This window comes from Azolla caroliniana, unplaced genomic scaffold (genome assembly GCF_043228905.1).
Source record: "Azolla caroliniana isolate FFs.n. ecotype wild unplaced genomic scaffold, voAzoCaro1.0.p SCAF_8, whole genome shotgun sequence".
Taxonomy (NCBI): domain Eukaryota; kingdom Viridiplantae; phylum Streptophyta; class Polypodiopsida; order Salviniales; family Salviniaceae; genus Azolla; species Azolla caroliniana.
Window position 1 is genome coordinate 2,548,930 of NW_028230443.1, and position 72,089 is coordinate 2,621,018.

Consider the following 72,089-nt stretch of genomic DNA (forward strand, 5'->3'; position numbering starts at 1 on the left):
CATATCTATGGTGCTATGCTATGTATGACCAACCATTGCATCTCCACAAGGAAGGAAAGAAAATACCGAAGTGTTGAAAGTGTGCCAAAGATATCAATACACATGCAACAAATTGCAAAATCAATCAAATGCCATTCATTCAAATCCATTGAGCTAGAGAGCAATGCAACAATTGATGAGGAGTAGTTTCGATACACATTTGGTGCAAAAGCAACAATTTGTATGCATTGTAACATGCCTCCCTCCACCCCCAATGATGTGTAAGGAAAACGTTCATTACAAGATCTAGAATCAACCACTTTAGAGAACAATTAATTATCCCAATGCTTCATTCAACATATGCAGGAAGTTTGCTAAACTTATGATTACTCCATGTCTGTTTTTAGCAATCCCGATAATTTGGTCATGAATGTAAGTAGTTGTTTTAGTGAAACTAAACCTTGATGACTCAAAGATGAAGAAGATCTTGTTGGAATAATTACCATTTGTTTAAAGAAATGTTATCAAATTTGAGTTATGGAACATGTAACCATCCTTCATGGGACCATTCATAAATGAATGACTTACTCTTTTGAAGGTGTGATCTCTCTAAGAATATTTCCAAATTGTGCAATCCTTCATCAACTTTGTGGTCTCTAATACACAATAAGAACTCCATACATTTTGTTCCATGGGCAGGACTGAGGAGAAATAATAAGAATCCACTTCCATGCCTTACAAGTGACTAACATGATTTATGGAATGCAACCAAACAAACAAAAATCCATTGCAATAAGCATGATTTACATAAACATACAGCAAAAACAACTACATACATCTGAAATAAAGATGGTATATATATATCACCACAAAGTCTATATGCGATAGTCATAGTTTATAATATATATCATAACATCAGAATGACTACATGTGCAATTAGCATGGTTGCAAAGATACACACAAATTGACCACATATGTAATGAACATGGTTGGCATCATAAGTTATAACAAATTACAACATCAGAAAATTAGTGCCAAGAGCAACCACCAGATTGTGTTTCATTAAATCAAATGAAATCTAGATGAGATAAATCAAGACTGTCAAGGCCATCCATAGCCATCACATACATACTGATACATGTACATACATACATACATACATACATACATACATACATACATACATACATACATGCATTCATATATATATATATATATATATATATATATGGATGTGTAAGCATATATATGTGTCAATTTTATTGATGTGGATGTGCCTCTCTGATCTCATACATACCATATATGTATGTGTGTATGTGAGAGCTTCTCTCTTAGATCAGAACCAGCCATAGCTTTCATCAAAGTCATTAGAGAGAACAGAGAGATCGAGCACTTGCGCGGGGCCGATCCACATGGCATTGATCGTGTGGTCATCGAGGGGGTATCCGGTGTTGGGATGGACAAGGACGGAGAAGGACCGTCGGTGTAATTGGATCCACGGCACGAAGGCGGCGAACTGCGCGGGCGTCTTGAGGTTGATCTCGAAGTTCCCGATGCCATGAGGGCCGATGGGATCGGCCCAAAACTTGACAAGAAGATGAGGGAAGGTTTCTTTGATTTGTGAGTGTAAGGATCGGGCCTCGGCGGCCATGGATTTGTTGCTTTGGAAGAAGTAGACGTGCACATCATAAGACCTCACATGGGGAGCTTCGAACCTACTATGCATCTCCTGGCCTTGGGGTTCCATCAAGGAGCAGCAGCTGCAGAAGAAGAAGAAGAAGAAGAAGAAGAAGAAGAAGATGATGATGATGATTTGACAATTCAGAACTCTGATAGAACTTTATTCCATGAAGAAGAAAGAAGAAGAAGAAGAAGATTATGATGATGATATGCTTGAGAATTCAGAACTCTGATATAACTTTGCGTTCTAAATTCCCTAATGTAGCTAACAAAAATAATCCTCTAGAGAATGATCTTTGTTGTAAAAACCTATACAACTTTACGGTGATGGGTTCGAATCCAAATCCAAACAACTATATTGCATTGTAATTTGTGAGTATAGGCAAATGTGTCGAGTTCCAAAGGAACAATATTCTTAGTGGGCATCAATTTGTATGCCCGGTAGTAAGTCAATGAACACTTGATTTTAGGGTACCTAAACTTGTCCATGTATTAGGACAATTGTTTTCGTTGTGCATAAACTTAAAACTTGAAGAACTTTCGTGGCGAGTGTTGCATTGAAGCCTCAACTCTTGATTTGAAACCACAATTTCGGGTAGGTATTTTTTTTGCTAGCATCCCAAGTTTGGATTGGTAGGTGTATATTTCCCTTCAAATCCCTTGTTTTTATCAATGTCCTAATTTGATGGATGAGACCCTCTAATTTGATGGGTCTCACCCCCCTCATTTCAAGTTAAGATGCATAATGAAGTATGATGCGGTTCAACTCCACCTTGTTGTGGCATCATATAAACATTTTTGTACCTTCTCAATGCATTCCCTAAAGTACCAATATGTTAAAATGTATGAACTTTGTCTATGATCTTCTAAGTTTATCAATATTGTATGTGGATTCAATGATGTGATAGCTTGCCCAAAACATTTTCAACCAAGGATCAAGCAAAGGTAGGGATTTGTTTGGACCTACAAGTAGACAACCATCAAATATACATGGATACGTTCAATTGAGAATTAAGGCTCATATCTTAAGTTTAGGTTAGACTAGTCACTAAATTTCTTCAATAAACTCAAAAGGTGGAAACCAATGAAAAATGAGCTTTTCTCATGGTTTGGGTCCTCATCCTACAAGCCACTATGTAGTGAATTCAACTTCCACTCCAAAGTGGTTATGAGTGGTCACCATTTCATGAATTTACTTTAGTGATTCAGACCATTATACTATATGCATTCATGTTCCTTGTTTCTCGTTTATTAAATCTATTTGGCCCATTATTTAATGTATGGTCACTATATCCAAGCATTCTTAAGAAAGGTTTGTGAACACTTCTTCCTTGTTATGAATCCCACCCCCTACAAGTTATCATCTCCATATATCTATTAAGGGGTAAAAAAGGCTACAAGTAATCCTTGGTAATGAATCATTCTAACACGATTTCTAATCCCCCCAAGAACAATTTCCATTCATTACAAAAGGAAAACAATTGGAATCTTTACATATGATAACTCTCTCCTTCAGACTCGACACTTGGGACGAGGCCTCATGGCATTCAATAGAAAGCTTGGAATTCTTTATCAATTGAATTGACGATTGTTTAGGTGTACTTTCTAGTCCAAACTGGGACGATGGACTCTCAATATTTTGACATGATGTGGTATCCTTATCGAACATCCCTACCTTAATGGCATTAGGAGACATTGTGCATTCTTCTTTATCTTCACCTAAAGATTGCTTACAGTTTCCATCAATCTCAATCCAGTTCATTTCATGGCCTTTCAACTTTCTAAGCTCATCCATTTTCATGGGATTGAAATTCTTGTTAGATTTCCACATATGACCATCAACATACATGTTGGATATCACTATGAGAGAGGGTGCATTCCTTTGATCCAACCTTGCAATATGCTCAAACGCTCGACTACCAAGCTCTATATCACCCCACTGGTGGCAGGAGCTCAACACTGTGCTCCAAGTCACAATATCTGGCTCAAATGAATTGCTCTCCAAAATTTCAAAGAGGTCATTTAGACGTCCCGCCCGGCCAAGGAGATCAACTATGCAGTTATAATGTTCTAAATCTGGACTTATACCATAGTCTTTGCTCATCGCCTTGAAGTATCTCAGCCCCTCATCTACTAACCCAACATGGCTACATAGGGAGAGGACACTCACAAAAGTGATGCTTTCGGGTTTAATACCTTCGTCTTTCATTCTCTCCAGCATTGAGAATGCAATATCTATCTCGCCTTGTCGCCCACATCCAGTAATCAATGTGTTCCATGTGACAACATCCTTCGTTGTCATAGAATCGAAAACCTCCAATGCATCCCCTATCCTACCACATCTCGAATACATCTCTATTAGAACATTGGCTAAGACAACCTTTACATTTTCGACCCCAGTAGCTCCTTCAATTTGAGCATGGATTCGTTTACCCATTTCCAACGATGTAGTAGAGGCACATACTTTCAAAAGGCTCACTAATGTTATGCTATTTGGCAATAACCCTTGATCTTGCATTTGTCGGTATGTAGTGAAAACACTTTCTTTCTCTCCTTGGTCCGCACATCCAGAGATAACAGTATTCCATGAATATAAATCAGGTAATACCCCATCTAATTGCATTTGCGTAAAACACTCAAAAACCTTATCCTCTAGTCTTTGTTCTGCATATCCAATCATCAATGCTGTCCACGATATTACATCTCGAACAAGCAATTGATCAAATGACTCCTTTGCTTCACGGAATAAGCCACATTTAGCATAAAAATCCACCAACGAGCTACCTACTAATGCATCCTTCTCTAACCCAAGTTTCACAATGTCAATATGAATTCCTAGACCTTCTGCCCAATGTTTTAAACTTGCCGATGCCTTCAAGCCAAATGCGAAACCGATTGCATCAGGAAGAATTCCATCCATTTGTATCCTTTTATACAAACTAAGAGCTTCACATGTAAGTCCATGGTCCAAATATCCAGCAATCAATGCAGTCCAAGAGACCACATTTCGGACCTGAAGCCCATCAAATACTTCTTGTGCCTCCTCTAGCATATGTGTTTTTGCATACATATCCACCAATGCACTTCCTACAATACCACCATTCTCCATACTGTCCATGGCTATATCAGCATGCAATTTCCAACCCATTTGGACATTACCCAAATTGGCACATGCTTTTAGACAACAAACATATGTCGCTGCATCAGGACATATATCTTCTTCTGCCATTTGTTGAAGACACTCTAATGCTTCCTCGTTGAATCCATGTTCAACAAAGCCAGAAATTAGTGCCGTCCATGAGACCTTATCTCTTACTGCAAGTTCATCAAACACATAAAATGCCTCAGTGATTGAACCATATTTTGCATACATGTCCACCAAAGCACACCCAACAAAAGCATCCTTTTCATAGCTTTCTCTAACAATTTCATCATGCAATTCACGACCCTTTGCAAGAGTTCCTGTGGTGATACAGCATGCTTTTAGACCACAATTGAATGTGTATGCATTCAGTGGCATATTGGCCTTATGCATCTGCTCTATACAATCCAATGCCTCATTACCAAGACCAGATTCTACATAACCTGAGATTAACGTGCTCCATAAGACAACATCTTTCACTTCAAGGTTATCAAATACTGCTCGGGCTTCGAAAAGCAAGCCACATTTCACATACATATCTACCAACATGCTACCAATGAATGGATAATTATCCAACTCTTCTTCAACAATTTCGGCATGTAGAGCATAACCTTTCTCTAGAAACCCCAAAGAGCAGCAAGCTTTCAGCCCACAAAGATAAGTAACAGCATCAGGTAACACACCCTCGGCTTTCATTTGATCCAGACATTTCAATGCTTCTTCACCACAACCATTATCAACATAACCAACAATGATTGATGTCCAAGAGACTGTGTTTTGTGTGGGCAAATGATCAAATACATCTCGAGCCTCATGAATCCGTCCACATTTGGAATACATATCAACCAAATTGCTACCAACGAATAAATCTTCCTCAAAACCATCGACTATAATGTGGGCATGTACAACATACCCATTATCAATACATTTCGATCTTATACAAGCCTTGATCATAGCAAGAAAAGTGTGTCTACTAGGGCATACCATATCTAATTGCATATTATTGAACACATCGAAAGCATGCTGACATTCACCACATTCAACATATCCGTGAATGAGAGAAGTCCATGAATAATGATTCCTATATGGCAATCGACCAAAAACCTCTTCGGCATCAGATATGCTCTTGCAGTCCACATACATAGGGACCAAATAATTGCCAATATCTTTGTGAGTTTCCATGCCTTTCTCTCTTATGTAGTGATGCACACGTTTGGCATACAAAATGCTACCTTTCCTTCTGCATTTTTGCAAGATAGATATCAAATCTTTGACTGAGAGAGGGTCTTTGGAGTGATCTAGAAGGTCTAGAGATTCTTCTAAAGTGAGTGAATCCAACGAATTGCTGGCTTGATTGATCTGTTTGGGCAGGTGCGGAAACCTTGTGGATGCAAAACTATGGTGTGAGTATCGATCTGTCAGGGTGAAGTCTGCCAAAGGAGGTAGAGAACCCATCTCGAGTTCCAATGGAGAAACAGAGGAAAGCCCTCCTCTGTTTCATCCTTCAGCATATCCTCATTCCTGCGGCTCAAAAAAAGTAAGTGAAAGCATCATCACTTCTCTTAATGTGCAGATAATCTTGATATGATATTATGAATAATGAGAGAGATACATCATCAATCTCTCCTTAATAAAACAGCATTTTTCAAGAGATCCCGGGTTCAAATCTCCATTTTCATCACTTCTTCCTATTGAATTTGCCCACCTCATTTGCTCTAAACAATAATCAATACAGATTCCACGAATTGTTCACTTCCTTTGCTCTAAACAATCAACACAGATTCCACAACCATCTTAACTAACTATGACCCAAACTGCCAATTCACCCTCTCTGCGCGATTTCCCCCCTCTATTGTTTGCATTTGTAGAGAGGAGAATGGCCTTTTGGTCTGGTCACGGTAAAACTTGCGAGCGTTTCTTGTTCTATTTTGAAGTCGGAGCATGAGAAATGCACACGCCCCCCTTCCGTTTTCTACTTGGCATTCATCGAGTCTCAACTCCCCTCGAGGGGCCTAGCAAGAGGTATAGGCCCTTCGCCTTCTCTCCACAAGTTTCCCCTTTGCTGAATATATCATTTGGTTTTATTTGTGGATAGTTGGGATCATATCATTGCCGAAGATAAGAGCTGAAAGGTTTGAGAGTTTGTCTCTTCTAGGTTTGGAAATTTAAAAATCGTTCTATTTATCCCTAATTGTCCTTCGAAATTTCAAGAAATCATATTGCCAATAGAGAGAGATGGAGAGATTGCATTAAGAAGTTTGCAAGGAACAATATTTTGGAAATGCTACGAATTATGTGGAAAATGAATGGGCTTCGATTTCAAAGCATTGTTGGGTTCAAGTTAAGTTATGAGCTTAGCCATAGCAATTGCCCAAAATAACTAATATTATGTAAGGAGCTTTATAGAATTCAAATGGAGGTAATCTAAACCATTCTCAAGGTGGTCCACACTAAGCAACAATATTTATCCCTACCAACACTTGTATAGCTTTTTTCTACAATATGCGCAAGTAGTTGTCATAATACTATTTTCAAGTGTTATAGCTTGAATGAAGGAGTTCACCAAGCACAAAATATCAATCTATGATCATTTTACTCTGGTCAGGCTCAAATACTCCCCACTATGACAATAATGATAGAAATAAAAATCTCAAATCTCCACTTTCATGTCCTCTAGAATGATCAATAAGCTCTAGGTGTAGTATATGATGCATCAAAGCTCATAAACAAATACATATTGCAATGCCACAAATTGAAGTTCGATGTTAACAATTTGTCATGTTCATCAACAAGTGTGTTCATGAGGAGAACTTAAGTAAAATTTTCTAGTTTGGCACCAATCCTATTTAGAACTTGGTTATATGACACTTCAAAGCATTATTTAAACTTACGCAAAAAGCCACAACTGAAGGTTTGGTTATTGCACATCCCATTTATGAAGGGATTGTTGAGAATTTGGATGAATGTGTACACAATGCCATTGAAGTTCATTGTTGAGACAAATTATAAAATAGTTTTCCATCAATCAATGCTTTGGTTCCCCTCAAGTGGATTGATTCAAAATAATGAGTACAATGGTACGGCGGTCATGTGTAACAACATTAAGTCAATAACAAAATTTCAGATATGTCATATCTTTGTAGTTTTATTACATTAATTGTCTTTTATAAATTTATTTGCAATGATTTGTTGCTCTTTTACACTGCCACATCGTAATAACAAAAAGATAAGATTCACACAAGGATGGTTGCAACAACATTAGCTTCTAATTTTTACTACAAGTTCCTATAAATGATCTCCATATCGACAACACATTTGCCTCACATCCTTGGATAGCTTGTTTTTAGCACACTTTTTTAGTGGCACACTGTTGCTCAATCTTCCCATAAGCTTCACTTTTATACGGCTAATAATAGTGATGTGCTAAGATGGTATGAGGCAATGCTACACTTGGGTTCTTTCAACTACTATTCATTTCAACATGGATACAAGAAAGACCTCAATGTCACCATGTAAATCTCCAAAGCTCATGCTCTACTTCTTCCTACCACATTGTAACTATTCCAACTATAGGTACATTTGACCTATATACATCGTAGATGAGTGTATACATCATATCCATAGTCTAATCCTAGAGAGTTGGATTAGAGAGTTATCTCAGCATTCAACTTGGATCACACTTATCCTAGATAGCTTATCTATTATTTCATTATGATAATTTGAAAGCATCTACAATTGGGGAGATCATAATATTATGCCTTGCAAGGTCAGATCTTTTACATTGTATCAGGCTACTCATTGTCGTTTGAAATAACTGTAGAAGCTGACAAGAAAGATTAAATGCTAATTACAAATCCGCAATGAATATATATATATATATATATATATATATTTGCGTCAATAAAAACTACATAGCTTTGTGAGCAAACCTCTATACCCAGAAGGCTTACCTTTATGCCCCATGTACCAGGAAATTCAATTTTAAGAACAGTTTACATTCAAGTAATCATACTATTTACATGCAAGTACATGATTCTGGGCATAATATATTTTACATCCAAAAGAATCTTTTTACCTGAAAAGATGCTTGTGAGCCACATTAGCAGCAAGAAGTGATGCAACACTGGGTTGTTCAACATGGTGAAGGACTACCTTCTTTACGAGTTGGTTTGTTCTTATACAGAAGGTATAATTGTTCACATATTTGAAAGGGTATTATTTGTATGGATAATCCTAATTGATCTGAGATATAAGACAGGGTTGTGGAGCAAGGCCCTAATATTTGAGGGTTTTTATCAAACTCATCAAGGGGTCTCATTGAATACCATTTCCTGCACATTATATGAAGCAAAAAATGACACTTTATAGAATAAGCATGATGTAACATTCGTATTAGTGAGTCGAAGTAAGTAATCAAGATAAGACTAAATTAGATACAAATAAAATTACAGTGCATGATGTCATTAGTATTTACATGAGTGAGCGGCCTTTAAATAGGTCTAGAACTTGTTGTCTATATTAAGGAACCCTATCTAAATTAATCTAGCAGTAGATTTGTGGGCTTTGTTGTAGGAGCATAGGAAGGTTTATGATCATAGTGGAAAATTACATCAGTCTATCCTAACTAGATTATCCTGACATGTACATGCTGTATTTTATATTTAAAAACCTGTCTAAAGTCATTGTTTGAATATTAGAGAGTTTCGAATGTAAAAATAAAGAGAACCCCAAAAAATAAATGAAAAAAACAAAATAAGCAGAAATTCAGAACGTTCTAGATTTCAAACCCTTACCTGATCACAGATGGGACAATAATTGCTCCTTTCCATCCATTCATAGATACAACCAAGATGGAAATGATGACCACACTGGGTACTTATTTTCGGATTCTCCTTTGTATAACCTGTCAGATAATTGTTTTACAACCGCATTATCCTCATAAATTATTTCTCAACAATAAAAGTTCAAACCTTGCACAAATAAGCACAGAAAGCTATGAATCAGCTTCACACAGAAATAGATAAACATAAGATAATTCTCCGGGGAATTGCAAAGTCATCTATCTGTTCTATACAAATTAAAATTGACTGAAATCCTATTCTCTGGGAGGATGAAGAGACAAGTTATCATATATAATGTGTGTTTTATTTTGATCGTATATAGTTAAGTATATGTTGGCATAGTCATATCTATGATCAAGGGAGACAGATATAGAGATAACCATATCTCAGAGAAGAAGACACAAGAGACCACAAGTTTTTGAGTTGTTAGGGATGCATCATGTAGCAAAATGAATTAAAACATTGAAATAAACTAACATACCATCAAGACATGTTGGACAAACATCCTCATCTTCCCCAGACCACATTAGGGGCTCCACTCGTCCCATTGGTGTTGCTGATTGCTGTTTTTTATCGGGTGAGTCAGTCTTGTACCCTTGAGGCTCATCGTCATGATCTGCAACATTTCTTCTTTCTGCAGTTCTAATTAACTCACCAGCATCAATGTTGCTTTGCCATAAAGGTTCTGATTCTTCGCTATCCAACTGGCTTATACCTACTTTCTCACGCCCTGATACTGATCCATCTCTTTGTAACCGTATATATCTCCGATCAACATCATCGGGATATGGCCTTAAGAGAGGTCTGTATGTATCTGGAAAAGTATCACCTGTTGTGGCCACCAACAGACCCGTTGAAGAGGGAGTTGCAATAGTTTGTATCGCAGAGACCAATTCATGACCATTAGAAGGGTGGAATAAAGCACCATACTGTAGTCAGCAGAATATTTATTAAATGAAGTGCCATGTCAGTTATTCATGCATTTATTGACATCTACGTATTTGCAGCTCTCTCATTGACCATAACTAATTGGTGTACTCATTGACATAGAACCTTTTCTGTGAAGATTATGTTGTCATAAACACAAATGAGCACAACCTACCGAAGGTACTCAAATCAATTATTTGGGTTGTTTAAACCAAGTAAGAGTAGATGCAGCTGCGGATTGACAAGCAATCCAACTCAGCGTTTATATAGTTGTGATAGGATCATGAAATAAATGCAATTTATTTTTTAAAATGCACAGACATTAAAGGAATTTTAAGAAATTGGAATATTTGAAATAAATTTTACTTAGTTGTAATTCAAAGGTCTTCATGTAGGCAACTTAGTCAACAAATATTACTCGACGTATAAGCATTCATAAAAACAATCGGCATCAACACAGTTCATACAGCTTAGAACGCAGTACTGTTTTAACCAGGCCATCTTACATTGAATGTTAGAACCAATTTATTGGAAAGAATTTACCATCCTCATAAAAACATGCAGGCTGCGCCGAATGCAAAAGCAATGGCAATTTATCGATTCTGTTGGGGATGTTGTAAACTCAGCAATGTCTTCCCTCCTTGGGCAGCAACATAAAGCTCCCATTTCTTTGACTCTTGGAAAAGAAGCTAGTTTACACAAGGCAATTCTGAGAATACATCCATATTTACAAATCTCACAATCGTGATAGGAAAGATGTCTGTATAAAATAAATATAGTAGGGAAAATAACATGACCCCTGAGATTTTCTTTATTTCCCCAAATGCCTCTGCTCAACTTCCAAAGGACAGTAAAAGGGGATAAATTTACCATAGAAATTGCTCAAAAGGAGGTAGACAGGGGAATTTGGAGAAATAATGAAAGCTGGAGCCCATTTTGGAAGTAGTGGAAAACATAGGAGTATTTCACAGTCAGCTATTTGCAACACTAAAACCTTTCGAATGATGGCAAATTAGAAAAACGTCCCCCACATGTAAACACCGCCACTTAATCTCTAAAATTCTATAGCAACAGAATAGTCTTCCTCTATTTCTAGTGAGACACACTGTTTGATCATGGTATTTATTCCTCGACATTACACGTTTATAAGGCCGCCCTTTTATATCCCTAAATTCCCTCAAATTTGCACGAACTTCCTCAAAATGTTTGCCCCAATGCTCTCAATTGCGAGAGTGTTTGGAGAATGGATTTTTAAAGCTTCACTTATCCGGATGAATTTCATCTTCAATTATGTGGCCACTTCACAGCAGTTCTTACATTAGGAGATTGATATCTCTTCCTTCCATTCCTGAATCCTTCCTTGCACAGGAGGTATGGGTCTAGCCATTGTCAGTTGTTTACCCAATTTCACCTGAAATCGACCCTTTAAACAGCTTGAATATGTGCCAGGGAACGAAACAAAAGGAAGGTAAATACTAAAGGAAGAAGCTAGGTCAATATTTAAAGATCCAGAAAATTCACACATTATTCAAACAATCCCACAATATGCATACTCTAGTATCCCTGGTAGCAATGAGAAATAGTGAATCTATGGAGTAACTGAATACCAAAATTAGCATTTATGGTTACACATCAATCAATACTTATTACGCCCATCAATAAGATAATATTTCCCTTCATAATTTCTTATCATTCATCCTCCTCACTTTCTCCTTCTATGCTTCATGATAAATAGCTTTAAATAATAACTCTTTAGAATCAAAACCTTTATTTTGGCACGACTATTGCTATACTCAACGTTGCTATTTGTCTAATTTCTTCAAATCATTTTAGTCTCTTTTACAAGAAGGTGAAGCCCAGCCTTGTTGCCCTGCTGAGGACCAAGAACAAGAGTGAAGATACAAACAAAACAGGAGGAATGGTTAACAGGGAAATTCTACAAGGCTGAGAAGCACTCGTTGGTGTATGATATTTCAAAAGTGCACCCATATAATTTGCTTTCCATGACCATGGCTCCCTATGTCTTTGCCATATGATATATGTGACTATGTCTCTATGTTCAGGTTTACTCAAAATCCTGCAAATTCATGAAGTTGAATATTCCTCTACCCATTAAAGATCATGGTATTAACTCTCTCTCTCTCTCTCTATGAATGGGTAAATACCCCATTTTTTGTTGTAAACCAAATATCTCATGGGTCAATTTTGGTCTTAGAAGACGTTAATCTCTCTCTCTCTCTCTCTCTCTCTCTCTCTCTCTCTCTCTCTCTCTCACACACACACACACACACACACACACACACACATGTATAGTCGGATTTAGGACACAAACCTGATAGTTGAAGCTAGCGATGGTGGGAGGGGAGAGGGAAAGCGCTCCCTTCCCCCTCCATTACTTCCCCTTTCTCTATTCTATTCCCTCCTGTTTCGATCCGCTCTGTCTTCTTTTAGATTTGATCTCTGCCTCTGTCTATGCCTCTGCCTCTGTCTCTGTCTCAGACAATCGTCGATGCATATGTATCTTGTTTGTGTCATCCATTGCGAGAGGCTTCCATTTTTTATATTTCCCCAAATACCCCTCACTATATTTTCCTTTATTCCCCAAATACCCCTCCCTGTATTTTCCTTTATTCCCCAAAATGCCCTTTGTCCCATCCCCTGTTTAGTTACGAGCAACAATTCATCCTCATTTCCAAGCACTAACTAGTTCAGCCTAAACCCTCTCTCTATCTCTTCTTTTCGGCCCCGGACATGTTTCGTGAGTCTAAAAGATCGTGCCTTCATACCATTCCCCAACACCTATGACCCTGGTTTCCACGCATTGTCAGTTCGGCCCTACATGTTGTTTAGATTGAAGAGGTTTGAAAGTCATTCCTTATGTGTGATCTTGATTAGTTTGATTGGGCAATGCAAGGCTTAAATGACACTCACCACCACCTTTGTGTACTCTCGATTGCAATAATTGCGAGTAAAATTCTTTGACATCAAGACTTTGTTTGCTACTCAACTCCCACATGTATTACGTGAAAAAATGTTTTACCTTAAGAGGTTTGAACGCCTTTCTTCATGGATGTATGATCTTGATTGGCTAGAACGGGCAATGGGAAGCTTCAATGACACTCACCACCACATTGTGTACTCTCAATTGCAATGATTGTAAGTAAAATTCTACTACTCAACTCCATGCATATTTACATGAAAATATTTTAGCTTGAGAGGTTTGAATGTCGTTCCTCCTAGATGTGTGTTCATGATCGAGCAGTGTGAAGCTTGAATGACGCTCATTAGTGCATTATGTACTCTCAATTGCAGCAATTACATGAGTAAAATTCTTCAACATCAAGACTTTGATGTACTCAACTCCACACACATTATGTGAAAAAATGTTTTAACCTGGGTTCCATAAGTCATATATTGAATTCTAAGTGAATTCTACCTATCTTCCTTCCCCTTGTGGACTGATTCTAGAAATTTGGGGAAATAATAAAAATACGTAGGGTGTTTTGGCTTACTCCCGAATGCCCTAGCTCCATCCTTGTCCCTCTCATGCATTGATTCATTCTATTCTCCCTTCTATATCACCTTTCGTGTGTTGATCGAGGACATTGAAAATAGAAGTTCAGGGTTAATTGAACATTGAATAAAAAAAGGAGAACATGTTTCCTCAAGTGACAAGAATATTTGAACAACTAATTATGGAATGCCCCGAATGTGAGGACATTATACATGAATTATAGGAGATCATACTAGGTTTTATTGGCTTTCGGGAAAGTCTAACAAGGACAAAATCATTGTTGACAAGATTGGGCATATTTTGCTTTTCTCATCTACTCGTCCACATAGCCAATTGTCATATAAATCCCAAAGAGTGAATTGTGAAAACAAACTTAGTTTTTTGTTTTTTATTTTCACACATACATGCAACTCGAGGAGAGTGCTTTGTAACGATTGATCGGTTCTATGGATCATGTTGGCCTCCCTTTATGTCAACATATCATCGTTGTCACCTCTCTTTGCAATGTGCAATTAATACGTGATTCTTGATGCTTGAGAATCTTGCTAATGAACATTATATCTAATAGATTGATGTGTGTGGGATGTTGCAACAAGCAATATTCAGTTCGCGAGTTTGAAACTCAAACTCCTTCAAAAAATCAAAAACTCGAATCAAACCCGTCTACGAAACCATTTAAGAGACTATCAAACCTGAGTTGTTTAAAAGTAGACTTTGTTGAAGCACTACTATTATTACACACCCCACCCAATTATAGGTTTATTTGACAACAACTACAAAATATCCCATTGATGCAAGGTCCTTTACATCGACAAACATAAGAGCAATAATGGGTTGATTGGTGTTTATGGGATTGAATGCCATTTTTACAAGTGACTACTAATCTTGTATCATTTTTCTGTTGAGTCTCTTTGATGGCTATCATCTAAGGCTGAATAAGAGTGTATAACTTTGATTACGATGTCGTGAAGATTTTCGGCAATAGTGTGAAAATCCGATAAAACGTACGAAATCGAGTATGAATCACATAATACAATAATTGTGAAGATAACATTTTTAATATCTAAGTACAAAATGATGGAGGTTTCGAATGCACTTTATTACACGAGAAATGGACAACTAAATGTCAAGATATGAGGGTATAAAGTTTGTGAAAAGAAAAGAGAAAATTGTGAGATATCCCACATAGGCACGACAAATACGACTCTCATCATATATAAGGTGGAGCAAAAGATATTATCTTTGTGTCTATGTGTGGAGCATAGAGAGTTCAAGGTAACTTGAACTAAGAGTGGAGGTGGGCTAGCTACTCGTAAAGGGTTTTGGCCAACCAAAACCGGACCGGCGATGGAGACGGTGAACCGACGGCATCCGGCGAGGCACCGGTAACCGACGGCATCCGGAGAAGCACCGGTAACCGACGGCATCCGATGACGGCACCGGCATCCGGCGAGACATCGGTAACCGACGGCATCCGGCGACGGCACCAGCATCCGGAGAAGCACCGGTAACCGACGACATCCGGCGACGGCACCGGCATCCGGCGAGACATCGGTAACCGACGGCATCCGGCGACGGCACCGGCATCCGGCGAGACACCGGTAACCGACGGCATCCGGCGAGGCACCGGTAACCGACGGCATCTGGCGAGGCACCGGCATCCGGCGAGGCACCGGTAACCGACGGCATCCGGCGACTATATAAATAAATATATAAATATATATACAAATATACATATACAAGGAGGAGAAGTAAGGATTCGAACCTTGCACCTTCAAGTTATGAGTCAATTGGCTTACCATTAAGCCATGCTATTTAGTTAAAATTATATTTCTATCATTGTACTTTTACATGTAAATTCTCATACGTGAGAGCTAAAATGAGTGACATGGTTATCATGCACCACATGTAATACATAAGCGCCAAATGGCAAACATGCAATTTATGCATGTCTTGTACCCTCACATGCATCAATTGCATGAGAGCATCTATAAAAGAAGGAAGGGGGAGGAGAAAAAACACGGTTTTTTTTTATGAAAATTAAGAGGAAGAAATTCGTTATCAAATTGATCGTGTAACTTGTTTCTTAAATCTAAAGTTAAAAGTTCAATCAATCTCTCTCAATCGTGTAATCTCAACTTCTCTCTTTCCCAATCTATCTTAAGTACTTTCTCGCTAAAGCTTGTATCGACTCTAAATCCTTCTGGTCCAGAACCCCAGCGGTTTCGCCTCACGATCCGCGCGTAGTGACGGATCTTCACGACAACGGATGGCGACAGACTTTAAAATGTAGTTGGCATTCTAATTGCCACTTGTAGCAAAGGTCTTCATTTGAAGAGTTTTAATTGGGGGGTTGCCTTTGGGATTAGCTCTAACGCAACGTGGACTAACAAGTTGCAACAGGTAATTGCTTCTTTTGCATGTTAAAGAGGAAGCTAATACTCATTATTTCATACAATATCAATTCGCTTATCGCAATTGGAGTTATTGACAAATTTTTTCTCAATGTTATTTGACATCAATACAGTGAGTGTTTGAATGATGCACACTGGTCAACCCAAAATAAGAGATAGAGACCGTTTTCCTATTTATGAGGGGATTGCATCATAATTGGGATATGCACAATGATTTTGTATTTGATGTTAGGCATGAAGTCAAAGCATATCTACGAAAGTTGAAAGGGAGTACTAATGTGATAGCTTTCTGTATTGTAACAAGTAGAAATTCATTCGTTAGTGGAGTGTTCATCTTGCCAACTGACAATGTCAACACGTTCGATTACTAGTGTACTGTAGTGGGAAACCATACAATTCCATTGTGGTACCAATTGTAAGTAGTGTTTTTTCACACACATTTATTAATATAATTTCATATTTCCACACACACACACACACACACATTGATAAGTCCACATGGCACTCCATTTATGAAAGGTGATGATGATTGTATGTATCTGTGTATGTATGCATGCACGACGTGTCTATTATACACCAAATCATAAATAGGGTTGATAAGGGAATTGCGACCACGAATAGTGCAGGTGTGCGATATGCACCGTCTTATTTGGATTTTTTTAAAAATGCGCATTGGAAAAAGCTGTCAGAAGTCACCCAACTCTGAGTCCTTAGTAGCCCAAACCTGTTAGAGGTTGCCCAATTCTAAATCTTCGGTCACCCAACTATGAGTCCTCAATCGCCCAACCTGGTCAGAGGTTTCCCAACCTTGTTAGATCTATCACATTGATGCTTCATTCACATCCCCTTTGTTTCTATCTTGTTAGATCTATCACACTAATGCCTCATTATTCTAGGATTTGAAGGACACTTTTTGCAGGGTTTGATGTAAATTCATAGGCTTTGGAGTATGTTCTCTGCATGTATTGATGTACATTCATGTGTATGCATGCTGGAAGCCGATTTCTTTATTTCTTCATCTTCTTCCCCTTTTGGGGTTTTCAGTATGCTTTCTCTAGTTGTTATGGTCATCGATGCTAGCTTTCTTTTGAGGTTTATGACAACCACCATTTCTTGCACAGAATTGAATTAACTCTATTAAATTGAAAGATAATTTTTCCTGCAGGTTTTATGTCGTACATTCATGTGCATGCATGTCCTAGTTTATGGTGCACAAAAGGTAAAAGTACCACCCAATGCAAAATGAAAGAGTTATTTTTTAGACTTGAATATGAAAAAATTGCACTTTTGCAAGTGGATAAATGGAATTTCTATGATGGTTACTTCTCAATATTTGATAGGTGAAAGAATCTTGAAGCACAAGGTTTTGCATGGGCATTGCATGATGAGATACAATTGGTAGAAAGACAAATTTCAATATGATTCTAGAATATGTTAAAGAAATAAGGTACTTCTTACTTTTGATCAGAGTTTAGATTATCTTAAGGAATATGTTTCTTAATTGTGTATTGTATTACTCCCAACAATTGAATGCATTCTAAACTGAAGACATGTTAAACCCAAAAAACTGTTGGGTCTATCCACTCAAGTGGAGCCCACGACATGGAGACGGCTGAGAGCCGAAGGACCGATTGAGAGTCCATTGCTCAAACTATTGGGAGTCAGTTGAGCACCGAATTGGCTTAGGGCCAAAAAGGTTAAAAGTTATAGTTATATTTAGGGAAAAGTACCAAGATACCCTTGGAAGTTCGTCTATTTACCAGAATGCCCCTAGAAGTTCCAAATTGACCAAACTACACCTATGTCCAAAAAAATACACTTTATAAAGTAATTATACACTCAAATCTACAAGCCCTATTTACCAGAATACCCTTCAAACACAAATTTCTTTACTTAAGCGATTCTTTGGGTCCTTTGTACCTAACATTGTAGTCTTTCTTTTCTTTCTTGTTCATTGGGTTGGTCAATCGTCTTCATTATTAGGATATGGGGTTACCTTGTGCATTACTAGATATTTTGTTGAGTCGATAGATATATTTTATTTTGTGGATATTTTTGGAATTACACTTTTTGTAGACGGGTCAAAATTAACATGTAATTATTACATTTCGATAAGTATTTTTGGTTTGCAAGTATTTTTGAAATTGATGAGATGGAGGAGATTGAGTTGTGATTGCATTTTGCTAACAAAATTTAGTGTAAAATCATGAAATTTGGTTTAAGATGGCCTTTTAATAGCAAAGTGTTATGTGATATTTCGTTTAAAATGACACTTTGGTAGCAAAGTTTTTCGTGAGATTTGGTTTAACATTTTGGCCGCAAATTCATGGAATTTGGCTTCAAAATGGCATCCCAATGGTAAAATTTGGTGTGCGATCAAATGTTTTGGTCACTTCAATCACAAATTTTGGTTTTATGGGATTAAGCTAGTATAACTCGGTGTAAATTCATAGAATTGGATTTTAAGGTGACCTTTCAATTGAAAATTCTGATAATTTAGTTTGATTTATGATGTATTTTGAAAAATAAAAGTGGTATAAATTGGTCAAAATAGGTATATAGTGGCATTATGGTAAATAAGTTTAGCTTTAAGGGTACTCTGGTAAATAAGGCTTGTAGATTTGAGTGTATAATTACTTTATAAAGTGTATTTTTTTGGACATAGGGGTACTTTGGTAAATTGGAACTTCCAAGGGCGTTATGGTAAATAGACGAACTTCCAAGGGCATCCTGGTACTTTTCCCTTATATTTATATATGTATATGTATACCCTTTTTCTTTTGTATGTTATTTTGGTGTGCGTGTGTGAACATATGTATATAAAAAAAGGAGGAAACATAGTGGGACCTGATTTTTTGAGAACAGCAAAGAGAAAAACAGAAAATAGAGAAGAAAACAGAAAACCAAAGAGTGAGAACAAGAGGAAGAGCGTTCTACCGAAGTGGAGATAGAGACCTATGAGGGGTTGGTCATGCTGTCAGAGAACCACGATTGTATAACACCTCTCCTACCTACTCGCATCAGGTTCCTTCGTTTCGTGTTGTTTTCTTGTTTCCTATTTTGCTAGTTTTTCTATCCACCTAGATGGGTGAAGAATTGTAAGGTTATTTTCTTGTTGGTTTATCCACCCAATCAGGTGAGGATCGTAGCCAAGGTTGTTGCCTTGAGGCTAATATATTTCCTCTAGTCAAAAACCTAGAGAGACTACACTCAGTTGTGCTTATTGTTGTTGTATCCACCCAATCGGGTGAAGATTGTAGCCAACGTTGTTGCCTTGAGGCTAGCACATTTATTGTGCTTATTGTTGTTGTATCCACCCGATTAGATGAAGATTGTCGCCGAGGTTGTTGCCTTGAGGCTAGTACATTCTGTCTAGTCAAAACCTAGAGAGTATGTACTCAATTGTATTCACTATTGTGTAGCCAAGGTTGTTGCCTTCAGGTTTGCACCTTCCTCTAGTCAAAATCTAGAAAGGTTGTACTCAGTTGTAATCTTTGTTGTTTTATCCACCCAATCGGGTGAAGATTGTAGCCAAGGTTGGTACCTTGAGGATAGTGTTGGTAATATGTCCCTCCAGTGGGAGGAACCGACTGTTCGGAAGTAGCCGACAACCGATAGTCGACAGTCAAAGAGTCGACACAGAGAGTCGATTGTTTGAACAGATTATTATTATTATTATTATAGTAATCATAATAATCAATGATATGTAGCAGTGGCTACAATTGTAAATAGCCCATACGATGTATCGGTAGATATACATTTAGGGCAAATAGATGTGAATAGAGAGCTGTGCGTAAGAGAGAGAGAGAGAGAGAGAGAGAGAGAGAGAGAGAGAGAGAGAGAGAGAGAGAGAGAAGGAGAGAGAGAACGACGCCATAGCTATGTGCGTAATAGTAGACGCTAAGAACCCTGTGTGGTTGATACACTCATAATCAAAGTGTTGTAATCTCTGTCCTTGACATCCACTATATAGTGAAGTGTTTCCTCTCCCATGGTTTTCTCCCGTTTTAGGGTTTCCACGTAAATATTTGTGTATTGTGTCGTTGTGTATTTTCAGTATCATTTGATCTTGTGGTTTTACGAATCTATTCTCAACAATATGGTATCAGAGCTTGAGGTGCAAGCATGGAAGGAGGTGTGAGCGGCTTCCCAGGCATGACAGTTCTAAACTCACAGAACTATGCAGACTGGAAGATAAAGATGGAGGACCTTCTCATAGTCAAGGACTTGTACGAGCCAGTCGACAGAGCAGATATACCAAGGGGGGTATTGGAGTCGGATTGGAAACTTCTTAACAGAAAGGTGGTGGCCACCATCTGACAATGCGTCGACGTAAGTGTCTTGCAACATGTGGCGAACGACACAAATGCACACGAGATGTGGCAAAAGTTGTCGGGTCTATATGAGAGGAAGAACGCGCTCAATAGAACCTCACTGATGAGAAAGATCGTACGGCTGAAATACAGGGACGGTGAGAGCATTGTCGAACACATCAACACATTCATGGGGTATGTAAATCAACTTGTTGCAACCAAGTTTCCCCTGGATGATGCGATGGAGGCCATCCTACTAATGTGCACACTGCCGGATAGCTGGGAGAACTTGGTGGTCACTCTCAGCACCTCTTGTCAAGAAGAGAACTTGTCTTTACAAACCGTAAATACAAGCATCCTAAATGAGGAGGCAAGGAGGAAGGACAAAGGAGTCCTGTCCTAGTTGGAGTCGAATGTTACACAACATTCGGACAGAGGAAGGAATCAGTAAAGAAGTCCACCAAGGAGAGAAAAGTCCCAAGCCAGATCGAAGTCCAGAGGTAAGCTAGTATGCTTTTATTGTGGTAAGCCTAGACACTTCTAGAAGGACTGCCGACACATGAGAAAAGACAAGGGTGTCGGAAACAATGTCGAACCCAAGAAGATTCCTGATGAGAAGAACACTTCTGCCATTGCTACGAGCAATGAAGAACTATTGTTCATATGTGAACAGACAAGCACAAATCTTGCAAGTGAAGAATGCGCTTGGGTGATCGATTACGGGGCATCGTTCCACATAACTCTGTCGAGAGAGTATTTCTTGACTTACATAGTCAGAGCTCACGATTATGTGAAAATGGGTGATAGTGGAGAGTGCAAGATAGCCAGAGTTGGAAGTGTCTGCTTGACGACGTCGATAGGGTGTCGACTGACTCTGAAGGATGTTCAACACGTCCCCGATATTAGATTGAATCTGATATCAACTGGAAGGTTAGATGACGAAGGCTATAGTGGTAGCTTTTGGAATGGTAAGTGGAAGTTTTGCCGAGGAAATCTTATAGTGGCCTGAGCACAAAAAGAAGACACATTATATATGATGCATGCCCGATTGTGCAAATCAGATGTAAATGTGGCAGCCGACTCAGCAGGAGAGAGATGGCATAAGAGGCTAGGCCACATGAATGAGAAAGGAATGCACCTGCTAGCCGACCAAAAGCTTCTACCAGAAGTCAAGGGAGTGCACCTGGAGAAGTGCATCGACTGCTTGGTCAGAAAGTAGAACAGATCAACATTCCACACAAGACCACCAAGAAGAAGAGAAGTTGCATTGGAACTAGTACACACGGATGTGTGTTATGTAGATGCTCCATCGCATCAAGGTGGACAATACTTTGTGATGTTCATCGACGACTATAGTCGGAAGACATGGGTCGTCGTACTGAAGTCGAAGGATCAAATACTGTCGGTTTTCAAGGATTTCCAGGCTAGAGCTGAATGAGAGTCGGGTCGGAAGTTGAAGGTTGTTCGAACCGACAACGATGGTGAGTATAGAGGGCAATTTGAGGAATACTGCATGTGCCAAGGTATTTAGATCGAATACACAGTGCCAAAGACCCCAGAGTTGAATGGGCTTGTAGAGAGGATGAATCGAACAATCATGGAGACGGTAAGGAGCATGCTCTCTCATGCAAAACTGTTGAAATCCTATTGGGCTGAGGCGATGTACACAATTGTTTATATGATCAACAAGTCTCCCTTAGTACCATTAAAGGGTGATGTCCTACAGAGAGTGTGGACAGGGAAGGATGTCTCCTACCAACACTTGAGGGTGTTCGGATGTTTGGGGTATATGCATGTACCGAAGGATCAGAGGTCAAAGCTCGACAGTAAGTCGAAGGCATGCATATTCATGGGATACTTGGAAGAAGAGTTCGGTTATAGGCTATGGGATTTGGTCGACAAGAAGGTAGTGAGAAGTCGGGACGTAGTCTTTCTTGAAGATAAGACGATTGAAGACTGGAAGCAACAGAAGCGGATACGACTCCCCAGTCAACCCCGACTATCGTCGATCTAAGGTTAAGTGAACCAACAACGTCGGCTGTTCGGAGACGGCCAATCGACACAGCCGAATCCGAGTCGGTTGACTCAGAGAGACCGACCGACTGTGAGTCATAGTCGGTAGAGTTGCTAAGGTCAATTGAAGAGTATGAGTTGGAGTCGTCCAATCTGGAGATGCCGATTGACGTGCAGGAACCCGAAACACATTCGCGTTCACAAGTGGAAGGATTGTGCATTCCATTTGTAGAATCTTCTTGAAACTATTCAAATATACCCTCTCAACAAAAATTGGATACACTAGTATCACATGTTCCACAACTTGATTAGAATTTGCAAATATAAAAATACATGATAGGTCTACGAGTGGAGATCATTAGAAATCATGCAAGTTTGGACGTGTTGATAAGTTAATGTAGGCATAATAAAGTTCAACAATGGCTCAATATGTCACTAATGTGCGGCATGGGAAACACTAAGTTAAAGACTTATATTAATTTGGTAAGTTTTTTTTTTTCAAAGTAAAGCTACTTTCCCATTAGTTAGGAAGGGAATTTGGTAAGTTTTACAAAAATATGAGGTGTACTTGTATCCATACTAATAAAATGAGTTATAATTTATACTTTGACCCATACGTGCATGTATATAATAGTGGACAATGTAGGATAGTGCACCTTAGGATAATGTGATTGGAATAACTAACTTATTAAAGTATTCAATACTTGTATTTAAAGTTGATCTAATCTATTCCTCAGTTTGTTCGTATGAGATCAAACCATATGTATATAATTATGGACAATGTAAGACAGTGAACTTTAGGATAATGTGGTGGAAATAACAAACCTATTAAGGCTTTCATACTTGTATTTAAAATTGATCTACTCTATTGCTTAGGTGATTCACACAGGATCAAACTCCGAACGATAACACTAGTGGAACTACAAGCGTATAAAAACATGCGGATAACGCTACTGGAACCATTATCAACACACTACACAATCTAAGCAGCAATGGAATAGAAACATAATAGTTTTAACAATAGAAGACAAAGATCCATAATAACAACATGGACAGTCATGGCAACAATTCTACGACCATGTTATGTTAAGGTAAACTTGGACCAAAATCAGCCTCAATTTAAACTAATTCATGTTTCTCTAGAAATTTGGTAGTCAACTATGCACGCGGTGAAACCAATGTCATAAGTCTACTAACGAAGTATATAAAAATAGAATTGAAACATATAGAAGATTATAAAGAATAGAATCCACCAAGTAAAACCCAAAATTTGTATTAATAATGTGAAATCCAAACATATCGTCAATGTCATTCTCTTCATAGAGTCTATTACATAGCAATCAATTCATCAATGTCATTTTCTTCATCATCCTGTGTAGAAGTCTCTTCGGCTATACGTGCATTGGCTTCCCCTGTTAGCTGAGCCAACGAAATATCTTCTATAAGCTCATCAGCAAGCTCTATTAGCTCCCCCGGTTCCCCGGCTAATGGAGGAATAGGCTCTCGTGAAGCATGTTGAAACCTTTTTGTATCAGCGAGGTTCTTTGCACCAACCTCCTCGTCTCGGTTTGGGCACTCCCACAAAGCCTTAATCCTCATGTTTATAAATATAACTTGCTCCTCGTCCTTCTCCAATGCAACTGTGTTTCTAAAGAGCTTCAATGCACATGCAGACGTCGTTCCTGTGAAGAAAGTAAGAAGAAGAATTAGTTCTCAAACAAAAAAGATTCGGTATTGGTTATCTCAAGATCGTTACCCTAGTTCGAGGAATACCTGTGCCAGAAAAGAGATCTAATATCCAGTCTCCTTCGATAGAAAACATCTCGATCAAGCGCATCATAAGTCGTTGAGGTTTTTGGTATGGGTTGACAAGTCCCCGTTCTATCGTGGTGACATGTCGCAATTTCCGTGTCACTGTTGGATATACCAATAGATTTGAACCTCCCACTTCATTAGAATGCTCCTTGATTCTTTGTTTCTTAATTTCATCGAAGTAGCCAACTGTGATGTATTCAATGGCATTAACGAACTGAAAGGTTGGCCCTCTATTTACATTGGTTTTTATCCTATAAAAAATAATACATTGAGTTAAGAATAGATTGAACAATCTTAAGAAATGCAATATAGTGAATGAGACCTATAAATAATCCTTACCATGTAAGGTTCTCGATGCCATGGCAACGAGAACTCAAAGCTTGAGCTACCGAGTACCCTTGGTCCATACTATGAAAGACAACTATTCTCCACAAGGATGCAGTTGTTAGCTCAGCAAAATCCTTGACCATCTTCTCCAACTGTTTAAAACTAAACGGTTCATCGTTGTATGATGACCCAACCATTCAAAATCCGTAAGGAATATCTGCAATCATTAGCGTATATTCCTTCTTTGGAACCTTTTGGATCATGTCAACGACATCGCCGCAAACCACATTGTAGTAATGATCTCTCGTAATATCTTTTTTGTGGCTAAATTTTTTAAAGGAGCCATCTTCCTCCATTTCGTATGCCTTGACTAAGCGACGATCCTTTTCTTTTCTGGCTCTCTCAAGATGTGCAAGGAAGGATGTCGGGAAATCGTTTATATCCTTAACTTCTCCTTGTTTCTTGCCACGACATGGTTTCTAATAGAAGCAATAGGACATCAAGTTTTATTATACAAGCTCTACATATGATGAAAGCGTAATGAAAAACCACCAATACTAACCCAATCCTTGAATGCAATAAAATACTCCGATAACGCCTTATATGAAGACGTTAGAGGATAATCCTCGGTCACTTGTTCCCAAGTTATACATCCAAGTTGTTTCATCAAAACTTCTTGGATCTTCATGTACACCTTATGATTGTGAAATTAGAAAATGAGATTAGAACTTTGAATTGCACCATATAGACTTCAATATCAGTATTTGAAAGACTTACTTATTGAACTTAGTGACCATTTTTTCAAGGCTTCAATCTTTGGCCACAACCCTTGACAAAACAGACACAAGAAGCTGCTCATCCTTAATACCTTGCATCACTCTCCACAGAGACAACTTCATGTCGTCAACCGCTTCTTCAATTGTCAAGTCAATTTTCTTGGCCGCTTGTGATTGAGGGTCAACCTTACATTTTTTTTGTCGTTGACCCTTGACCTCCTTATTCTCCCACATTGAGAAGATTTGATCTTGTAGGTTCCATACTTCTCCATCTCTAAAGGCCAGTTGAAACCAAGACTCATACTTTCGAAGACCATCGGACTTAACATTATCATCTACCACAATGCCAACTTCATGCAAGCATTGACGTCGTAGGCCTGGATGTGGCTTCACACCAAACTTTTGTTTGACGTCCAAATACTCATGATGGAAGAACCTTATACGCTCAATCAACGACATTTTTTGCCTATAGTCATTATCATTATTGTGGTCCCATGCCAACAGCTTCGCCTCTTCAGTTGTGAGACCCATGTAAATTTTGCACTCGGCATACTTGAAGAAGAAAGTTGTTGGATGTTCTCTCACAAGTTGCCGACGTGCCTCCGCTGAATGCGATCCACCAATGACAAAGTAATTATATTGATCATGCTTTCTTATATCAAAATCTTCAATGGTTTCACATTCTTCAGGATCCACCAGAACAGTAAAAGGCACCACATTGGCATGAGGATTAATTGTCATTTTTATCTTGAGATTTTGAACATGCATGCGGTGTGGCTCTCTAATCTCCAGTGGTCTTCGTCCTGTTTTTTCATCAATAGGGGGCCGATGGATGTGTCTTATAGGAAAATTAAACACTTGTCCTTTCCTTACCAATTTACGTTGCATTAACTCTCTCCGTATCTTATTCTGCTCGGATGACAACACACCCGATGCCAGCTTAGCTCCTGGCATCCCCTTAGTGTCCTCATCTTCATTTTCACTTGATGAGTCGGAGTCCGACATTTTGGTGGTCTTCTTTTTTGGTGGTCTTGATTGTACTTTAGATGCCCTTTTTGTGGCCTTCACTAGGGAGGGCAATGGCTCCCTTAGAGTTACATGGCCTTGTATATAAGGCCTCAAAGTAACAATAAGGTTTTGTGAGCTTTCAAGATCTTTTTTGAAAGCTTCTGGCCCACAAGATTCCTTTGCTAGAAGATCTTCAGAAAGGAACACTTTACGTACGCCCTTAGAGCACTCTATCATTACAAGTATGTTGGCTGAATCTGCATCTTCGTAGTCAAATTGTAGAATATGGTCATACATAAATGGGGTTTCATTTTCAAGCTGCCCCTCGCCCTTCTTCTTGGCTGTATACAATACGACTTTTTTCTTGGTGTCGACGTATTGCATACACCATTCCTTGTTCATTAGATCACGGTCAAGAAGGTCTTCACCTCCAGTAGTTGTTACTAGTTTCTTTTGGCTAACCTCAATGTGTGATTGAGATTTTGTCTCCTCGTTGAAGAGAAGCTTTTTTCCTCTCTTCATGGTCTTGGGAGCTATTAGGGTCTGTGTTTCAATTGGAGAACCCTGTATGCGGAGCTTTATCTTCTTCACAGGTTGGTCCGACAAGTTCTCAAACGACCTATTTAAGAAAGGACATAAGTTAGGTAGTCACGTAGATTAAGATTGTATATTAAAAGTCAAATAATTAGATGAAGAAATAAACTAGCAGGCGATTTGCGGTAAACTATAAAAACCAATCATGCATTGATTGTACATGGTAGTCCTATATTCAGAAATCTATTCTAGTAAGGGCTATTCAACTTAGAAAATATATATCTTAATAAGTATACAAGGATATATATTGTCTTGAAGGGCACATATGGCTTATATTGATTCCATATCCATATTGTAGAGAATTTGCATATGATAGACTTGAATTTGGTATCCTAAAGGTAATTTGTGGGTTATTTTGTACTAATTTAAGCTATACTAGGTCATAAAACCTTTATAATTAAGGCCCCTATTTTTTACAAAATAAGGCAAATCACCCTAAAAAAAGACTGATTTTGACAGAAAAGTTTGATATCTTTTCACACAATACTAAGTTGTTGCCCCAAAGACACAATATTCCTCTTTCAAGTTCTTGTTTTATACAGGGACTCGATACGTCGTATCGAGTTCATGTATAAAACACAAACATAATCCAGGAGCTTGATACGTTGTATCGAGTTCCTTTGTAAAAGAGGTACATAACACAGGAACTCGATACGTTGTATCGAGTTCCTGTATAAAACACACATATTATACAGGAACTCGATACGGTGTATCGAGTTCCTGTATAAAACACAAATATTATACATGAACTCGATACGGCGTATCGAGTTCCTGTTTAAAACGCAAACATAATACAGGAACTCGATACGACGTATTTTAAAACACAAACAAAATAGAGGAACTTGATACGACGTATCGAGTTCCTGTTTAAAACAAAAACTTTAAAGAGGAACTCGATACGTCGTATCGAGTTCCTGTATAAAACCTAAACATCACACAAGAACTCGATACGTCGTATCGAGTTCATGTATATTGTTTGTGTTTTATACAGGAACTCGTTACGGCGTATCGAGTTCTTGATGCTAAAACATATTTACAAAAATGTCCACAGTGTTAGAGGCTTACCTGGAGTCCTTGCACTCGATTTTCTTTGAAGACATGGTTGATATTTGTTGATTTTTAGGCGGAGATCTCGCTATCGTGCTTCGTGCTCTGTGTGCTCTTGTGTTTCGTGTGAGTGAAATATGATGAGGTCTTCCTATTTATAGGGATTGACCATAGTGGTTAAAGTAACCACAATCAGCTTAACCAGGGTTGGCAAGCATGAGGTTACTTAGTTAGTAACCACAGTCACATTAACCTAAGTAACTTGTGATTGCATTAATGATTACAAAGTCAAACTAACATATTGATGAATATTTTATAGTCAAAATAACTTACAATGACTTTGAAGGTCATGAAGGAAACAATGATAGAGGTTCATGAATGAACCAATGATTGATTACTCAAAGCAACATTTTTATGACTCTTAATTGCTTTGTATTGAAGATGTGGGCATGAATGAACCAATGATTGAAAAGTCTTATATTTAAAATGGTGGGCATTAATGAACCAATGACTGAGAAGTTTTATATTAAATATGGGCGCCATTAATTAACCAATGATTTTAACTTTAATCCAACATATATATGGCTTGGTAATGATTGTAATTATATTATACTTGATTAACCTTCATATAGACTAGTTTATGTAATTATTAATATGTTAAATACAATAACTATATTAAAAATAATATTTTTTACGCATTGTATTAATATAATATTAAATAATATAGACATTGTATTGAGGGAGCTTCTGTTTAGAGAGGAGTTTATGTTTAGAGAGGAGTATATGTTTAGAGAGGAGCTTATTAGTTTTTTGCCTTAGCCTAAGCACATAACTTAAAGAGCTCTGTCTAGACCTTAAGCCATGAGTGAAGATTCACCGTTCTCGATTGAAGAATATTGTTTGTCGATAGACTCACCATTTTCTATTGAAGAATATTGTCTGTCGACAGACTCACCATATTCTATCGAAGAGTATTGTCTGAGCTCATCTTCACCTACAACGAATGTGAATAATGACACATGTGAAGAGTTCTCTATTGAAGAATACGACATTAATAAAGATACGGAGAATGAAGGTAGTGCCAATGAAACATCGAATATCATGGGCGATGGTCACAACAAAGAATTGGATAGTAACAAGGTTACACCAACTTCTATGCAGGAAGAGAAATCTGTAAGCCCTATGCATATTAGAAGAATCCCACGAAGAATTCGTCTATCTAGATTTAACTTGGTGACATCAGATAAACAGATTGGATTTGATGTCAAAAAAATATGATGTGCTCGTGGTTGTATGTCTATGATTGGAAAATCAAAGTTGCGAGAATTAAGGCGATACTATTTTTCGATGACTAGTGATGAGCAAGACACTTACCTCGGGTCACATATGCAACTAGTGTCTGACAAATGTACGGGGATCAAAGTATCATCCGAGTATTATATCTTCCATGCGCAACAGATCTGTAAAGTTGCATTCAAAATTGCATTATGTGTTAGTAACATGCAGCTACATAGAGTACAACAACGTCTACTTAGCGGGGATCAGATGCTCAATTGTAAAGAGGTTCCAAGTATGAAAAGTGCAATTGGAAGACATGGTATTGGTTGGATGAAAACTTACTTTCAGTTAAATTGTGAAGTAATTCCCACTACATGTAGGATGCACCTTTTTGATAATTACACACGTCGGGAAGTTTATGATGTCTATCGATCTGATATGGTGGGCTCACATAATAAGTCTGTCACATATAGCCAATTCACAAGATTATGGAGAGCTCGGTTTTCAAATGTTATCATTCCACATAAAGTACACATGGGGTATTGCTCCATTTGTGCAAATCTTTGGTTTAGGGTCAACCTTTGGTTGCTAGTTATTACTTTGTATGCCGAGTACAATTGTCCATGGAGCTAAGCAAATGCCAATTGAGAAGAAAGGACAGTTGCAGAGTGACTTGGTATCGGAACAAAAATGGTTATGGCTCCAAGCCTTAGAAGAAAAAAGAAAGCATGTTGAGGCCGCCAAGAAATATGCCGCACAACAAGACACGTCATGGTGGGATGTATTTTATAGTGATCAGAAAGGAATTATAGACAATTGTGTATTTGGTGATAATTGGAATATGGAAACGCCATTCACATGGTCGCTGCAACACGATCGTGTAAATAGTACTCTGGAGCAACTAGCAAATGCGATTAATGATAGTTTGGTCCATCCACAACAAAGAGACATTTATGTGGGACCAAGGATGACCAAAGCAGCCGAAGCTAGATGGCAAGGCAATTTGCAAGAGCTCACGGCGAGGATGTTGATTGCAACGCCGACTGATGAGAATTCACATGGCCACCAATTTTGGGTTGGTAAAATTCTAGAAGTGTTAATGCATGAAATAGAAAACGTTATCAAGTCTATAAACGTTCATTGGTACAACACTAGAAGTGCAAATGATTTTACAGGTAAGTATACATTGGAGATGATTGAATGCCCAACAAGAAGGGGAGGTAGGAAGAGGAAGCGAAACATTCGTAACACCTCTACCCTTGATATCTCTTATGTGGATATCATCGTGTACGACTTCACACTTACAAAAGCCGGACGATTAAGGAAGTCAACAATAGATATAATAAAAGAAAAATTACCAGGTCTACAAGGTGGCTCAAGTCAAAGGCAAACGAGATCTGCTACATATAATCTAGAGTCAAACCATTTGGTTTATGACGAAGATAATGCACTAATTGGTACATCCGAGGATGACGAGGAGGAATCGTCATTGTATATTAGTTATAGTAGTGATTCTCCGTAAAGGAATGATCATGAATGTATTTTTGGCTATTAAGTGTAAATACATTCCGCTTGTAACAAATCGAGTAATATTAAAGCATGTGTTTTGAATTCTTATGATTTCTAAAAAATGCACTGATTGGTACATCCGAGGATGACGAGGAGGAATCGTCATTGTATATTAGTTATAGTAGTGATTCTCCGTAAAGGAATGATCATGAATGTATTTTTGGCTATTAAGTGTAAATACATTCCGCTTGTAACAAATCGAGTAATATTAAAGCATGTGTTTTGAATTCTTATGATTTCTAAAAAATCGTTTCTTATAAAATAACATTGGTTGTAAAGTTTGTGATATAAATTGAGAATGTAACTTTTTGAAATTCCTCTTTTTTTAGTTACTTCTAAATCACGAAAATAGTGGATTTTTAACCTTTTTCATAGTATGTTTGAACATGTATGATACTAGTATCAATGTGTTTTGTAAAATCATTGGAAAAGCCCTAAAATCAACCAAAATTTTCCTTATCCTTCCACTTGTGAACGCGAACGTGTTCCGAGCGAAGAGAAGAGTTGGCAAAGACATTCGAAAGAGAGGCAACAACGAGTGGAAGGAGATACCCACTCAGAGAAAGGAAAGCACTGACAACATATGGCAGTCAATACATCCTCTTGACTGATGAAGGTGAACCAGAGTGCTATTGTCATAACTAGACTCGAACCCATAACCTTTTGTTACACGGGTCGAGACTTTACCATTAGGTTATGAATTGTAATTTGAAGGATATTATTTTCATTTAGGTTTTATTGGGAAATTGATGTATATTCCAGATTTCTCTGGAACATTCTAGAAACTTCAGGAGTATTCCTGAAGACACTATAAAAGGAGGCGCAAGGCATTAGTTCGAACCAAATCGGTTCAACGCCAGTCTTAAGCCTTCTAACCACTGTTGTATATCTTCCTTCATATAATACATATATCTTTCGCATCATCATTCTCTCTCTCTCTCTCTCTCTCTCTCTCTCACTCACTCATTCCTTCTCTCAAAGTTCGACACCTCTCATAGTACTAATCCTTCTCTGTCTTAGTACTATTCCCCGACAATAGTACTAATCCTTCTTTTAGTACTAATTCCTTCTCTGCCTTAATAGAGTTCCTGACAGTTTGAACCGATTTCTCGGTGCCTGTCTGGTCTTTTCTCTCCCTCTTCCTTCTGTCTCCCTCCTTTCCTATTAATCTCTTATTTCCCTTTTCCTTCATCCCATGGCCACCGTTAGCGCTGAAGAGTATCAATCCGTTTTCTCGGAATTTCAATGCTTGAAAGAGAAGTTTCATGCTTTGGAACAAGAAAATCAACGCTTGTTGGGGGATCTTCAGCAAATTTCCTTAGAAAAGCAGCAAACGCAACAACAGCATGGGGAACTTGCGTTACGCGTGCAACAACTCGAAGCAACCATCGTAGCAATGCAACAACAAGGGCACGGAGCACAAGGGATTCATAAAGAACCCAAGATTGGCCTTCCCACGAAGTTCGATGGAACGCGATCGCAGTTTAGAGGGTTTCTTAACCAGGTACGGTTAGTTATTCAAATGCATCCGTCCCGATATCCCACCGATGCATCACGAGTGGGTTTAGTAGGCACGTTGTTAAATGGCTCAGCATTAGCATGGTTCACTCCGCTACTAGAAAAGGAATCTCCAGTACTAAATAATTTTGAAGAATTCATAAGTGAGTTTAAAGCATGTTTTGGAGATACTGACAGCATAAGGACTGCAATCAACAAAATCCGGCGATTACGCCAAGGTGACCGTCCAGCCTCCGCATATGCTGCAGATTTCCGCCTACTCGCCGCCGATATCCCCTGGGATGATCAAGCATTGATGGAGCAGTTCCGCTATGGTCTACGCAACGATGTCAAGGATTTACTCTTGACTTTCCCTGAAGAGCCAAAATCATTAACAAAAGCAATCAGTCGAGCGGTCAGATGTGACAACCGCCTCTTCGAGCGACGTTCGGAACGACAATTTCAGATGCCGAGGGCAAGATCCGAGCCTACCTATGCCTCAGTGGTAGCGAAACCTTTTCAAAGGGAGTCACATAATGCGCCTCCAGTAAGTACTCCAACTCCAATGGAAATTGACACTACACGTCGTCGTGGGCCGCTATCGGAGGAGGAAAAGCAACGACGCCGAACAAACCGATTATGCCTTTATTGCGGTGGACCAGGGCATATCGCGATAAACTGTCCCCATAGACCAAGAAGGCAGGTAAACCAAGTCGTTGTTAGTTCTGACTATACTAAACCCGAGTCTATTTCAGTAGGAATCTCTGATAGTCCTCATAGTCATAATAGTCCTAATAGTACTAATAGTCCGAATCTCGCAAACAAATTTGATGTCCTTAGCCAATTAGAAGAAGAGTTAAACGACTAAGTCCAGCCAAAATAGGAGCCGTTTGGTTGGACAGCCCTAGATCTGTGCAGCCCATTAGTGGTTCCATTCCCTCTAAGCAAGTTAGTGATGTGTTCGTAGCCCAAGTAGCAGTTAGTACTAAAAGTACCCCTCCAGTACATACCTTAGCCCTTCTAGATTCCGGAGCTAATTCTTGCTTCATGGATAGGAATTTTGCCCGAGCTCATCAGATATCTCTCAGAAAGCTCCCATGTCCAGCCTCAGTAGTAGTCATTGATGGTCGTCCCATTGCTTCTGGTAATATCATAGAAGAGTCGGAACCCGTTAATATTGTCCTAGATAACTTAACATGTGTAGTATCATTTAATATTATTAGTATTCCAGAACATCCCATAGTTTTAGGATTACCATGGTTCGAGTTACATAACCCAGACATAGATTGGAGGACAAGGGAAATCCGGTTGCGACAAACCCAAGGATCTACCCAGAAGGTTGCAACCATTTCGCTACGTCAGTTGCGTGAGGAAGGGCGCAAGGAGGAAATGTTTCTCTTCGCAATATCAGTACAACCCTCCAGCACCACCAAAGAGGAGTCCACCGTTCAACTTCCCGAGAAGTATCATCAGTATGCTGATGTGTTCGATAAAGTACAAGCCAACACACTTCCTCATCATCGGCCGTACGATTGCGCCATCGACTTACAACCGGGAAAAGAGCCGCCATGGGGGCCGATCTACAATTTGTCACCAACCGAGCTAGAAGTCCTTCGAGCCTATATAGAGGAGAATTTGGAGAACGGTTTCATTCGGCATTCGAAATCTCCAGCCGGCGCACCCATTTTCTTCGTCAAGAAAAAAGATGGCTCGCTTCGACTCGTTGTAGATTACCGTGGCTTGAATAAGGTCACAGTAAGAAATAGGTATGCTCTTCCCCTTATCTCAAGTCTTTTAGAACGGATCAACGGTGCCAGGTTCTTCACGAAGATCGACTTACGAGGAGCCTATAACCTCGTACGGATCCGACCAGGAGATGAATGGAAGACCGCGTTTCGCACCAGATATGGGCACTTCGAGTATACGGTCATGCCGTTCGGACTCACTAATGCGCCGGCAGTCTTCCAGCACATGGCGAATGATATATTTCGAGATCTCTTGGATGATTTTTTGATCATCTATTTGGATGATCTACTGGTTTATTCAAAGACCCAAGAAGAACATGATTCTCATGTACTATTAGTACTAAAACGACTTCGAGAACATGGTCTGTATGCAAAGTTAGAGAAATGTAGTTTCGGGTGCAACCAAGTGGAGTTTCTCGGCTATGTCATCTCCTCAGAAGGCATATCTATGGACCCAGCCAAGGTCAAAACGGTGATAGAATGGCACACTCCGCGTTCGGTGCGGGATGTGCAATGCTTCCTAGGCTTTGCAAATTTTTACCGGAAGTTCATACAAAATTACTCAAAAATTGTGCTGCCTCTCACACAGCTCACCAGGAAGGGACAATCATTCATTTGGTCTAAAGAGACGGACATGGCTTTCGAGAGTCTTAAGAAGGCGTTTACATCAGCTCCAATTTTAGGTCATGTGGATCCGGAAAAACCATTCATTATCGAAGCTGACGCATCGGATTTCGCATTGGGGAGCATTCTGTCACAACAAGGTAACGACGAGAAGCTACATCCTGTGGCTTTCCACTCCCGTAAGTTTGACGCCGCCGAAATCAACTACGAAATTCATGATAAAGAGCTATTAGCAATAGTTGATTCTTTTATGCAATGGAGGCATTTCCTGGAGGGATCTCCTCATCAGGTCACTGTATTCAGTGACCACAAGAACCTTGCCTACTTTCAAGATGCTCGTGTATTGAATCGACGTCAAGCTCGGTGGGCCCACTTCCTCACACGCTTCGACTTCAAAATTACATATCGTCCGGGGAAGCACCAAGGGAAGGCAGATGCATTATCACGGCGTTCGTATCTAACACCACGTCCCGGTGAGCCAGCTTTCGATAACCAGAAGCAAGTAATCTTGGGTCCAGCACGACTGCAAGCAGCACAGGTCTTTGACATGCCCGTGGATTCCGACATTACCAATACTATACGTGAGAACTTGAAGACTGACGCTTTCGCCCAAGCTATACTAGCACAAATTGACCCCTCTCGAGCGTCATGTTCACAATCACAATCACCAGGTACGGATTATCGGCAATTCAAATACTGTGATGGATTACTCTTCTTTAAAGAACTTTTGTATGTTCCTAATGGTTCTTGCCGCCTTCGAGTAGTACAAAACTGCCATGACACATATACAGCAGGACATTTTGGTAGTACTAAAACATTAGATTTAGTACAACGATCATTCTGGTGGCCCCGTATGCGACAATTTGTCGAAGATTTTGTTCGGACTTGCGATACATGCTGTAGAGCGAAAATGCCAAGACATCATCCATATGGTTTATTAGAACCATTACCAATTCCAAGCAAGCCATGGCAATCCATTGCTCTTGACTTCATTACAGATCTTCCAGTCTCTAAGGGATTCAGTGCGATTCTCACAGTGGTGGATCGATATACGAAGATGGCTCATTTCTTACCATGTACTAAAGAAATATCTAGTGAAGACACCGCCGAAATTGTCATGCGGGAAGTATGTCGGCATCATGGACTCCCTGATAATATCATCAACGATCGTGGACCCCAGTTTGTGTCAAAATTCTGGAAGCACCTTTTTAAAATGCTGAAGGTCACTTGTAACCTCTCCTCCGGCTACCACCCACAAACCGACGGTCAAGCCGAACGAACAAATCAAACACTGGAGCAGTATCTGCGGTGCTTTCTCAACTATCATCAGAATGACTGGGCAGATATTCTTCAGTTCGCCGAATTTGCCTATAATAACGCTATCCACGCATCGACTAAAGTCACGCCATTCTACGCTTATACAGGATATCATCCCCGGTGGTGTGTCCTTGAAACCCCAGAAGTGTCCACAAATCCTTGCGCGGAGGATCGTTTGGAGCGGTTACACAAGATACAAGCGGATTTATCTACTCAACTCCAGCAAGCTCAACAATCACACAAGGACTACGCAGATCGTCATCGACTTCCATCCAGTTTTAACATTGGAGATCGGGTGTGGCTGCTACGACGACACATCAAGACTACTCGCCCATGTGAGAAGTTGGATTATCGGCGATTAGGTCCTTTCCGTATTATCGGGAAGATTAATGATGTCGCTTTTCGTCTCGAGCTACCTCCGCAACTTCGGATACATCCGGTGTTTCATAGTTCTCTCCTCGAACCCTATCACGAGAGCACTATCCCAGGACGTACTATACAACCACCACCTCCTATCGAGCTCGAAGATGGACCTGAGTATGAGGTCGCTGCCATCCTCGATTCCAAGATTGTTCGCAACAAGCTCTACTATCTAGTCGATTGGCTAGGATATAGTCCCAGCGAGCGTACTTGGGAACCGATCGAGAATGTGACCAATGCTCGTGCTCTTCTAGAAGACTTCCATCGACGATATCCCGAGAAACCGGGTCCTCAATCCAAAACGACTCGTGGAACTCGTCGTTTTAAAGGGGGGATAGTGTCATAACTAGACTCGAACCCATAACCTTTTGTTACACGGGTCGAGACTTTACCATTAGGTTATGAATTGTAATTTGAAGGATATTATTTTCATTTAGGTTTTATTGGGAAATTGATGTATATTCCAGATTTCTCTGGAACATTCTAGAAACTTCAGGAGTATTCCTGAAGACACTATAAAAGGAGGCGCAAGGCATTAGTTCGAACCAAATCGGTTCAACGCCAGTCTTAAGCCTTCTAACCACTGTTGTATATCTTCCTTCATATAATACATATATCTTTCGCATCATCATTCTCTCTCTCTCTCTCTCTCTCTCTCTCTCTCTCTCTCTCACTCACTCATTCCTTCTCTCAAAGTTCGACACCTCTCATAGTACTAATCCTTCTCTGTCTTAGTACTATTCCCCGACAATAGTACTAATCCTTCTTTTAGTACTAATTCCTTCTCTGCCTTAATAGAGTTCCTGACAGCTATGAAGAAGCCATTGCCGACGAGCACAGAGAGAAATGGCTAAGCACGATGCAAGACGAGTTGGAATCCTTGCATGAGAATTACACCTACGACTTGGTAGAGCTGCCGAAAGGTAAGAGAGCACTCAGGAATAAATGGGTCTACAAGGTGAAGATTAGAGAAGCCGATAGTGAGCCTAGGTATAAAGCCTGCATAGTGGTGAAGGGTTTTCAACAGAAAAAGGGCGTCGACTTCGACGAAATATTCACACCAGTCGTGAAGATGACATCCATTTGAACTGTTCTGAGTATAGCAGCTAGTATGGACTTGGAGATTGAACAGTTGGATGTCAAAACCACATTCTTACACGGGGAGCTAGAAGAAGAAATCTTCATGCAGCAACCGGAAGGCTTTGAGGAAAAAGGGAAAGAGAACCTGGTGTGTCGACTGAAGAAAAGCTTGTACGGTCTGAAACAAGCTCCACGCCAATGCTACAAGAAGTTCGAGTCCTTTATGATGGAACACCGGTTCCAGAAAACACAGGCCGATCACTGTGTGTTCGTCAAAAGGTACGAAGAAGGAGACTTCTTGATTCTCTTGTTATATGTTGATGACATGTTGATAGTCTATCAAGACACAAAGAAGATCAGAAGCTTGAAGAAAGCACTAAGAAGGTCGTTTGCCATGAAAGACCTTGGACCGGCTAAACAAATCTTAGGAATGCACATAGTTTGAGACAGAACTCAAAAGGTGTTATGGTTGTCACAACAAAAGTATGTGACGAAGATCCTAGAAAGGTTCAACATGTCGGACGCAAAGCCGGTCGGCTCGGTGTTGCCGACAAATTGCAGGTTGAATGTGAAGCGGTGCCCGAAAGGGGAGAAGGAGAAGGACGAGATGAGGAAGGTACCATATGCCTCGGTCGTTGGCAGTCTAATGTATGATATGGTTTGTACAAGACCAGACATAACATTTGTTGTGGGAGCAGTAACCCGATATATGAGTAATCCAGGAAGAGAACATTGGGTAGCGGTGAAGTGGATACTCATGTACTTAAAAGGCACCTCAAGGGTGTGTCTAGGGTATGGTGTCAGAAAATCTGTGCTGGAAAGTTTTACCGGCTCGGACATGTCGGGAGATGTAGACTCAAGTTGATCCACGTCAGGGTATGTGATGACCTTTGGAGGGGGAGCAGTGTCGTGGCAATCACGACTACAGAAGTCTGTAGCCTTGTCGACTCCAGAGGTAGAGTATATGGCAATGGTAGAGGCCGGCAAAGAGCTGATCTGGATGAGAAATTTTCTCAATGAGCTAGGGATGAAGCAGAGGGAGTTCTTGCTTCACTATGATAGCCATAGTGCCATACATCTTGCCAAGAAGGTTGCATATCACTCCTGAACCAACCACATATAGAGAAGGTATCACTGGTTGCGGGAGAAGGTCGAAGAAGGAGAGTTCACACTTGTGAAGATCCACATGGATAACAATGGATCCGACATGCTCACGAAAAACCTACCTATGGATAGACTTAAAGTCTGTCAACAGAAGACAGGATTGACTGACTCCCTCGCACATGAGTGAAGGGGGAGTTTGTTGGGAATATGTCCCTCTAGTGGGAGGAACCGACTATTCGGAAGTAGCCGACAACCGATAGCCGATAGTCGAAGAGTCGACACAGAGAGTCGATTGTTTGAACAAATGATTATTATTATTATTATTATTATTATAGTAATCATAATAATCAATTATATGTAACAGTGGCTACAATTGTAAATAGCCCATATGATGTATCAATAGATATACATCTAGGGCAAACAGACATGAATAGAGAGAGTTGTGCATAAGAGAGAGAAAAGGAGAGAGAAAACAACGCCATAACTGTGTGCATAACAACAGACGCTAAGAACCCTGTGTGGTTGATACACTCATAATCAAAGTGTTGTAATCTCTGTCCTTGACATCCACTGTATAGTGAAGTTTTTCCTCTCCCATGGTTTTCTCCCGTTTTAGGGTTTCCACGTAAATATCTGTGTATTGTGTCATTGTGTGGCCGCGTTATGTATTTTCAGTATCGTTTGATCTTGTGGTTTTACGAATCGATTCTCAACAGATAGTACATTACATTTCCTCTAGCCCAAACCTAGAGAGGTTGTATTCAGTTTGTAATATTTGTTATTCTATCCACCCGATTGGGTGAAGGTTGTAACCAAGGTCATTGCCTTGAGGTAGATACATTCGTCTAGTGAGGTTGTATTCTGTTGTACTAAAAAAATATAGTGAAGTTGTTTGGAACCTACGGTTCCCGTGGTTTTTCCTTATTTTGGGTTTTCCACGTTAAAATTTTGGTGTACTCTCATTTTCGGTTTCTGGTTTCATTTAGTGTTAATTGTGCTTGAAGTTTAAATCATCCCAATTCAGTCCCATATTCCCAACAAAAACACCACTCATAGACTTCTCTCAATGGCTTGTTTTCATACTAGCAGTAGCAAGGCTTTTGGGTAGTTACATTTAGTTTGAGTGATTCTATTTGGTCTTCTTGTGGAGATCAAATCATCCGAATCTTGATTATTCTTTTTCTTGTATCAATTTGTTGTGGACAAATCCTCTCATCAAATATCAAATCTTGTTATTGAGCATTGTGATTGAGCACTTCTAATAATGTTTATAAATTTCTTGTCAATTTATTCTTACATGTTGGGCATTTCTGTATTTGGTCTTCTTGTAGAGATAAAATCATCCGAATCTTGATTATTATTTTTCTTGTATCAATTTGTTGTGGACAAATCCTCTTATCGAATATCAAATATCAAATCTTGTAGTTGAGCATTGTGATTGAGCACTTGTAATAATGTTTATAAATTTTTTGTCAATTTATTCTTGCATGTTGGGCATTTCTGTATTTGGTCTACTTGTAGAGATCAAATAATCCGAATCTTGATTATTATTTTTCTTGTATCAATTTGTTGTGGACAAATCCTCTTATCGAATATCAAATATCAAATCTTGTAGCTGAGCATTGTGACTGGGCACTTCTAATAATGTTTATAAATTTTTTTGTCAAATTGTTCTTGCATGCTACCTTTTGTATCCTACCTACATCCAAAACAAATTCCTTCTAAACCTTGCCTCCGTCTATATTCTAGGTTGCTTCCATATGACAAATCATGGGAAGAAGTGCTTTTGCATCCAATCCATGTACTTGTTTTTTCTTCTTTTGTTGTGTTTATGTGCCACTACATCAATGGATGTTTGCCTATTCTGAGCCTTTCTCAAAAAATTTTGACCTTCCAAACCTGGCATTATTCTCGATACGATCAATAAGCTGCCTCAATTGACTGTAATTGGGAATGGGCATGGAGGTATGTATGCTGCACATTGGGAATGATAGAGAGAAGCAACAGGCTGAGGCTCTCAAGGAAGCTGGTCTGACAACATACAACCACAACCTAGACACATCAATGGAATATTACCCGAAAATCATCTCAACAAGAAGCTATGGTGAAACACTACAAACTTTGAAGTTTTTTCGAGAAGCAGTTGGGGCAGAATTTTATGTGAAAATAGTTACTTGATGTTCATCTAACATCCCACATTGTTACTTGGATGTTACAAAGGTGAAGCAATGTATAATTCTTTGCAAAATATAGTTCACACACTGTTGTTAGTAATGCAAAGGGGCAATAAAAAAAAATGTAATAATGTGCTTAATCATGAATAAAAAGACTAAAATTTAAATTATTATTTTTGTCATACCCTTGTATATTCCACATATTATGATGGATTCATGTTTTTCGTGTGGAGAAATTTAATTATCCAGATGGAACAATTGAATGGTTTGCGTATGCCGAGCAACATTGTGTATGTTTGATGAGAATATGGTTGTGTATATTGACAAAACTGCAACAAAAGGATTTACAAAAGAAATAAATGCATGTTTGCATATAGAAGCAGCAGTACATAGGTAGCAGCACATATATGAGAGATTAACATGAGTTGCAAGATGACATGTTTTTTATGTATATTAATTAATGTCCACGTGGGTGTTTTTTTAAAAGACATGATGTTATGGTAGTGGCATGCAATTCATATATGGCTTGTAGATCTATGTACTCATGAATACGAAAAGTAAATTACCAAATAGTGTTTCTTTGAAACGACAATCTTGGTGTGTAGCACCGAAACCTAACTTGGAAACCTTTCAAGGAGGCAAAAAAGGAAGGGAACATATATGGCTTGCTTGGGCATCTATGTATTGAGGAATACGAAAAGTAAATGATCAATAGTGTTTCTCCGAAATGACAATCTCGGTGTCTAGTGGCGAAAACCTAACTCGGAAACCTTTCAAGCAAGCAAAAACCCAAGGGAACATGGAAAAAACATGAATGTTCATTTGATGCTAAAAACAAAAAGCACATGTGTCTAGTTGTTTTGAGTGTACCATTACAGTATGTATCTTATGAAAAGACACCATGTTCTAGTTGTTTGAGTGTCCTTTTCTCGATTTGATCATAGTTGTGCGCTCATGACCTTTTGCAAAGGATCAAGCGCTCTCAATTTATGAACGACTTTTTATTTTGGGACCCTTGAAACAAATACAAAGGTCACCAATTATGAGTTTATACACAAGTAGTATCATACAATTCTAGTAAAAAAAAACAAAAACATGTTCCATTAATAAAAAACAAAAAAATTAGAGTGCGACACAAGGATTCGAACCTACGACCTTAGCAAGCTATTTACGTACATATTCATATATCATACAATTATATGCTAAAAGTTTGGAGAATTTATAGAAATAGCCCCCCCCCCAAAACGCTTATTCGAAATACATACACTCTCACAGAGAGAAAACCAAACGGTCGTGTGGCGATGGCGATGGCGATGGCGATGGCGATGGCGGACGAGAGCTCTTCTTCTTCTTCTTCTTCTTCTTCTTCTTCTTCGTTCTTCGCTTGCTACCTCCTTCGTTCTCTGAATCCCCGCTTCCGGAGCTCCACCTACATCGGGTAAAACCTCCGTTCCCACTGTCTGCTTCTGCCATTTCTTATTCTCTTTTTCTTCCTCTCTATCGTTATCTTTGATGCCTTGACAGTTTTGTTTCATCCGATCGCATCTCATTCATATCTGTGTATTACGTCTTTATATAGCTCATGCTGTAAGTTATTTCTGTGTCAAAGGCTCCGTGTTTGTTATCGATCGATCGATCTTCTTGTCGCTTTATCTTTCCAGGTTCACTGTAAACCCTAAGCGTCGCATCAGACAACATAATGGAGAGATATCCTCGGGTGCTAGAAAAACGAAGAAGAAACGACCCTGGGAAATGATTCTTTGTGTGTATGGTTTTCCTTCAAACATACATGCTCTCCAAGTAAGCAGAAAGATCATTCCTTTCTATTTTTCCTTTAATTTTCTTTCAGCATGCTTGCGTCCTTGAAAATACCATATTTTCTTGGTTTTTGTGCATTTCTTCAACATGCAGGCATTACAAAGATCTATGTTTCTTTTAGGGTGTTACAGTGTTTTAGTTTCTAGGTCAGATATCTTTTTTGTTTCTTTTTCTTTTCAGTGTTGTCTTATTTGTGCTTTATTTCTGACATTTCTTCAACAGTCAATGTGTTTTATTTGGTTTTGCATTAGGATTTTACGACTTCAGATATTATCTCAAACTGTCCTGCCTCTATCTCACTTTCTTTATTTCTTCGTTCATCTCTTGCTTCTCTAAGTGTGATATACAGAGATTTTATGTTGTTTCAGGCTCTATGTCAACTGCATCTTTCCTTTCTATGTCCCGTTTTTTGTTCTGTACCTATTATGTCTATGTTTTCATTGACTCTCATACACGGTTGTTGTTTCATTTAGCCTTTTGTACACGTTTTAGATTTTCGGTCAACATGTCTTATTTATTTTATCCATGTAGTTTTTCTTCGTTTTTGTGTTCGCTACAGTGATCTGTATTTCTTTGTGCCAAAATGTCCTCCTTGATCTTATCCGTTTTTGGTTCTTTTTCTGTTGTTAATAGTTGTTATTATCAACAGTTTGAGTGGGCCTGGCAACATCCTTTCCAATCAGTAGCAGTTAGAGAAGCAGCCAGTGTTCTCAAACTGGCCCGAGGACCTTCAGGGAAAGTTACGCTTTTGTATACGATGCTCAATTTACCGGAATGGAAAAGGTATGATCGTTAGTAATTAGCATTATATGCTATGTGCTGTATCTCATCTCACTATCTGGTTTCCATTGAAATCTTGCATATAAATTTGCTGTCTGAATCAAATATCAAACATTTCTTACATGATAACAGAACAAAATTTAAGATTTATTCTCGTTCTCATTTTCTGGATTTCTTTGAATTATACATTTCCAGTGTTAATTCAACCATGAGTATATTTTTCTTCAAAAGATTGTTCTAACATGCGACAGTAAAACTAATGTGCTGTGTCTTATCGGAATGGAATAGGTATGATAATGAAAAGTTACAGGTGACTACACATTATATGCCAAGTATTGCATTTTCATATCCCTTTCTGGTTTTCATTGAATTTGTGTGTTGACATTTGTAGTGTGAATTTAATAATGAACGTTTTACAAGCTAAAATTGCAAGGCATGTGTTGCGTATCTATTTTTCTGCTTTTTATTCTGTATACACATTTGCTCCGCAAGAAATTGCCCTACATGCAACGTAATGAAGAACTAATATGTTGAATCCATCGTTTTTCTGGACTTCATTGAGCTCCTGCATATTCTCGGTGAACATATTCGATGTGAACACTACCACTCATGTCTTGCATCCATCTCTTTTTCTGGTTCTCATTGAATATGTAAATATATCGTTGCAGTCTGAATTTAACAGTGAATATTTTATCAACAAAGCATCTTCCATTAACGAAAGGTTGCCCTAGTCTTCCTTCTCAAATGCATGTGAAAGTTGGAACATTGGATGAGCTTCCATTCCATCATATCGATTTCCAGGCATCTGATGAACATGAAAATGGAAGTGATTGTGACTCTCAGGATGATGATGACAGTGCCAAAGAGAATGGTTATCAGTGTTTGAAAAGTGCAATTTCAGCTAACGGTATTAAATCTTCACCTAAGTGCATTGAATTTATTTGTATATCTCAGTGTTTAATATTTCTTATTTTAAAACATCTTACAGTTTCTGGGAGTATTTTGTATTTCAATTTCCCAAATGTAGAAATATGCGAACTGTGAATTACACTAACCTTTTGTCTTTTTGTCATGATGATGACGGCTACAATCCAGGGCATTGTCAGTATGGAACTGTGAAACATGGGAGGCTTGATGAATATTCCTGTATGCCATCGAATGTGTTGGCAGAAATTTCCAATACTATTGCTCATTTCAGCTGTGATGATCCCTCTGAAAAGCCAAAGAGGCGAGGCTCTTCAAAACAAAGCAAACCTGACAGCAAAGATGTAATGTGTGTACCGAAATCAAGTCAATTTTGTAGAAATGGTGTTATGAATGGAAAAAGTGGTCAGCTAAGGACAAGGGACAGCAGTAAGTCAATGGAATTTAGCTGTAGTTTGTCCAGAATCCCATCACAAGAAGTGTACGAGAGCAATTCTCTACTACAGAATGGAATTCAATCACATTTAACAGGGCTACATTTCTCATCTATGAAAGGTTTTGAAGAACCTTTACCAGATAAGTCTCTAGATTTGCTGCAAAAAGATAATCAACAGCATTCCACCGAGGTACTTCATGTATCTAGAGAAGATCATGCAATGTCGTTATCATATAACACCTACGATATATCTTGTACGACAAATAATGTTGTGTTGGACATAACACAATTGTCTCCTCTCTGGTCTCCATCTCCTGCACCAGCCCATGATAGTAATAATAGAGGTATGAGAGGCGTTGATATTTTAAGTGAAGAAGATAGTATGAGGAAGGTAAGATGTTCATTGAGCTTTTCTCCCTCCTGGAGATCAAGATCCGTACATTTAGGAGATGTGTTTTCAAGTCACTCCTTCGATGAAGCTATACCTGAAGATGGTAAATGCAGCACTAGCTTGTTTCATAGCATCTGTTCAGATTCCCCACTACGGCATGAAAAACAGACCTCTGTTTCAATACAAGAGTTCCTTCCTGGTAGGAAACAACCTATAGTGATTGATCTTACCGATTCACCTATTTCAAAATAATGTTGACAATGACCTAAATGAGGACAACCTCTAATTTGTTTAGTTCATTTGTAGACATAAGTTAAATAACATTTCCTGTTAATGTATATGATGGCTGGAATCTCTGTGGTCCTACTCAATTATCCATAACCCCATTCAGAAACATTTTCATTTTCCTTCTATTGTACTAGTTCCATTGATGTCCTTCCACATGCTATCTATGGTTTGCTTCTAATCATGGTGTACATCATAATTAGAAGTGGCCGCTCTAAAGGTTTCCATCCATCAGCCATGATTCATGATTCATGTCATGTGATTGCATCATCCATTTGTTGCCCATGCTATGATCTGATCGCTCATCTCCTTTGACATGCAATCTATGATTTTCTTCTATCAATGTATGTATTTTGTACCCCCATGAGTTGCAATGCATAAAGTTCCCATTCTCATCATGGTTCATGTCATTTGATAGTATCATCTGTTTCTTTCCTAGATTAGGTAGGATTTGGTCCTTTATCCAATAATTAATGTATGGCCAGTTGTCTTACGCTATCATCTAACCCAATGTCTTATTTGGTTTCATAAAACACTCTTTTGAAGAAGTCATAACAATGACAATGTCTTGGAATGTGAGAACCAATGGTCAAGAGAGAGAGTAGAGATCAAACATCAGGTCTTTCTTCTCAAGTTTGTGGTTAAGTAAACCTAGAGGTAATTTTTGCCACCATTGCATCTCAACGGAATAGGATGTTGGGGTTGGAAGAATAGGTTAGTTGGGAATGTTGCCCACTTTATACTAGATTTGTGGATATTTGAGTTCCTACTAGCCAAAGGTGAGCAAAGAGAGAAACAAATGATAGTATCTTGGAACGTAAGAACCAATGGTCAAGAGAGAGTAGAGATCAAGTAACTAGAGGTAGAGAATACTCAACTTAACAAGTAGTTGAAGGTAATATCTAGAAGTCGTTTTTGCCACCAACACACCTCAACTTAACAATAGGGCATTGGGGTTGTAGGAATAGGTTAGGTGTGGAGGCTGCCCAAATTATGTCCAAATGTGAGGATATTTTTTATTCCTATTAAGTAGAGGTAAGTAAAGAGGGAAACAAGATGATTCACTGTCAGTAAGACTCCTATGCTGTCATTGCATTGAAGAACTCTTTTGAAGACATGGTTAGTCCTTCGATGCTCCCTCTTATCACACATTTTCTACTAAGAAGAATATCATATGCTGAATGATGGATTTACATATGCAAATGTATTTTATTATTAAAAACAATCATATCACATAAATGTGATCATTAATTTACTAGATAAGTAAAGTCAAGAAAAGAGATTGTCATGCATTACTCGAAAGGTTATCTACCCTAATATATTTGTGTGTTTTGTGTAATTGGTGACACACGCTCATATTGATGTATGTATGTTATGGCGAATGTCAATGATCATGGATCACGCTTACTTTGAATTTTCTAGAGATCGAATGCATTATGATTACAACTCAGCTACTTTGAGGCCAAAGAAAATTTCTTGAGAAGAAATTATATGTACACAATAATATGAACCAAAGAGACTACTTATATTTGTATTATTGTTGTTGATACATTCATCATGATTATAGATTCATTTGAAATTATTTCACCATTGAAGTTCTCAAAAAGGGAAAAAGTCACGGCTCCCAAGTATACATACTTATAAAATGGTTTAATAGGTGAAGCAAAAAAGTTTGAATTAGAGTAAAAGGATAGGTCATTGAGATAGACGTGATCATCGGTTTAATTGAGAACGGTGGGAAGTGTAAGTTTAAAAGCAACGAGGTTGTTTCAGTGATCCATTGGATGGGACAATCTTGGTTAAAACTTAAGGTTGTAGTCTAACTCTAAGCACTTGAAATGCATTCAACATGTGTTACTCAAAGAAAATGCGGTGGCTACAATCACAAAATGTAAAACATGTGCGTATTGCATTTCGTATGTTTCAAGTAAATAAATTTGAAAGGGTCTTATGAGAATTCCTTGCCTTTCTCTCATGACTTCCTACTCTAAAGACACTTAAATATTAGTTTACTTTCTCCCTTTCTCCTTTTTTGCGTACCTAGAGATAATGCAAGCCAAGCGTTCATCTCCCTTTCTCTCCCTCTCTCTAGGTTTTGACTTGGAGAAAATATGTATCATTGACTCTCTCTCTCTCTCTCTCTCTCTCTCTCTCGTTGGACCTTTTGACTAGCTTGTCCGTTACTTCCAGGTATTATTTTTGTTGAAATTTTGAATATATGTTCATGACCTTTTCATAACCTATTCTTATCACTTTACACTAAATTTGCATCAACATTCCAAAGATGCCTAAAATCCTTGGCATGGCCTCATACCCTTATAATGGTTCACTAAACATTTATCTCCACAACTATTATGGAATTGGTAAATTATCTTAAATAATATTTTATGCATGAATTATCATGTTACCGCCATCATATGTGGGGCATTGTATTTTCTAGTACCAACTACGAGTTTTCCTTACCATAAGATGTATTTGTTAAATGAGTTAACAACATCGGGAAGATCTTAAGAACCTTGGGGATCTTTGTGCTTGCGTACCTTATGGATCAGTGATTTTAAACTAGACTAATACATTTGAGGAAAAGAAAGGCCATGGATGGTGTAAAACAAATTCCTAGCTCTATGGTTGGTCTAGTCCATTTTGCTATTCGTGTAGCTCATTTGGTGCTATCTTTTCACTGTCGGCCAATGAAATCTATTTGGCATAATAAATTAGTTCAATGTAAAAAGCAATTGTATTCACGTTATGACACAAGTGAACTTTTCATTATTCTACTTGAAAATAATTAGCATTTATGAAATAACCTTATTATGTTCTACACAACCCATTCTAGAATTTTTTGTTATTATGTTGTGTAGTTTTTTTTTCATTATTTGTATGGAAATCAATTGCATAATAATTGTGGCTCATCTTCAATGACCAAAGGAAAACAATGCCAACACATTGATAAGCAGTGCAACAATTGTTAGAATCCTTGAACATTTTCTAGAGACTTGCCCAAACAAATGAGAGTTGTGACACAGAGAGTTAACTCATTAGGTTCCAACAACAGGAAAATCCCAAACGCAGTAAGGTCATGAAAACTTATGTCTACATCTAAATACCATCTAGAGCTTTTCATCGTGATTGTGCAATAAAAATACATGAATTTGGATCATATCCCAAATTTCCCACAAAGTACAAAAGAACATGGACATTGTGAAGAAAGCTTTGTGTGCTAAGTTAGAGCTCTTAATGTGGTGGATGAGTCTCATTAATATTCTTGTTTTATATGGCAATCTAGACTCTAGAGTATCTAACAAAGATGCTTGATGAAAACTATGTTGCTTCATCCGACACTCTCATAGTTACGACAAAATTCAATAGACATTATGGCTGCAAAGGATTTACGCTCACACCGGTTGTTTACGCTTGGAGATTACGAAGCATACAATGGATTGGTCACTTTAAATTCAGAATAAAGACAATGTTTGTCACATTTAAGTTCATAAGTGTAAGAAGTAGTCGACCATCAACTTTGGTCATATATTCAATCGATGTGATGTGTAAAAATATCCTTGGTGACATAAACGCATGCGTAAGATCATGAATCATGGTTAGAAGTCAAGAAATATTGAAAGCGAAGATGAAGATAATGCATGGGCATACTCAAGCACAAAAAGTACACGTAAGGGAACTCTATACGCCTATATACAATTCCTTTTTATTATTTTACATAGATGTACCAATATGTGGCTTTGGAGTGTTAATAAAATTGCATTTGAAAATAAAGATATGTCAAGAACCATTAATCTAGGCATAGTTAACCATACACGTAGGCATAGAAATACAATATATGATGCCGATGCAAATGTTTTCGCATATTTTACACATGGGCCAAGAGAAAAGTGTGTGGGTTGCACCTGCAAAAGATTAAGATATCGAAAACACGTGGTGCAACAATACTAGCTACTTTGAAAGGGGGAAAGTAATAAAGTTACGAAGCGGTGAGGTCATGGCTGAGGTAAGTATCGTTGGGCCATAGTGGGAGGGTTGAAAATGTGACGACTTACACAAGACAAAGGATGTGGGGTGTGCAATAATTTTCTAGAATCTCTATCTAGAAATTTGTCTAATCTCTTGTATTTTTTGAGCTTAAAAAAAAAACAAAAACAAAATATGATCTATGTTTCAAGGCCAAGAAATATGAAAGAAAATAAGAGAGAGAGGGAGAGAAGGGAAATGTTCAGGCAATTTCCTCAAGGGAAAGAGAGCCCATTTCCCTATTCTAGTATGCCGTTGACACGTAGCATGTTTGGCAAATGGCTCTCCCCTTCCCATTAAGGCAAAGACAAAGTGTAGTGCATTTGGGTATGGTGGGGACATGAGGTTGTCAATCCCCCTCTTCCATTATCGATAGACTCAAAATCTCTACAAAAAAAAAACTAGGAAAAAAGCATCGTGGCCCAATGCCATGATAGCCCATGTACCATATGTGTGTTGTAGCACCTCATCGCCACCTAAGGCACAAGAAGTTGTTAGTCCAAGGTAGACTGTCTTATACCTTGTAACAAACCTCTAGGACCAATGCGTCATGCCCTGTAACTCTAACTAGAATCATAATCTCAACCAAACCTTTGGAATCAACATATTTATGTTGCATAAATTCAATTGGGCAATGTATCACTCCTAACTATGCATATTGCTTCTTATAAACCCACTTTGGCAAAGAGTTGGTTCTTGGGAGGGTCATGAGCTCCAAGCTACAAGTGACAAACGAGTGCCACCCATTGCAAACCTATGGGGTGAGGCAATCCTCTACCATACCACACGTAGCTAAGCATATATGGTGGTCCCCACACCACACCAAGCTGCACATATATTGTGGTCCCCATACCACATCTAGCTAAGGCATATATTGTGTCTCGCAAATATGATATGTGTCGAATCGTTCACGTGATGTGGGGGGAGGGGTATGGTAGATAGGTAGAGATAGGTAGCTTTTTTTAACATCTATCGGAATGGACCTGGTGTTGTTGGAGCAGACATTTACAAAACAAGCGGTTGCTGTCAGGGAGGAGCTTGAGTGACGGTGTGTGTTTGAGTGTGTGGATTTGACCGAAGAAAAAAGAGAGGGAAGTTGCCAGGTGTGAAGGAGGATATGGGTGAAGTTAAGTGAAGCAACAGTTGGCATAAAAAGGGTAGGGCTCCAGACAAAGGCCCATTTTTATATATAAAAATATATTAAGTAAATAGAAAAAAGGTGTCTTCCCCCACACACACCCCCCTTCCCCCTTTCCTTTCCTCTCTTTATATATATACATACACACATGAAGCATCAAAAATATTGAACCAAAAACTCATCCAAAAGACAAAGACCATATTGACAAAGAAAAACCACTCCTAGGCTTGAACCCAAAAAACAAAGACACACACACACAAAACACACATACATGCCCACAAACAACTCTTCCAATTCCCTTCCAAATTGAGAGCTATAACATAATTTTTTCTTTCCTTCTCATTCAAAATCCATCCTTCTTCCACCATGAGGGCTGAATTGGGCAAGGATCCAAGCAGAGCCCCTCCATCCCAACTTAACTTGCCTCCGGGCTTTCGATTCTACCCGACGGACGAGGAGCTCGTAGTCCACTACCTATGCAAGCGATCCGCGTCCGAGCCTTTCTCCGTGCCCATCATTGCGGAGGTCGAGCTCTACAAGTTCGACCCTTGGGATCTCCCTGGTATGCAATCCATTTCTTTCTTTTCTTACAAACCCAATCTTTCCTCCAAATTGTGGCCTAATCTACATGTAATTAGACTCTAAATTAAGCCCCAATTCAGTCTTAATTGGTGTCATACTAAGGAGTGGCTCTAGACTAGAGTTTCTCCACCCCAAAGATCCCTTCAATTTTGTCTTGTGTGTTTTTTGGTCCCCTGTCCTTACACTTAGTTCCGATTTCTCGCGACTCAACCGAGGCTTGACTCGGATTCTTTTTTGCGTTTTCAGAACGAGCTCTATTCGGTGAGAGGGAGTGGTATTTCTTCAGCCCCCGTGACCGCAAGTACCCGAATGGGTCGCGCCCGAATCGAGCGGCCGGAGCCGGCTATTGGAAGGCCACAGGGACTGACAAACCCATATGCACCAACATGGGCACCAAGAAGGTTGGGGTCAAGAAAGCCCTTGTCTTCTACAAAGGCAAAGCTCCCAAAGGTGTGAAGACCAATTGGATCATGCATGAGTATCGGCTCGCGGACAGCGCCACTCGGTCTGCCAAGCGCAAGGGCACACTAAGGGTGCGTTCACACTAGTGCCTTCGTGTTTTAACACTTCTCTCTATGAAGGATGTGGGTTTCATATGGTCTCGCGTGTTTTGTTTTTACACCCCCCCCTCCCCAGGCTTATTATGATGTGTGTTAATGTTATTCTTTCTTGTTTTTTCTTTTGCCAGTTGGATGATTGGGTGCTTTGCCGGATTTACAAGAAGTGCTCCGGTGCTAGCAACAACATGCAAAAAACTGCGAAAGAACCACGATGTGAGTCCTCGAGTTTTGATGATGCGGTGATCGATTCATTGCCCGATGCTGAAGAAGATACATCGGAAGCACACGAGGCATTCGATGACAAAAGAGGAATCCTTAATAGTATAGGTGGATCGGGCCGCGATTTCGCTTGGAAAACAACTGAAGCAACCACTAACCAAAGTGTTGGGAAGGCACAGGGAGCCATGATACCACCACCCTTACCAACAACTAGCTACAATCAATATTATTACAATCACCACGGTTCTTTCAACTCTTGCACTCAACAACAAACTCCGAGCTCATTGGACCTTTCACACCCTGTGTCCAACGAGATGAGCCACTCGGCACTTGAATCTTCGTCTGCCCAAGAAGATGATTCGGTTGTCGAGAGCGCCTTCAATACGTTTCCCACGTTTAATGCCAACACAAACCACACCCTTCCATCTTCCGGGTTTTATGGCTATGACCTTGGGCTTCCGAGCCCAACTTCTTCAATGCTTGGAGGTAGCGGACTAACTGACACAGATGCCTACTTTCAATCATTCTCCCAACTCCTAGACAATAGAAACTCCCTCTTAATGTGGGATTCTAGGGTGTAGTCCTCTCTTACTTGTTCATTAGCCCCCCCTATCCGCCCCCTTTTCTTATACAAATCTTTAACCCATATAGGTAGTGAATTCTACATGCAAGGATCAAGGGCCTCCAAATTTTGTAAATTATATAGAATTAAGTTATCTTCTTTGTAAATGACCCTTCCTTTGTGCATGTGTGTGTGTGCAGATGAATGTAGGTTTGTCACATTCCCTTTATGTTTCCATGACCACTTCGATAAATGACATCGATTGGTCTTTCCAACTATAAAAGAAAAGCTATCTTATCTTCTTGCACTATTGATCGAACTTTGGATGTGCTTCCATTGAAAATGTGTGCGATGAGATGTATTTTTTGGTTGAACCCTAGATGCCTATATATGTTGCAAGTATGTGTGTTGCGAGAGGGATTTTGACGCTAGATGTACACGCCTACATATATTTGCAACAACTTTTTTCTTACAGAGCTAATAATTGCTTTAAAATTCAATATCTATTAAGGTTGGTGGTGCACCTTTTTTTTCGAACGAAAAGGATGATGTTTTTCACGAGAAAGATGTATTGAAAGTGTAAGACTATCAATGTTTGAAGGCAATTTACATCCACTCTCATGTCTTATGAATTACCAAAAGCTAATGATATGAATGTTTATAAATTTTGAGTTTCATTTCTTTGCCTATTGTTCTCCACCCTTGTCTTGATCGCCTGAGCGCTTCTTCCATTGACCATAAGTGTTGCCAGTATGAAATTAATGCTCATTAGTCAAATGATCCATCCCCCGTTCAAAGATTTCAATTCCTTGTCCAAATGCTCCCCTTCATACTATTATTGTTAAGTGTGGATTCAATGGCTACATTGACTATTTATGTTTTCCTTTTCTCCGTTAGCACTTCTATGGTTTTACTATTGTCTTTTGGAAGTTCTCTTGTTTTCTCCCTTTCTCTCCTTTGCTCCCTCACATAAGCTTTCATTCCCTTGGGCAGTGGGATTGCCTTTGTCTTTTTTTACTTCCAAGATCCTTATGAGCCCCATTTTAGGCTCTTGTGTTTTCTTCTTTATCTCTTCACCCATAAGTCAAAGTAAAAACCTTGTCATGACCTTATGAATTCCTTTTGGTGTTTTCTTGGAAATACAGATTATTTTGACCCCAACTATTGATTTAGACATCGTTGAGTAACTATGGCATCATGTAACAATTCCCTATCATAACAATGTTTGACACTTTCTTTGTTGAGGATTTGTATTCTCATTTCGAAACTTTCTTGGATATGCTAGAGGACGTCTTTGACGTTTTTAGCAACTCACAAAGTTATATACTCATTAATCCTAACATGGAATATATATCATTACGAAGACATGATCTTGTTGTCCGTCTAATACTAGGAACTACATTCATCGTTGACACATTCGTGATGTTTGAATGAAATGAGCATCTTTTGCACGATTATATTTGTTTCTCTAACAATGTCTATTCTCCACGTGTTCCTTTTTTTGTAATTCCATTGTTACGAATAGTTCTAAGGACCATGAAGTGAACCACAATTGGGGGCATTGTTGTCAAATGTGTTAGTTCAACCAAATCTAGTTACGAATTAACAACATTGGTATTCGATATTACATATGTCTTAGGCTTTAGCTAGTTTGTATACATCAATTGACATGGGTCCCTAGTTGAAACCTTACCAAGAATATGATTAGATATTTTGGAAACTAAAACAGTAAGCTTGTTTATTTTCAATAACTTTTACATATTCTTTGTCAAAGTTCGAGGTTTTGATGATATCAAAACTAAGATTAAGCACATAGTGATACCATAACACACACATAAGTGATAATACGAAGGTTAATTCACAATACTTCAAAATGAATTTCTACTAATTAAAATACATAATTACTAGATGCTCTATAATTAAAAAATGTGATGTTGTAATGGGTCCATATGGGAGTGTAATTAGCTACTTATGCTTCAAATTAGAAATTGAGAATATCTTACTTGATAAAGCTGCTTTCTTACTAAAGTTTCTTGTGATTAGGCATTGTGTTTGCTACATAGCCAGTTTGTTTGATCATGAAATTAATTGATTATCACACAATTTATGTGTACTACCTAAATGTATCTTGCACCTAGATAATGCTTACATTTTCCCTCCTTACTTGACCTTTGCCAAGCATGCATAGGTAGTGTTGAAAATAATCAAACATACATATTTAGTTTTGAATATATATAAACATAATTTGGTAAGTTTCCATTGATTTAAAAACCAAATGTTCAAGTTTGAAGATTACAACAACAAATACCAATTGACATTTTCAACTTCTCTGTTCGTGAAGTTTTAAAATTTTAAGAACCATGAAAATGGAGATGTACCTTTGAATTACCCCTTGAATCATACTGAAAAGTTGAAAACTATCCTTAATATTATTATTGACATTATCTAAACACCTTATTATTATTAGTACAATCGTTACTTTCCATGCTCTTCACACCTGATACTACAAATTTGTTCAATTTAATAATTAAAAACATAGCTTTCAAGCTCAAAACTATCTCCTCCTCAAGATTTAGAGAGAGAATAATGATTTCAAATTGCACATGGTGTGGTCTACTCAACTTTTCCATCACTCCACACATCCCAGTAATCTTTGACAAGGTAAGGTCATAGATAAGAGAAAGTGTCCATATGACATTTTAAAATTTGTACAGGGATCCATAGATGTGTCAAGCTCAATGTCCATGTGGAGTGGTGGCATTGACATTTCGATACAATTGATGTATTAAGCATAGAGTATGGTATGCATGTGTGATGCATCTTTGGTAGAGACCTAATTTAACAACCTTTAGGTTGGAAAACAATGCCTCGCTATGTTATGAACTAAATGAAGTTTAATTTCTTGGATCCCCCAAAACATACATGGACATGCATGTGCATGTGCATGTGCAAGAACAATTAATTGTGAGCACACAATCTTACTCATGTGCACAACCTTGGTATCTTTGACATATCTAAACCTCTCATCTTCAACATCTGGTCAATTGATGTGTTTGATTGAAAAGTCTATCATACTTTTTCACGAGGGAGAGAAATTTCAAGGCATACATGTGAACATACATTTAGTTCCAACTAAAAAGAGGTACTAATGGACTCATATCCCACCACTTATTCGTAGCATCATTGAGATTCAAAAGTCAAAGCTACTTTTCAAGATATTTTCGTTGTTGGTGGCTATTTTTAATGGCAAAGAGAGAAAGGGAAAATGCCTTCGTTTGGGTACACCAAAACAAGCTTGTTAAACCCAAGTTAACAAATCCACCCTTTGGGTATCTAGTAAATGTTTGAGACGACAAGTATTATGGTAAATTCCCGGAGCATTTTTGGTGTTTCTCTACTCTTGTTTTGTTACAAACTTCGTCATCAAACTTTATTAGTATAAAAAACTTAGTCATCTTTACTTGATTATGGTAAAGGGTTTCTTTTAACACACGACCATGTTACTAAAGAGTTTGTTTTGTTTGTTGCGCATATTAATTTTAGCATGCCTCTTAGTTTTATTGGTCATGGTTACATCGGGAGGTGTGTCTTGGCTCTTGATAAGTTTTTCATTTATGTATACAAATTTGCGCGATATTTCCCTTTCCCAATCTTTGTAAAGGATTATTCACATAGCCTCAAGTAGACTTTGTACAAATGCATATTATCTTATTGTATTGTGCGTACGTGTCATAACGATCCCATAAAATAATACTAGATGTCACAACTCAGCTTCATCATTGTATGCAACACTTAACTACAAAAAAGTATTGCGTGACATTGACTGCTCTCCTATATCCATGTATACTTTTGTTTAACGTGTAGGCATTACATGTATCCTTGTGGACCTATTGGGTTTAGGTTTGGCATCCATTTTCCTTAAATTATATAGTGTTATTCATCTCTACTTTTTGATAAGCAAACAATTAATATAATGTCATTCTAGATCCAAGCATTGCATTTCAAATATATAGTCTTTGATAAATATTATAGCATGTAAGCCCTTTTACGTGTTGCACATCCCATAATGTTTCATGAAAGGATAAGGACCAACTAATCAAGTGTCATTTTAGATTCAATAAGTTTTTCATTTCCATGTACAGGGTGAAGGGCCAATAACATAATGTGAACTAAAGATAGGTTGCAGACAAAACCTTTTGTATATAGGAAGATAAGACCATAACATGGGTAATAGAAAAACATCATATACATGTCACATATCCATTCGAAAAATAAATGGCACTTCTCTTCATTTTCTAGATAAGTGACGTAAACTCTATGTGAATTCAATTAAGCTTCTAAAGTTCAAACAAAATTAGGGCATTTAAAAGCAATTCAAATGCCACCAAACCTTGTCCCTCAATTTGTGCAACTCATTGAATGAACAATCACATGTATCATTTCAGGAATATAGACACAATGAAAGAGGTTTTGTGTCTTCTATGTCTCCAAAATGAGAGAAGACGGCCCATTGATGTAATGAGAAAGCAAGAAATAGTGTGAACAAACACTTTTTATGTGAAGGATATAAACTATAGTGCCATATGATTGCAACCATTGAATTCCACTTTAAACATGTTTGCGTTCACAAGTGGAAGGATTGTGCACAAATAGAAGGATAAAGAATATTCCGTTTGATTTTGGGGCTTTTTTGGGCATTTCACAAAACTCCTTGATACCAGTATCACATTTTCTCGAAAACTTGATGAAAAAGCAGAAAATTTCACCATTTGGTAAAATTGGAAAATGTCAAAATTAGGCCAAATATGAAAAGTAACTTTGTGTATTTTTAAGGAAAAATGATAACAAATAAATTTTTTTAGATATTAAAGAAATCAAAAGTAAAAAATTTCAAAACAATCAAATTTTGTATATCATTCAATAAAATGTTGTCTAAATCTGTTACATATCGTCGCACAAAATATACATTAAGGAGTTATTTGCATCACTGTGATCACTCCTTTCATGAGAGTCACTATTATAGCTAATATACAATTGTGACTCTTCCTCATTTTCAAATGTACCAATCAAAGCATTGTCTTCATCTAAAACCAAATGGTGTCTCCAAATTATGTGCACTAAATCTTGTTCGCCTTCAATATGAGAACCTTCTAGACTTGGTAATTTCTTTTTTATTATTTCTATCGTTGACATCCTTAAACGTCCAACTTTTGTCAGTGTAAAGTCATACACAATGATTACCATCGACACAATTATTTTAAAAATAGAGATTTCAGTACAATTCGATACATTGTAACGAATTCATATTGCAGTACAATTCGATACTCAGGTTCAAAGTTTTTTCATCAAAATTCGATTCTTAGTATCAAATTTAGGTTCAAAGTTTTTATTTTATTTTATTTCGAAAAAAACCCCTTAAACTTGAATTTAATATTAAGTCTTGAATTGTGATCATAATTTGAAACCTGAATTCGATACTAAGTATTGAATTGTGATGAAAACAGGGTGTTTTCATCACAATTCAATACTTATGGAAAAAAAAACATGGACTCATAGTTGTTAGAAAACACGTATTCTACATTAGAGTACGTTTTAGAATACTCTAAAGTATTCTACATGTATTCTACGTTTTAGAACTGCTGTTTTTAAAAATTTGACGTATTCTACGTATTTAACAAGTATTTATCATTTCAAAAAATATTTTCTTTTTTTGAAAAAAACACTTTAAAATTTAAGAAGTATTTAACATATTTTATAAGTATTCTACACGTATTCTAAGAATTCTAAACGTATTCTAAGTATTCTACACGTTGTCGTGAAGAAAACCGTCCCCAGGCGCAAACCGTGTATAGCGTGTGTGAACCGGCCCTCACACGTGGGCATGCCCCTTGTTGTATAGTAGATAGGTAGGCACAAAAGTCGAATCCTAGGTAGCAATATTCTATAGAGAGAATTAATGTGATGTAAATGGGTGAAACGACCTCCCTCCTTGAGCTATAAAAGAGAGGGAGACGGGGAGAGAAGGTATCGCGCGCTAGAGGGGATGAAGTGCTGTCAGACTGGGACCGAGCTCTTCTTCTCTGTCGTTCTCCATAGCTTTTTTTTGCGTAGGCTCTCGAGAGGCCAAATCTTCTCCGTGGAACGCCCGTGTGCTTCCGGCAGAATCTCCATCTTGCTCCCTTGTGTGCATAGGTGATCAGGCGTCAACATCCATCTCGCCGACCTGATCGGCTGTAACCGTTCGAGTCGTCTGCATACATATATTTATATACATACGCTTGCGTTCTTATACTCTACCTCCTGCTCAACTTGTGTCTCCTGTGTTGTTGGGTCGCGTTCCCGTGCGCTTCTTTGTCTATACGTGTGTGAGCGTCTCTCTCTCTCTCTCTCTCCCTTTTCTCACCTATTCCTCGGTCCAAGACCCCAGTGGTCCCGCCTTGTTCTCCACGCACGCACGTAACAACGCAACATCTCTTTTGGTGAACCTGACGTGAACAGGCGGCAAAGGAGTAGAAGATGAGGGGGCCGGACCTCGTAGAAGCCATGGCTTCGGCTGTGGACCGTATAGTGAGTGCACGCAAAGGCACCAACGCCCTTGATAGGGCTATCAAGGCGGTTGTCAGTACGATCGGCTGGTTTAGTGGGAAGGATGCCACGAGCTACTTGGCGTCCTACCGGGCTGAGATGGTAATGAGGGACATTCCGAAAGAGAGGCGTCTAGCCGGATTCCCTCGAGTGGCGATGCCGGGCATCCATACGGAGGTGCTCGAGGTACGGGCCGAGAGCCGAACTTGGGAGGAGTTCGAAGGTCGGCTCCTCAAAAAATACGGGCTTGAAGATGCGCTTCGACTTTCGAAGCGGGACTTCATGGAGTGGGTGGAGACCCCCGATAAAGGAAGGAACGCGTCGGTGCTCCTCCGAGAGTTTGAGGAATGCTTCGCGCGCCTCTCGGTGCTTGACCGGACCATTCTGGACACAAGTCGTGTCCTATTGTTTGTTAAGTCAGTTGACGAGCGGGATCGGGAGCAAGTAGGCCTCCTATTGGAGACTGATGACGGGCTGACGGCCGACTGGGCCGTGGTGAAGAGGGTCTGTGGCCGTTTCGACAAACGACGGGAATGGGTTGACAAAGGATCGACAAGGGCGGGCTTTGTCGAAGCAAGGAAGCTCGAGCCAACACCACCAACGCGAAGGGAAGAGACCCGAGATTGGCTCGAGACCGGATCGGCTTCGACCAGCATTGTCAAGGGCTCGTCCGAGGGAGCAGCTTTGGAGGAACTGACGCGGATGGTAAAGGATCTCCAGATCGCCCAGGCACGTAGGGATGGTGGTGAACAGGCCCGTGACCGACGACCTCTGGCTGGAAATAGGTGCATGTGGTGTGATGCGGTTGGCCACATCCGAAAGGATTGCGGGGACTTCGCCGAGGCGATGAGAAGCAACGTGGTGTACCTGTGGAACGGTCGGGTGCACGCCAGCGAGACCCGAAGGTCCCTAAACCTGAACGTCGAGCGAGGAGGTATGAAAAGGCTGATGGAGGAGGTGGCGGCTCGTCATGTGGAGACCGTCCACTACTCGACGTCAGCTGGTATTCGGGTCGGAGGTGGCGAGGCCCCGAAGACGAACAAAGCCGGGTTCTGGCCGACGATGCTAGAAGGCCTAGCCGGCGCACAACTAAGGAAAGAAGAGGTGGACTGCGCGGAAAAACGGGTCCGAGAGGTAACCGGGTGGAGTGACCCGGTGGAAGAAAAGACGGGTTTCGTCGAAGCCGCTTGTCAAAACTACGAGGCTCTGGTGGAGGACAAGCGGGTAGCAAAAACCGGAGGGGCCGGGCCCTCGCAACGATATGAAACTCGATTCGGGCAAAGGCGGAATGAGGCCAGTGTAACCGGCGCCCAGGATAATCCCAAGAGGGGCGGGTACCGGCTAGGCACAGAAATCGAAAGATCCACGGACCTACGAAAGGTCCTGGAGGAACGAATCCTCGACAGCAAGGTGGAACTGTGGCTGAGGGAAGTGCTCGGGATCGCCAAGAAGGAGTTCCACGACTCCATCGTAGACTTGGTGAAGAGGAAGAGGCTGTCGACGGAGACAGAACCGGAAAAGCCGGTGGAGGTGCGGACGACGCACATAGAGGACATGGCGCTGGAAGACGAGTTGGCGGAGAGCCACTATTCGAGGCCGCACTAGGCCAGAGCGACCACGAAGACCCCCGTGAAGATCAGAGATGTTCATGAACCGGTGGTGGCGTTGGTGGACCACGGTTCAGAAATCAATTTGATGTCCATGGACTTCTACAAGAAGGGGAAATGGCCGATCAACACCAAGCACGGGTGGAAAATACGGGTAGTGACGCGTGCCACCGAAGAACTGCATGGAGCCTGCCCGAATGTACGAGTAAAGATCGGCGATGTCGAGATTGACCAGCACTTCTTCGTGCAAGAGACGTCCTCACATCTGGTTATACTAGGAGAACCGTACATCACGGCAGCACGGATGGAGACCAAGGTGTTGGACAACGGCTCGGCCTATGCAAGGGTCAAGAGCCAGGATGGGCGTCACTTGGTCCAGTTCTTGACGATGAGACCGAACCATGAGCGGAACCACGAGACCCTTGGGGGCGAAAGCCGAGAGGATTTTTAGAGAGGGCTATCAAGGCGTGGGGCCGCGATAGTCCGGACACTCCGGGAAAACCCCACAAGTGTACGATAGCGAAGAAGACCTGTACTATAAGTAGGAAATTTTGGTTCTCCGACAAGGGAGGGTGTACGATGGTCGACATCGTTGGCCGGAAGAAGAAAAGGGCGGAGGAGCGACTTCGAGCATGTGGTATCCTCGGCCCTGGAGAGGAAATCAACGGAGCCGTGGAGGTAGTCTCTTTCGACGATACCTTGGGGGAGCTGCGAGAGGTAGTCGGAGGAGTCCTTAAAGAGGACCAGACGATTCCGGTATGTTCGGAAAGGATGTACGAAGTCATCGCGGACTTCAGTAGAGGGCTCGAGTCGGATCGGACGGCCCGGGTGGACACGAGGTACAAGACTGTGGACCAGAAGGTGAGGCCAGTCGCGGCTCCCTTGCCGGAGGGCAGTGAGTTGCGAATAAAGGGGGTTGCGTCGGACCCGAGTTTACGAAATCCGGCCCGCATAGGACACATGTTCACCGACATAACGCTACGTGAGCTCAAAATCGGTGGGGGCGGCTTCCTACTGCAGGCGGAAGAGGACCAGTTTCGGGGAATGCTCGGAAGGCACGGGAAGGCTTTCGCATTCTCACCGGAGGAGATCGAGTGCGTAGACCCGACAGTCGTGGAACCGATGGTGATATTCACAGTACCGCATATGCCGTGGAGTCTCAAACCGATTCCAGTACCCAGAGCTCACATCCCGAAGCTGATGGAGCTGTTAAAGCAGAAGGTCGAGATGGGCATCCTCGAATCGGTGGTTTACTGTGCCAAAGAAGAACGGCACGCTGCGCTTTATTCAAGACCTGCAACCGGTCAACAAGGTGACCATTCGAAACGCAGGAATCGGACCGACAATAGACGAGGTGAACACAATGAACAAGGTGCTGAGGGATTGTATCCCGGACATCACCATGCCGTTTTTGGACGACGTCCCAATCAAGGGATGCCCGGTGGAGGAAAAGGACGAGACGATTGGACCGGACGGGTGCCGGAAATTTGTGGCGACACACATCGATGACTGCGAGAAGGCACTGCAGAGGTTAGAGGGCACGAGGCTCACCTTCTCCGGGGAAAAATCGGCCTTCGGGCAATCAAAGATCATGGTCATCGGACACCTATGTGGGTCGTACGGCCGGAAACCGATTCCGGCTAAGGTAGAAGCCATCTCCGCGATGAAGCACGACTGTAGCTCGGTCACGGGGGTTCGGAGGTTCTTGGGAGCATGCGCGTTCTACCACATATGGATCCCACATTACGCCCACGTCGCGGAGCCGTTATATGGGTTGCTGAAAAAGGGGCGAAAATTCAAGTGGAGAGACGAGCATACGGAGTCTGTCCGAAAGATGAAGGAAGCACTTGCCGCAGCTCCGGCGCTCCGAAAGGCTGTCTACGGAAAGGACACTCACCTTTACGTAATGGTAGACACGAGTCCGACTGGGATCAGGTGGTTCGTCAACCAAGAGGACGAGGACGGCATGCGTTTCCCGATCCGGTACGACACGAAGGTCCTCAGCGAGCGACAACGAGGATACGCCCAGGTTAAACACGAGCTTTGGGGTATTGTTTCGGCGGTAAAGGCCGATAAAGACTACCTGATCGGGATAGAGGTAATTATCGAGACGGACTGCCTGCCAATTCTTGGCATGGTTTCCGGATGCGCGACGCCGGACCTGGCAATGCTCAGGTGGATAGCGTACATCAAGTCCCTAAATCCGGAAATACGACACATTTCCGGGAAAGACAATGCCATGACCGACATGCTTTCAAGGGTGAGGTTCGAAAACGAGGGCGGCATGGTTTCGGAGGACAAGGAAGTCGGCGTGGACTTCTTCGAGGCGGCTTACGTAACAACCAGGGAATGCACTCCAACGCTTAACAATTTCGACGAGAGCAAGTACAACGGGGAGTGGCTGCAGATCGGCGGGTTCCTGAAAACAATGACACGGGACGTGGCATGGACAAAGGATGAGGCCAACCGAATTCGGAAGAAAGCTTACTGATTCTTTCTCTGGGACGGGTACATATGGAAGCATCTGAAGAAGAGGAACGACATCCCGCTCCGAGTGGTGGCGAAGAAGGAGGAACAGGAGGATTTGCTGGCGGCGTACCACGATAGTCCTTGGGCTGGACACCGTGGAACGTGGGCCACGTTCAAAAAGCTAAAGGGGAAGTACTGGTGGCCGGGACTATACTGGGACGTGCATTGGTTCGTGACGACTTGTGAAAGCTGTCAGGTGCACTCCATGATCCAACACCGGGACGAGCTTCACCCGACCTACCCTCCGACTATCCACTTCAAATGGATGGTGGATTTGGTGACGATGCCAATGGGGGTAGGACAGATGTGGTATCTGGTGCTGGCTCGGGAGGATCTAACGAACCAAGTTGAAGGCCGAGCCCTGCAGAACAAGACGACTGCAGCCGTGTGCCGGTTTTTGATTGAGGACGTGGTATGTCGATACGGGTGCGTAGGGAAGATCGTGGCTGACCGTGGTGAGTTGGACGCAGAAGAGGCCGAAGAGCCGTTCGACCGGCTAGGTGTCAAACTTTCGCTCACCACAGCGTACAATCCGGATGCGAACGGGAAGGTAGAGCGCGGACACGGGCCGGTTGTCAAAGCGCTAGTACGGGCGTGCGGAGGCCAAGTCGGGAACTAGCCACGACTGCTACCTTATGCCTTGTGGGCAGACCGGACTATGCACAGTTCGGTAACCGGGTTCATGCCGGCAGAGCTTATGTTCGGACAGAAGCCGATCATACCAACAGAACGAACGATCTCCTCGTGGGCCATGGTGGACTGGAGGGATGAGATGAGCCGGGAGGAACTGTTGGCGGCGCGGATTCGACAGCTCGAGCGGAGGCCGGAGGACGTAGAGTGAGCCGCGAAGAAACTTCGGGTAGCGAGGATAAGGAACAAAGCCCGGTTCGACCGAACACACCGGCTCCGGCCAAGGAAGATCGAGGAAGGTGAGTGGGTGCTAGTCTACAACATCAGCCTCGACAATCAGCACATGGCCACGCGGAAGTTTGCGAGGAGGTGGTTTGGGCCTTACGTAGTAACAGGCGCCAACGACAATGGGACGTACCATCTCGCGGAGCTCGACGGTACGAGAATGGCGATACCGGTAGTAGGGAAGAGGATCAAAGCGTTCAAGAAACGACACGACGGCAAGCCGGAGCTAGGAGGCATGGACAACAACGACGAGCAGCCCGAGGCGGAGGACGAATCGGTAAACGAGGAATAAAAGCAAGGACCGGTTTTCTCCAGTAGGAACCCAATTTTGGCGCATACCGGTGGATGCGCGGTTAGGTGGGGGTGGATGTCGTGAAGAAAACCGTCCCCAGGCGCAAACCGTGTATAGCGTGTGTGAACCGGCCCTCACACGTGGGCACACCCCTTGTTGTATAGTAGATAGGTAGGCACAAAAGTCGAATCCTAGGTAGCAATATTCTATAGAGAGAATTAATGTGATGTAAATGGGTGAAACGACCTCCCTCCTTGAGCTATAAAAGAGAGGGAGACGGGGAGAGAAGGTATCGCGCGCTAGAGGGGATGAAGTGCTGTCAGACTGGGACCGAGCTCTTCTTCTCTGTCGTTCTCCATAGCTTTTTTTTGCGTAGGCTCTCGAGAGGCCAAATCTTCTCCGTGGAACGCCCGTGTGCTTCCGGCAGAATCTCCATCTTGCTCCCCTGTGTGCATAGGTGATCAGGCGTCGACATCCATCTCGCCGACCTGATCGGCTGTAACCGTTCGAGTCGTCTGCATACATATATTTATATACATACGCTTGCGTTCTTATACTCTACCTCCTGCTCAACTTGTGTCTCCTGTGTTGTTGGGCCGCGTTCCCGTGCGCTTCTTTGTCTATACGTGTGTGAGCGTCTCTCTCTCTCTCTCTCTCTCTCTCTCTCTCTCCCTTTTCTCACCTATTCCTCGGTCCAAGACCCCAGTGGTCCCGCCTTGTTCTCCACACACGCGCGTAACAACGCGACAACGTATTCAGAGTATTCTACATGTATTCAAAGTATTTAACGTATTTAACGTACTTTATCTATAAAATACGTATTCTAAGTGTTCAAAAAAACATGTTAGAATACTTGTAGAATACTTTGAATACGTATTTTATGTTATGTATTTTGCAACAATGCTTGGACTTGTCATGAACACATGACCATTATGGCGTCACCTAGACTTGAATCTCAAACCTTGTAATCCATACTTGAAAACCTCAACCATTAAGATAGCTTATTGTTATATGAAACAATAAAAGCTACTTCTTATATTACATTGATTATTGTAAAACCTCTAGATTATTCTAGAATGTTCTAGAATGTTCTAGAGCCTTCTAGGTCTAGAACATTCTAGAACATTCTAGAAATCTCTAAGCTATTCTATAGGAACCTATAAATAAGGGCATACACGTATTCTCAAATCAATTCGAATCAACCCAGTCTTTAACTCTCATTACATATCTTGTATCCATTCTCTTTCTTTCTCTATCTTATACATCCATTCTTCTCTTAGTATTTCGTTCCTTTCTTCTCGTGTTCTCTAATATCCTTCTTCCATCACTCTATCTTTTATCCTTGGTTCTGACAGTTTGATTCTCTTTCTCTTTCTCTTTCTCTCTCTCTCTCTCTCTCTCTCTCTCTCTCTCTCTCTTATCCTCCTTTGTAACCATCCTGAAACCATGGCTGCCATTAACTCAGAAGAATATCTCACCCTTGTTGCAGAAATGGAGAACCTTAAATCCAAGTTCACATCTCTTGAAGTAGAGAATCAACGTCTACTTGGGGATCTACAAAAGGTTACTATAGAGAAGCAACAACAACAAGAGGAGTTCATGCGACGAGTGCAACAGTTAGAGTCAACAATCGTAGTGTTACAACAACAAAGGGTTGAAGGTCAGGGACTTATCAAGGAGCCCAAAATTAGCCTCCCAGCTAAATTTGATGGGTCGAGGGCGCATTTCCGGGGTTTCTTGAATCAAGTACGGTTGGTGATTCAAATGCATCCCTTGCGTTATCCAACAGATGCATCACGAGTCGGGCTAGTGGGCATCTTATTGACTGGCATAACGTTGTCGTGGTTTGCTCCATTGCTAGAGACCAATTCTCCTCTATTGAATAATTTCGACGAATTTATCAAGGAATTTAAGGCTTGTTTCGGAGATACTGATGGGGCAAGAACAGTTATCAACAAGATTCGTACACTTTGTGAAGGTGATCAACCAGCTTCGACATATGCTGCCAATTTCCGTCTCATCGCAAGCGATATTCCTTGGGATGAACAAGCCCTAATGGAGCAATTCCGTTCAGGCCTTCGTAGTGATGTCAAAGACTTCTTACCTTCCCCGAGGATCCAAGGTCACTTACAGAAGCTATTAGTCGAGCAATACGATGTGATAATCGCCTTTTTGAGCGTCGATGTGAGCGACAACAACAAATAACAAGATCAAGATTCACACCAACTTATGCATCAGTAACGGCGCAATCATCCCCAAGGCAAATGTATAGCCCTGGTCCAACTCCAAGGCAAACATGTAGTCCAGTCCCAATGGATAGTCCTGCACCCATGGAGATCGATATGACTCAACGACGAGGACCGTTGTCAAACGAAGAGAAGCAACGTCGTCGAGCAAACAATCTATGCTTATATTGCGGAGGTCCAGGACATATAGCCATTCATTGCTCTCGTAGGCCGAGATGTCAGGTAAATCAAATTCACTATGACAATAAAAATGAGTCCAACATTTTAGAAGCAGTTAGTGAATCTAATATTATGAATAATCCACCCTTCTCCAATAAATTTGAAGTCCTAAGACAATTAGAAGAGGAGTCAAACGAATAAGTCCAGCCAAAATAGGAGCCATTTGGTTGGACAACCCTAGATATGTACAACCTAGTGTGGGTTCCATTTCTTCCAAGCATGTTAGTAGAGTCTTCTCAGCCCTAGTACAAGTTAGGACACCTAGTTGTCAACTTCAAGTCCAAGCCCTCTTAGATACTGGAGCCAATTCTTGTTTCATGGATAGAGATTTTGCCCAAAAACACCAAATATCCTTGCATACACTTCTTTGTCCAGTTTCCGTAGTAGTGATTGATGGACGCCCCATAGCTTCCGGGAAGATATTTGAAGAGTCTAAGCCAATACACATACTCTTGGGTGATTTAGGATGTGTACTTTCGTTTAACATAATCCGTAGTCCTGAGCATCCAATTGTCCTCGGTTTGCCATGGTTCGAGCTACATAACCCTAGAATTGATTGGAGGAAGTGAGAAATTAGGTGCCCTTTAGCAGAAAATTTCATTATCAAGAATCGAACTCGGGATTATCCTCCTAAAGTATATAGTTCTATCGATGCACCATATCCTTCTCATCAAATTTCAGCCATCACATTGCAACAATTGTGCCAAGTGGGAGGCAAGGATGACCTTTTCTTATTTGCAGTATCAGTGAAACCTTCTAATGTCACTCAAGGGAATTCAGACATCCAAACTCCCAAAAAATATCAAGACTATGCTGATGTTTTTGACAAAGTCAAAGCTAGTGTTCTTCGAAAGCATCAGCCGTACGACTGTCCTATTGATCTCCAACCAGGAAAAGAGCCACTGTGGGGTTCGATTTACAATTTATCACCCACTGAGCTTGAGGTTCTTCGAGAATACATCGAGGATAATCTTGCACATGGGTTTATTCGACATTCAAAGTCTCCAGCTGGTGCTCCTATCTTTTTTGGGAAGAAAAAGGATGGCTCCCTTCGTTTGGTCGTGGACTATCGAGGCTTAAATAAAGTCACCATAAGGAATAGGTATGCTTTACCTTTAATCTCCAATCTCTTAGAACGCATTGGTGGGGCAAAGCATTTTACCAAAATTGATCTAAGGGGTGCATATAATCTTGTTTGAATTCAGCCGGGAGATGAGTGGAAAACAACATTTCGTACTCGGTATGGTCATTTCGAGTATACAGTCATGCCTTTCGGGCTCACAAATGCACCTGCAGTATTCCAACATATGGCAAATGACATCTTCCGGGATTTCTTGGATATTTTTCTAATCATCTACCTAGATGATCTATTGATTTACTCTAAAACACAAGGGGAGCATGATATATATGTGCGGCAAGTACTTGAACGCCTAAGGAAGTATGATCTTTATGCCAAACTTGAGAAATGCAGTTTTGATTGCAAACAAGTCGAATTTTTGGGATACACTATTTCATCCCAGGGTGTTTTCATGGACCCGGCAAAAGTCCAAACAATATTGGAATGGAAACCCCCATGCTTAGTTCGGGATGTCCAGTGTTTCATTGGATTTGCGAACTTCTATCGCAAATTCATACATAATTATTCAAGCATTGTGTTGCCCTTACTCAACTCACCAAGAAAAGTCAAGTATTTTTTTGGAGTATCAAAGCGGACAAGGCTTTTATGCAGCTAAAAGAGGCATTCACATCAGCACCCATCCTAGCACATATTGATCCTGAAAAGCCATTTACTATTGAGGCAGATGCATTGGACTTTGCATTGGGGAGTATCCTATCGCAACTAGGCGAGGACAGGTAGACACATCCAGTCGCGTTTCACTCGAGAAAATTTACTGTTTCGGAGATAAACTATGAGGTGCATGACAAGGAGTTACTAGCTGTGGTCGACTCATTCGAACAATGGCGTCATTTTCTAGAAGGATCACCTCATTAGATTATCATTTATAGTGATCACAAAAATCTCACATATTTTCAAATAGCCCGAGTATTAAATAGACGCCAAGCTCGGTGGGCCCAATTTCTAACGCGTTTCGATTTCAAGATCATTTTTCGCCCCGGAAAACAACAAGGGAAAGCAGATCCTTTGTCTCGGTGTTCGTATCTAGCACTTCGACTTGGAGATCCGGCCTTTGACAATCAAAAGCAAACTCTCCTCGGGCCATCAAAGCTACAGGTAACAACAATTTATGTCACGCCACTTGATTCTACCCTTCTTGACACTATTCGGCAACAACTTCATTCAGATGATTTCGCTATGGATGTCTTAGCCCACTGTGGTTCAAGTCGTCCATCTTGCTCCACATTGCCAGGGTCATCTCAACATTATCAGGACTTCAAGTGGCAAGATGGCTTACTCTTCTACAAGAATCTCCTTTACGTCCCCGACGGATCACCCTGACTGCAAGTGTTGGAACATTGTCATGATGCCCCCCTGGCTGGACATTTTGGTATTTCCAAGACCATTGAGCGTGTGAAACGTTCGTTTTGGTGGCCTCACTTGCAAAAATTTGTCGAAGATTATGTTCGCACTTGTGACACTTGCTGTCGCGCCAAAATACCTCGGCATCACCCTTATGGCTTACTACAACCATTACCCCCTCCCAACAAGCCATGGCAATCTATTTCTATGGATTTCATTACGGATCTACCACCTTCCAAAGGCTTTGATACTATTTTAACAGTAGTGGATCGGTTCACCAAGATGGCACATTTTGTACCATGTGTAAAGACCATCAATAGTGAAGAAACTGCAGATCTCATTATGCGTGAAGTGTTTCGCCATCATGGTCTCCCGAATGATATTATTAGAGATTGAGGTGCTCAATTTATCTCACACTTTTGGAAGGACCTATGGGCAGGCCTCAAAATCTCTTGCAAACTCTCTTCGGCTTATCATCCACAAACTAACGGACAAACAGAGCGCACAAATCAAACGCTCGAGCAATATCTTCAATGTTTCATTAGTTATCAACAAGATGATTGGAGTAATATTGTACATCTTGCCGAGTTTGCATACAACAACACGGTCCACTCTTCTACCAAAGTTACACCTTTCTTTGCCTGCACTGGCAACCACCCTCTATGGTGTATATTGGATCTTCCCGAGGTGTCACGAAACCCTAGTGCGGCGCATCACCTCCACCGACTACAACAAATCCAGTTCGAGTTATCTTCACATCTTCAGAAAGCGCAAGCACACCATAAGACCAATGCCGATCGACATCGTCTTAAGTCTCCATTTAAGGTTGGTGACCGTGTATGGTTGCTTCGTCGTCACATGAAGACTACCCGACCGTGTGCTAAGCTTGACTATCAACGCTTAGGTCCTTTTGTCATCACGACGCAGATTAATGATGCAACATTTCGTCTTAACCTTCCTGGACATATGCGGCTTCACCCTGTCTTTCATAGCTCTCTTTTGGAACCTTACTGCACCTTTTTAATTCCTAATCGTGTCGTGCCACCACCGCCTTCTGTACAACTTGTGGACGGCCCCGAATACGAGGTAGCTACTATTCTCGATTCTAAGATTGTGTGCAATAAGCTTTATTATCTAGTTGATTGGCTTGGCTATCCTCCGAGTGATCGCACTTGGGAACCCATTGATAATGTTTGTAATGCTGAAGCTCTGGTCAACGACTTCCATTGTCACTATCCAAACATGCCCGTCCCAACAATGTTAACGCCGACTTCCACTCGGCGTTCTCGAAGGAGGGATAGTGTCATGAACACATGACCATTATGGCGTCACTTGAACTTGAACCTCGAACCTTGTAATCCATACTTGAAAACCTCAACCATTAAGATAGCTTATTGTTATATGAAACAATAAAAGCTACTTCTTGTATTACATTGATTATTGTAAAACCTCTAGATTATTCTAGAGTGTTCTAGAATGTCCTAGAGCATTCTAGGTCTAGAACATTCTAGAACATTCTAGAAATCTCTAAGCTATTCTATAGGAACCTATAAGTAAGGGCATACACGTATTCTCAAATCAATTCGAATCAACACCAGTCTTTAACTCTCATTACATATCTTGTATCCATTCGCTTTCTTTCTCTATCTTATACATCCATTCTTCTCTTAGTATTTCGTTCCTTTCTTCTCGTGTTCTCTAATATCCTTCTTCCATCACTCTATCTTTTATCCTTGGTTCTGACAGTTTGATTCTCTTTCTCTTTCTCTTTCTCTCTCTCTCTCTCTCTCTCTCTCTCTCTCTCTCTCTCTCTCTTTGGCCCTGACTCCCACACCCCAATTCTGTATCTCTCTCTCTCTCTCTCTCTCTCTCTCTCTCTCTCTCTCTCTCTCTGCTGCCGTTTCTGACCGTTACGTGGCCGTCATCTGCTGCCGCCGTCGTCTACAGCCGCGTCGCCTGCTGTCGCCGCCGTCTGCTGCTGCCGACGACGCCGCCTGTTGTCGCTGCTGCTGCTGACGCCGTCGTCGCCTGCTGCCGTCGTCGCCGTTGTCTGTCGACGGTCGTCGTCGTCTGCTGCCGCCGTCTGCCGTCTGCCGTCTGCCGACTGCCGACTGTTCTGCCGCTGACGTCTGCAGACTGCCGCCGTCGTCTGCAACTGCTGTCTGCTGCCGTCGTCGTCTGCAACCGCTGTCAGCCGCCGTCTGCTGCCGCTGTCGACTGTCGCCGTCCGCCGTCGTCTGACGTTTAACGTCTGCCGCCGTCGCCGTCGTCTGACGTCTAACGTTTGCCGCCGTCGCC

The 72,089-nt window shown here is 40.4% G+C and overlaps 4 protein-coding genes and 1 long non-coding RNA gene across 6 annotated transcripts; 2 read left to right on the forward strand and 3 right to left on the reverse strand.

The window, feature by feature from the left end:
• Positions 1-3,091: 3,091 nt before the first annotated feature.
• Positions 3,092-6,315, reverse strand: LOC147860754 (pentatricopeptide repeat-containing protein At3g53360, mitochondrial-like). Its single transcript, XM_087323582.1, has one exon. The coding sequence runs from the start codon at positions 6,254-6,256 to the stop codon at positions 3,095-3,097; it is 3,162 nt and encodes a 1,053-aa protein (XP_087179708.1). The 5' UTR covers positions 6,257-6,315; the 3' UTR covers positions 3,092-3,094.
• A 1,587-nt stretch (positions 6,316-7,902) lies between these two features.
• On the reverse strand, positions 7,903-8,436 carry LOC147860755 (uncharacterized). Its single transcript, XR_015530120.1, has 2 exons — positions 8,170-8,436; positions 7,903-8,137 (listed from the first exon to the last, which is right to left on the reverse strand). It is a non-coding gene; the product is annotated as an uncharacterized LOC147860755 (long non-coding RNA).
• A 339-nt stretch (positions 8,437-8,775) lies between these two features.
• LOC147860756 (E3 ubiquitin-protein ligase At3g02290-like) lies at positions 8,776-13,091 on the reverse strand. Of its 2 annotated transcripts, none has more exons than XM_087323573.1 (5): positions 12,902-13,091; positions 11,113-11,278; positions 10,124-10,571; positions 9,595-9,704; positions 8,776-9,132 (listed from the first exon to the last, which is right to left on the reverse strand). In XM_087323573.1, exons 2-5 carry the CDS (start codon positions 11,233-11,235, stop codon positions 9,106-9,108), a joined length of 708 nt encoding a protein of 235 aa, XP_087179699.1. In that variant the 5' UTR covers positions 11,236-11,278; positions 12,902-13,091; the 3' UTR covers positions 8,776-9,105. The 2 variants fall into 2 exon arrangements, with proteins under 2 accessions (XP_087179699.1, XP_087179698.1); XM_087323572.1 differs by having other exon boundaries at positions 11,113-11,258; positions 12,902-13,089.
• Positions 13,092-42,499: 29,408 nt separating this feature from the next.
• On the forward strand, positions 42,500-45,840 carry LOC147860757 (uncharacterized). The gene is made up of 5 exons (XM_087323226.1): positions 42,500-42,636; positions 42,860-42,998; positions 43,666-43,799; positions 44,465-44,703; positions 44,892-45,840. The coding sequence occupies exons 1-5, from the start codon at positions 42,500-42,502 to the stop codon at positions 45,797-45,799; spliced, it is 1,557 nt and encodes a 518-aa protein (XP_087179352.1). The 3' UTR covers positions 45,800-45,840.
• Positions 45,841-51,171: 5,331 nt separating this feature from the next.
• On the forward strand, positions 51,172-53,226 carry LOC147860758 (protein ATAF2-like). The gene is made up of 3 exons (XM_087323227.1): positions 51,172-51,558; positions 51,825-52,111; positions 52,267-53,226. The coding sequence occupies exons 1-3, from the start codon at positions 51,363-51,365 to the stop codon at positions 52,936-52,938; spliced, it is 1,155 nt and encodes a 384-aa protein (XP_087179353.1). The 5' UTR covers positions 51,172-51,362; the 3' UTR covers positions 52,939-53,226.
• The last annotated feature ends 18,863 nt before the right edge of the window (positions 53,227-72,089 follow it).

Coding starts and splice junctions, on each gene's coding strand:
- LOC147860756 (XM_087323573.1), bottom strand. CDS start 11,235: ATGGGAGCTTTATGTTGCTGCCCAAGGAGGGAAGACATTGCTGAGTTT. Junction 10,572..11,112: donor TGCATGTTTTTATGAGGATG/GTAAATTCTTTC, acceptor TGCTGACTACAG/TATGGTGCTTTATTCCACCC. Junction 9,133..9,594: donor ATTGTCCCATCTGTGATCAG/GTAAGGGTTTGA, acceptor TATAATGTGCAG/GAAATGGTATTCAATGAGAC.
- LOC147860757 (XM_087323226.1), top strand. CDS start 42,500: ATGGCGATGGCGATGGCGATGGCGATGGCGGACGAGAGCTCTTCTTCT. Junction 42,999..43,665: donor CAAACATACATGCTCTCCAA/GTAAGCAGAAAG, acceptor TATTATCAACAG/TTTGAGTGGGCCTGGCAACA. Junction 44,704..44,891: donor AAGTGCAATTTCAGCTAACG/GTATTAAATCTT, acceptor GCTACAATCCAG/GGCATTGTCAGTATGGAACT.
- LOC147860754 (XM_087323582.1), bottom strand. CDS start 6,256: ATGGGTTCTCTACCTCCTTTGGCAGACTTCACCCTGACAGATCGATAC.
- LOC147860758 (XM_087323227.1), top strand. CDS start 51,363: ATGAGGGCTGAATTGGGCAAGGATCCAAGCAGAGCCCCTCCATCCCAA. Junction 51,559..51,824: donor CGACCCTTGGGATCTCCCTG/GTATGCAATCCA, acceptor TTGCGTTTTCAG/AACGAGCTCTATTCGGTGAG. Junction 52,112..52,266: donor AGCGCAAGGGCACACTAAGG/GTGCGTTCACAC, acceptor TTCTTTTGCCAG/TTGGATGATTGGGTGCTTTG.